Source organism: Haliotis rubra, unplaced genomic scaffold (assembly GCF_003918875.1).
Source record: "Haliotis rubra isolate DU_JTF1 unplaced genomic scaffold, ASM391887v1 Scf255, whole genome shotgun sequence".
In the NCBI taxonomy this organism is placed as follows: domain Eukaryota; kingdom Metazoa; phylum Mollusca; class Gastropoda; order Lepetellida; family Haliotidae; genus Haliotis; species Haliotis rubra.
In genome coordinates, this window is record NW_025766614.1 from 10,188 (window position 1) to 71,135 (window position 60,948).

General features: G+C 39.6%; 3 protein-coding genes and 1 long non-coding RNA gene across 4 annotated transcripts; 2 read left to right on the plus strand and 2 right to left on the minus strand.

The window, feature by feature from the left end:
* Positions 1 to 25,124: 25,124 nt before the first annotated feature.
* On the minus strand, positions 25,125 to 34,680 carry LOC124279686. The gene is made up of 4 exons (XM_046715521.1): positions 34,582 to 34,680; positions 32,046 to 32,235; positions 30,918 to 31,060; positions 25,125 to 25,288 (listed from the first exon to the last, which is right to left on the minus strand). Exons 1-4 carry the CDS (start codon positions 34,637 to 34,639, stop codon positions 25,182 to 25,184), a joined length of 498 nt encoding a protein of 165 aa, XP_046571477.1. The 5' UTR covers positions 34,640 to 34,680; the 3' UTR covers positions 25,125 to 25,181.
* Positions 34,681 to 37,071: 2,391 nt separating this feature from the next.
* Positions 37,072 to 40,631, minus strand: LOC124279687. Its single transcript, XM_046715522.1, is given in 4 exon segments — positions 37,072 to 37,902; positions 37,905 to 39,083; positions 40,147 to 40,247; positions 40,517 to 40,631. Coding segments are annotated over 2 exon segments (1,467 nt in total). The 5' UTR covers positions 39,048 to 39,083; positions 40,147 to 40,247; positions 40,517 to 40,631; the 3' UTR covers positions 37,072 to 37,578.
* A 5-nt stretch (positions 40,632 to 40,636) lies between these two features.
* LOC124279688 lies at positions 40,637 to 41,458 on the plus strand. The gene is made up of 2 exons (XR_006899449.1): positions 40,637 to 40,720; positions 41,287 to 41,458. It is a non-coding gene; the product is annotated as an uncharacterized LOC124279688 (long non-coding RNA).
* A 3,053-nt stretch (positions 41,459 to 44,511) lies between these two features.
* LOC124279690 (mucin-5AC-like) lies at positions 44,512 to 53,266 on the plus strand. The gene is made up of 7 exons (XM_046715523.1): positions 44,512 to 44,650; positions 47,628 to 47,706; positions 48,276 to 48,367; positions 49,180 to 49,363; positions 50,317 to 50,420; positions 50,941 to 51,540; positions 52,501 to 53,266. The coding sequence occupies exons 2-7, from the start codon at positions 47,687 to 47,689 to the stop codon at positions 52,749 to 52,751; spliced, it is 1,251 nt and encodes a 416-aa protein (XP_046571479.1). The 5' UTR covers positions 44,512 to 44,650; positions 47,628 to 47,686; the 3' UTR covers positions 52,752 to 53,266.
* Positions 53,267 to 60,948: the final 7,682 nt, after the last annotated feature.

The following is a 60,948-nucleotide window of genomic DNA, read 5'->3' on the forward strand; positions in this document are numbered from 1 at the left end:
GTGTCTGTGAAGCACGCGTATAATGTGTCTGTGAAAACGCATGTACATTATGTCTGTGGAAAATGTAATTTAGGTCAGTAAAAGTACGTTTACATTATCTCTGCGAAGACCTTGTATATTATGTATGTAAAGCACGTGTGCATTGTGTTTTTGAAAGGACACTTACATTACGCTGGTTGAGCACGTGTAATCATATCTCTGAAGAACGTACATTATATCTGTGAAGAACGTGTTCCATTATATCTGTGAAGAACGTGTACATTATATCTGTGAAGAACGTGTTCATTATATCTGTGAAGAACGTGTTCATTTTATCTGTGAAGAACGTGTTCATTATATCTGTTGAGCACGTGTACATTATGCCTGTAAAGCACGTTCTTAGATGAAACTATTGGTTATCTGTTTTCTGTTTTGGTCTTCTTATGCGCAAAGTGGTCAGTGATAATATGTTCGTGAAAGTTATGTTCTGGTGAACGAAGTACTTTCTACGCACTTAAACACGTTAAAGTGGGGTATAGACAAGCATGTATTCATCAAATATCCATAATTATTCTGAAGAATCCTGCTGCTGATTTAATACTACTTTTCTTAGAACGTAGTCCGTACATTTTTCTTTCTTTTTACTACAAGGCTATGATCTAAAATAATCATTTTAATAAACTTTTAAAACTCACGCTCCATGGCGACTGATATTTCCAATCCTATTTCTAAAACATAATTTCATTCCTGTTTCTAAAACTATGTACTCATAAACTGTATTTGTAATATATCGATGAATAGTTATTATTTAAAAACAGAAAAATTCAAACTCACCTATTCCAACAGAAACCAGAACAAAAAGCGATAATCGCAGCATGTTCTAACACTGTGTCAAGTCCCGGCCGCGAGACGTGCGTGTTTGGGTCAGGCGTGACGAGTTGTGCGCTGATGGCGAGAGACGACGCCTGCTTGCTGTACAGGAACTTGAGTCTTCCTTCCGTCTCCTGCCCACAGTCGTACACACTTTGTGGCTAACTGTACCGAGGCGTACACTGATAATTTGTACATGTCTCCGGATACTACATCAGCAGGCATGGAAGTTTATAGTCTTTATTCATACTTTGCTAATTATTGCTTTTGTGTTTGGAAATGAACCCAATATCAGCTTGATTATGGCCACAGATGGGTCATGCCTCTGAATGGAGGAATACTTAATCTTACGATTGACCCACGCTTGGGATGGGGCAGTGTTCGAAATAGTTTCCAAATGTCCGGTTAGATATGTCTGAAAGTTACTAGCCACACAAAGTAATTCACTAGCCCGAAATTTGAATGTAGACACGGGTTTAAATCATTCAGCTGCTAATATCAGGCCATAATCTTGCATGATTTAAAAGTGTATAAAGATATCTGTAAATAATTGAAGATATCTTTAATAAATTTCTCATATCTAAAATAAAATTACTGACATCTCAAAATCTTATAGAGATGTCAAGAACATATTTCATGATATCTCTAAATGTTTTACGATATCTGTAAAACAATTACGATCATAGTGTATTGTATTTGTATTTGAAATTAATTGAAGACATCTTGAATTCAATTCTAGATTTCCTGAAATAACTGATACATATCCACAAATGTATTACAGATATATTTTCAATTCAATTTGAGATATCTTCAATTCAGTTAGAGATATCTTTACTTAGATTATAGATATATTGAGTTCTTGCTATTACTGATATCTAGATCAAATTAGAGATAACAGTTATCATTTTTAAGATATATTTAAATCAATTATTGATATCTACAATACAAGTAAAAGGAAAGAATGGCAAACGAATTATTTCAGCCTTAAAAGGGTGGGAAACGATTTCAAGATATCTTCCAATACTTCCGGCTACATATCCGTAAAACTTCCTGTTCCAAAATGGCGGGTGACCATGAACGACACGCCAAACAACTCGAGGAGTTGTGGAGACAGAGAACAGTGACAAATTTCAGGATATGTGTGTCTGGTGAGGAGAATTTTTCAAGAATACAAAAACTACTGAGAACATTTTACTTGTACATTTCCTCCTATTGTTGATTTTGGACACTTATATTAAGAAACATTTCCAATCACATGAACGACTGTGTGCCGCCATACCCTTCTTTGTAGCCCTAGTAGTAGCACTCCCGTCCGAAGTCCGAAAACCTATAATTATCCAACAATATACATAAACATATGCCATTGAACCCTGTATGCCACAGTCTTCGCCAATTGTTTCTGTTACGCATACAAAAATAACAATGTTATTTGCAACTGCTGCTGAAAATAATGTGATCACTGCAGAGTAACGGGTTACAAGCACAGAAAGCATATACGTGCTTGGACGTGTACAGATAGTCCAAGTATCGGACGGATACACTTCATGAACGTATGTTTCAATATATTTGGACATTACTATAACCAAGTCAATCTTGAGGACTGTAACAGCTGAATATTAAGATGAAATAAGTAAGAATAAACGCAGGTAGCTTAAAATCACTGGTCCGTGTGTTGTAACTGGACACACCATTCTCATCAGACTTTTTAGTCACTACACAGGCTCCCCGTAGAACAACTTCCTGCAGTCGCTTTTTATTCTGGGTCATAAATGCCTTTTACATTTTCTCCATATTTTTGACATTTTTTTGTTTTCTTTCGCTACAGTTAATTTTCTTTTTTCAGCTCTAAACAGTGTACCGGTCTGTTTTATAATACTTTTAACACGTTCCAATTCTTTCCTATTCCATTTGTTTCCCATTTCTGATTTTCCCGTTCTCTGTATTCTCTTTCTTTCTCTGCTTGAGAATTAGCTATAATATCTGTAATAGATGACCACAATTCAAGCCAATAATGTATAGATTCCATCATTTAACATAATGCCACTTTCCAAACAATCCCAAATAAAGTAATGTAATTTACGTTAACAGTTAATATTAGACTTCATAAATGCTTTATTATGAATCGCATGCAATAACATCACTACTTTGAAGAGTATCCCAATAGCCATTTGTTTAAGGATAAAATATGCATGTTTTTAAGCATTATCATAATTAGTGTGTGCAGTTTCACAAGCATCATATAAAGAACTACATCAATAAATAATCAAACACTGAAATTAGCTCCTGTTTACATCTTTAAATTTAAATCCCACGATCCAATCGAAGTTTTACTGCTTTATCACTCTGATAGGAAACCATATGTTTCAATATTCAGCTTATTTTATACACCTGTGCTTTTATACAGAAAAGATTAATGTAGAGGCAATGAAAAGTAATTTACGTCACACTTCTTGTACTTCTTGCACGTTACAGGGCCATGCATGGAAGGCAAAGAATGGTTTTCATAAATCATGTCTGAATTATGAAAGTATTTAAACTGATTAATCAATATATTATCGTAATGTTGCAAAAATGTAACTCGGAATTATTATGCAGCATGTGTCAAAAACAGTACAGTCATCCTTATCATCGAAAAACAGTTATTCTACTGCAGGATGAAATCAGAACCTCCGGTTCATCAAAGTTCACATCTGAATGACGTGCTGAAATGACCACTACTTCCAACGTGTGATTGCATAGGGTATTTGTGGTGCACTTTTACACTTACTTAAGGGAATTCTGAACATCTACTAAACGTAAATTACAAAACGTAAAATTACATCCTTATATTAAATGTCCAGGATGAGGGCCACATTACTCCGTTTTGGTGATTTAATGTTTGGAAATATACGGTTATGCTATCCATGTAAATGGATTAGGGGCCTGCATCGATTCCTATGAGACTTATTTTACTCTGACCGTCACGTATGATTACATCCTTAAAATCGTTCCAATAACTGAAGATAAAATGGATTAGTTCGTTCTATTAATTTTTACTTGTTGATCAGTTGACATTTGTTTGCAAGCAATATTGTGTTCGGTATAGAATACAAACCATTGTAACTTTGATAAACTTGTTTATATGTAGTAAATGTTATGTACATCAGTTACCATAACGTAAAATTACGTTACTTCTACCGACAAAATTAAAACAAAAAATGGCTTTTTGTTTCTTTCTCAATTCTTGATTTTTATGTTCTTAAATATAAAAGCACACTTTGAAATTTCATTATTCTGGTTTATTACGTTGACTTGTAAGTAATTAGTATTATCTAGAAGAGAATCATTGACGGCAATATGCTTTTGCCGACAGCAAGAAAATCATAACCAACCGTAAAGAAACAGTCAGTTTCAAATATTTTCTCAAATTTCTATTACATCTGACTATTGAATACTGTCGATTTTCATAGGAAAAACGGTTTCACGGTATGGATTGCGGGGCCTGTAACCAGTCCGACAGCATTTGTACAACTTAACTGAGAATGACTGTGTATCGGGCATTGTCATGTTGAAAGTTTAGACCTGACCATGTGCCGCCATGCATGGAATATGTTCCGGTCAAGCACCTGGTTCACGGTATTCGCGGTAACCTGAAGCATTAAGGTTCCCACGGATAACCAGACGTCGTGAGCGAGCAATCCCACAGAAAGTACCCCAAATCTGTCAACTTCCTGTACACTGAGCATAACGTTCACGGCGTCGCCTCCATTAATTTCTTCATCCTACCATCAGCGAATCTGAGGGTAAATCTGATTCATCACTGAAGACAACTCGATTCCAGTCTCCCTGAGTCCATCGGAGGTGTCGCCGGGGCCATAGCAAACGCTGACGTCGATGTAATGGCGTCCAAATGGTTCCGCGACATGGTCGTCGAACTCTGAAGGTTAGTAGATCGCAGCCGGGTTTCGGGTGGTTTGTGTCGGCCATCGACAACTAAACAGCTCATGTTTGGTTGCTGCAGCCGTCATAAAACTGTTACGGAGGTGGCGTAACACAATGTGACAGTCCTTCGCCTGTGACGTCACACGTGGTCGACCCTGGCCAAGGGCGATAAGCAGTGATGCCAGTTTGTTGCAGTCAAGTCTGTAAACCATAACTGACCTTCCTGCTTCCAGCGTTGCAACAGCTCGTTCACGCGGGCATATTGTTAGATCACGTGACCAGTGGCACGTGAAAAAACACGTTTTAGCACTATTGTGGGGTGCACGATGTTTGGATTGACTTCAGTGTGCTGTGCTGAGTTTTTCTTGAGTCGATTCTTTGGGGATTAATATTATGATACCCGAAAAACTGTCTCACTATAACAATTCCTAAGTTTATTTACAAATATGAATTGTGAAGGTTTTTTTTTAATTTGACTCCGTATATGTACATAGTTTTTAATTAGTGTTTATGAAGATTATATTGAGTAGTAAGGTGGATGATATTATTCCCATTTAATTACTTACTTCTTTTACTTACTATATTTAACAGTAAGATCATCTGTAAGAACCTTTAAATATGTTTTATATGGTAGAATGATAGAATTTAGTTATGTTTTATACTTTATTTTAGTCTCATTCCATAGCTCTGCATAGTAAGCCTTGTAACTCTCAGTTTAACCTCCACTATAAAAAAGTTAGGCATGAAATGCATGTGGACCCGGTATTTTGTAAATATCTCTTCATCCAATGACCCAATCGATCTCAAACTGTGCAAGTGGGTGTTTTGTCAGACAACCTAATCACATTGTAAATCACCGATTTTATGCATTTGTATTAAAGAATCTGTCTATGTAACTGTCAACGAAATAAACAACAGCAGAACGCAGACGGTTTGCAGAGGGAGGGAGCCAACGACCTGTAACAGCGGCAGTGGTGGGTCATAAAGGTAAATGCACGTGCAGTTCATGATAGTTACCTGTGCACTGCACAGTGATAGACCGTTTGGATCATTCACATTGACTACTTCTAGCTGTCATCATGAAAGCTTATTCAGATGATGCTAAACGTTTAATTAGAGAAATGTGTTGAATTTTTTTAAAAGAGAGCAAACGTAGCAAACCGATTTATAAGGTGTCGGATTACTTGAAACGTACAACTTTTGCTCTTGGCATGAAAAAAGAACATCGTGCTAAAAATTGTGAAAATAAACCAACAACCAATAAACAAAACCTTGTACAAAAGGTAGGCATCCAAAGTTAGATTCTTTTTTGACATCAGGGTCATCAGAGATGTCATTCGCCGGCTATTTGCTAGAAATGAACACCTGTCCACAAGAAAGTTAAAACACATCCTTGCAGAGGATCACGACATTAATGTTTCTGTGGTTTATGCTAGCAAACTACTGCTCAAATTTGGATACAAGTACAAGAAGGTAGCAAAACCAGAAACTTGTAATGTGTGAGAGATCTGATATTGTGAAAATAAGGTGTAACTATCTGAGAGAAATTAAGCAGGTAAGAGAGGATGGGTTCGAACCCATATATCTGGATGAGACCTATGGTCAATGCAAAACCATATACTGCTGCCAGACAATGGCTACCCACTGATCCAAGCGATGGTAGGAAAATACCAACAGGCAAAGGTGAACGTTTAATCGTTCTTTCATGCTGGTTCCCCACCGTGGATTCCTACCTGGGTGTGATCTGGTATTTCACCGGTCAAAGAGCACAGATGGTAGGGACTATCATACAGAAATGAACTCCAACGGTTTTTCACACAGTATGTTGATGAACAAATGTTGCCAGCTCTGCCTTACAAAAGTCCTGTTGTCATGGACAATGCTCCCCTGTCACAGTGTTCGAGATCCAAACAATAGGTGCCCAACCGCCAACAACACAAGAAGTCAGATATGCAGCAATGGCTAACAAATAACAATATACAATTTTCAATTAAGGCCACTAAACCACAGTTGTACTTCCCTTGATTAAACCTAACAAACCTCCACCCACATATATAACATTGACAACATGCTACGCCAACACGGCCATAAGGTCTTGAGATTACCACCGTACCACTGTGATCTCAACCCTTATCCCTCAACCCCCTCAACTTATCTGGAGGAGACAATGAAAGTACAGTGGCCCGGAAAAATCAATCAGTCAAGTTGAATGATGTCAAGCACATTGTCAACATCTGCACTTATATGATATTGACATTGCACGCTGGCATGCATGTGTTGGAACATGTCAAGAAGGTGGAGAAAGAGTACTGGCTCAAAGATGGCTTGAAGGAGCAAAAGGTTAATCCAGTTTTCATTCGTCTTGGACACTGATGACCCTCTGTAGAAGAATGGAGTGTACTTGATGAAGTTTAATTACCTGTTATTATATTTACAGATAATAATAGTATCCAGCCAGATATGCTCAAAGAAATATAATTTCTTTAATGACAGCACTGACTAATGTTCCAACGACTTATAATGTAACATGAAACACTCATTTCACATAACATTATCATGAAAATATAAATATTAACTATCCATATGCTTAAAGCTATTAGAAATGCATTAAAACATAACACTTTTTGTCTTCATTCCATCTTTCTTCAATGAGTGTGCATGATGTGTGTGCTTTTGTGTCCGAGGGAACGGGCTTCAACAGTTGTTGAGTTCTAACCATAGGTGGTCCGATTAATGATTTAGTGTAAATATACTTTCAGGTTCTTTAAAATGCATTTCCACTTTTGGTACTGCATAAACAAAATATGACATTAACATTACAAATTTAAAAATTTTAACCTACAGAATAATTCTCACTAATGGGTTTTGTGGTTAATTTTGAACAACTCAAATAAGAGAAACAAACTCCGTATGATGGTTAACAGTTGGCACCCACCTTACCCTATTGACGACCCCAGTGACACCTCTTCATACCCGTCACGCATAGCTGACCTACATTGACGAACGTTGACCTTTATGACCCACAACTGCCGCTGTTACAGGTCATTGGCTCCTCTGCAAGCCGTCTTCGTTATGCTGTTTAATTTGTTTACAGTTACATGACAGATTCTTAATCACAAATGCATAAAATCGGTGATTTACAATGTGATAAGGTTATCTGACAAACATCCATTTGCACAGTTTGAGATCGGATTGGGTCATTGGATGAAGAGATATTTACAAAAACCGGGTCCACATGCATTTCTCATGACAAACTATAATTGACACACTGCTTACTCAACACTCTGTCTCCTGCTCCCAGTTCTCTGTCAGTTCTATTGTTTCACTGATTGGCCAAGCTGACCACTCGTCAACTTTCAAGGTAAAGACTTTAAAACTCACATGTTGTCTTGAACTCCGAAGGAAGTATATATTATGGCCATGGACTTTATGATGATTTGGCAGGTAGGTAGATACGTACAGTATGTCTTTTGCTCATTGTATACATTCACCTATTCTCACGAAATGTGAGTGAGTTTAGCTCTTACGCCGCACTCCAGCAATGATCTAGCTATATGGCGGCGGTCTGTAACTAATCGAGTCTCTGGACCAGACAATCAAGTGATCAACCCCACGAAATGTGCACCATTTGTAATTTTACGTGTCTCCGCATATAAAACCCACTTATTGATTAGTTCACCTGTTCATTTTCATGTTTTGTATTAGGCGACAGCTTTTAGGTATCCGATACATAGAAAATATTAATGATCTGTTATTCATGTGTTTGACTAAGAGTAAAAAGTTACTCAAAAATCACGAAAATGCGCATGTCTCCAATGATGGGATAACATTTTGAATGAATATTTCAAAAGCAAATAGGTCATCTAGTGTGAACAAAACAGATGACATGTTCGACATAAGGTTTTGTCCCTTTCGTCCATACCCAGAACATATCTTCTTCATGTGGTTTGTTTTGGTTTTTGAATTTATGTTTATCCAAGAAAGTGTAGTCTACGTTACCCCATGAAAAATGACCATATAATTATTATACAAATTATATGTATTCACTAGATAGTATTCCTTATTTACAGTCTATGTTGGGAAAAATACAATGTCAATCTCATAGCCACTAAATTTCAGCCGATTTTCACCATGATGCTTCACAGGTTTAGCGTTGTAGAGATTTTAATGATGTAATCTACGTGACCACCATAAGATAAAAACTGTACATCCAGTGTCACCAAAGGGTTTTAAAATGAACGGACCTATTCAGTCAGTAGTAATAACTAAGCGAAGGAGATGCTCTTCCTTTACACTGTAAACGTTCGGTGTGTGCTCAAGGATCGCCCGTATAATCTACGTTGGCGTAATCTACGTGACCTCATTTCCGTAAAGGAGCATCATCTTTTTCGCGGATTGCAATTCATAATAGTTAGGTACCTTTGGCACTGACCGTCCACTGGTTCCATAAGTAATATTGGCGCAGTAATATTTTTTTTACCTTAGAGACTTGTGCAAGTCAAGGCATTCGGTAGCTTGGAACTGGAGAAAAACGCCCACCAGACATTTTAATACGTTTACTATCTCCACAGCTTGGTGGTATTATCACACACTGGAATGGAATATTGGATGAGACAAACCGGGCTATTTAGAAACAGTGAATTAACAGCTGTCATTGTCTTTGGCAGTTAAGGTAAGAGACGTCAGTGTCAGCTTCCCGCCATGACCCACGCAGCCACACTCTAATCGGTCTTTGGGGGAATACTGTTTTAATTTAAACTTACGTTTCTGAAGGTTTATGTAGAAAATAATAAGAACCAGTTCTCAGTATAAGAGAACAGTATAGTGGGTCCCTAGAGGTAGCGGGGACGTGGGTAGGGGTGGGTGCACGTTTGCCCGCCATTGTGACATGTTGACTGATTATTAAAGTAAAAAAGTAATGGTTTACATAATGTGTTCTGGATATCTATGATAGGCGATTGGGTGGACTAAATGAAAACAAAATGGTTATCCAAAAAGACATATATAAATAACACAAGTCAGGTACATGCATATTTGTGTAGAGGAAGCCGAAGTAAGGGAAGAAGTATAAATTAGGGTCTATGCTAAGACATACTAATAATCAGTGAATATTACAGTTATTATTGCATGAATTATTTATTTCTTACTAAACAAAGCATTTGATTACATTCAGATACATGGCACTATATTATTATTCATGAACGGGATTTCTATCAGTGATGGCAAACGTAACTGTTGCAATGTCATAATTGTTTGAGGGTTTTTATAAAAAATAGCTTATCTCTACATCCTTGAATTTACAAAACAAAACAAAAATAAATGAAGCATAATATTTTTGCAAGCTGATTATTAGTGAGTTTCACCAGGTCTCTATTGTTTCTAAAATCTTGACTTTGTCAGGTTATGTAACAGCAGTCCATTGGAATGTAACAGATAAGGGGAACACATCACTGATACGATCTGCCCTCAGAAGACTAAATGTCGTCACAAAGCTAAACCAGTGCTTACTGATGATAGCTTCATGTAAACATTTTGACACTCCTCATATGTTTGCTGTTCACAGCTGAAAGTATAATTCCACAGTGTTTGAATTTGTAGACTATGTATTAATAAGTTTTGAAAAACAAACAAGCATAAATAAACATTTGTACGAGTAGCTATAGATATCACCTGACCAATCAGACATTTTAATAGTTGGCACATAGCAGACATTCATTGTATTTGTAAAACCAAGTCAAACATTACCAGCTGATCATGCACTGCACCCGAAAATAAATACATGAATATCATTGACATAATACTTCCTATGCAACTTCAGGCCCTGCCCATCTTTGTTTTCTTATCCATGTCAGACATGCTTCACAGGATAGATGTTGTAAAAACATGAATTGTTATTCAGTGTCCTCAGTGACAAATGAACATTACATTTAATTTCTCTTCGTGAACACGTGTCAGTTGTTCCCATAATTTCATCATGTATTATAATCATCTCAATCCGCCTTGCACGGTGAACACTCAGATAGGAATATGTGTTTTGTGGGTTAGTTGTTTTCTTTTGTTTACTTCTAGGCTTGGTGCAAATTAGTGCTGGTATTGGCATCTACAACCTGCGATACGATACATCACCATACTAAACTTTTAGTCAAAGACGATATATTGCCAAAGTATCGTGCACTGAAGCTGCGATAGGATACGAATCCCGATATATGGGTGGCGATATACGATACGTATCACGATACTAAAATCTTTAATTTTAACACCAACTATAAAACATCTTAAGATCAAAACAAAACCATTTTAAATTATTTCGTCAAATTCCGCCAGCGTTTTTCACCGTTCATTCGGAAACGAGATAATGACGTTTATACACCGATTCCTTTGTCAATGTTAACATGCATGCGTGCGCGCCATGTCTGACACAGCTCTTGACGCAATAATTTCAAATGAAACGTTAACTTATGAAGGGAAAATAAATAAGCATATATTTTAATCAGTAAACAAAAGGAAGACTAGTCTTTTTACTTGACATATATCGCGAGTTGGCAATATTCAAAAGTTAAACATCGATATATCAGTAGCCCCTTTAGCGTATCGTATCGGGATATATACGGCAGTGTAAAGCTTTGTATCGATTCACTGTATCGGCGGTACATGGATCGATGCATCGATGCGTATGGATGAATCGTCACACGACTAGTGTAAATGCGATGATCATATCCTCCTCCGAACCTGTATGTTTTGTATTGAATGGTTGTCCACACCAATAACATTTCCTGAAAAGGCCAGCCCTGAATTGAGGTGAAATGGCCGAGATTGAGTGGAGGTAGATGAAGGGTGTAAGAGAATGCAAGTGACCACTGTATTGAAGTAGCTCAGACAATATGGAGGAAAGGGGAACTGTCACATCAACTATATGTAAGCCAATACAGTTTTTCTACTTTGGTTTTATGTTTTGCATAACAAACAACACAATTACAAACAAACACAAGACTATCTTCTCATTCATGATTGTATACTTGTATTTAGGCATTACCAAAGAGCGTTACATAATTTATTCAATACTATTACATGATATCTTAACTTTCCCTCATAAATATCAAATTTCAGAAATCAAAACATAACTCCCATTTTACATATGCATTTAATATACAATTAAAGATAACAAAAAATGTGCAAATGCAGAAAACATCTTCATGAAATGAAGTAAAACTGAAGAAGTACAGTTTAATCTTAAAACAGGAAATGTTCTTAGCTGTGCAGGTGTTGCATTTCAAATTATTCAAGCAACCCAGTTGTGACATATTTTAACAGACACGCACACGCACACGCACACGCACATATACACAACACATACTATTTTGTTTATGATTATTTTCACAGAAATGTAATGTTTGTGATTTGCATATACTGTTTACAGTATACCGCCCTGTTGCATGGCCATTAACTATGTCTACCGCTAACATTATCCTCTCCAACCTTAGGGTGATGGCTCTAAGGAAATGAGGAAAGCTAAGTGTCAAACTAGCTGTCAACAAACTGTCAATTTACTTTAAGTTTGAAAAGTCGGCACAACACTTGGTCAGTTAGGTTAGTTCTGGTACAGGATGAGTATATTCCAGTTATTCCTCCATCCAAACTCCACTCAAAAATCCATTCCATACTTTTACACTATGCCATTCAGTTCAATAATCGAATCACCATTAGTATCTATATACAACATTAGACACTATTCAGAAACAGTGATAGTAATAAGTAAAACCATGAATGAAACCATATTTCACAAAGTCAAATTTCGTTAGGCCTCAGTATAAATTAAACTCACTCACCTACTCTTCTATCGTGGCGGAATGGAAGGCCTGTTAAATTTGAGACAAGTTCAGGGACAAAACTCTGACCTGATGGGGATCAATTACTGTTTAAGCAAAACACGCTAACTTGCATGATAATGATACTTGTATTGCTATAATACGAGACATAATGTCAGGATTATCCTAACTGTTATATACATTTCTAATCAGTTCACTTTCCATAGAGAAATTCATTGCTCAACCGAAGCTCACATACAGACAGAAATTAGTATGCATTTAAAAGATTTAATGATGATAATACTTTCAATAGACAGCTTAAGAACATCTGAGAATATCTCATGTATCGAATATGTACTTTGAAACGTCATTTCATTAGCATATATATCATTATTTGTGAAACCTCCAGCATCATTTATCTCTTTTCAACAGCTGAAAGTGAAAACGACAGTGCGGGATGTGTTCATCCGAGATGTAAACCGTCATCAAACTGTTATCATTTTGCTTTTTTCTGGTAACGTTCTGTCTTAACGTAGGGGCGAGACACATTCAATAGAACAGCGCGCCAGTTAGCCCCCTGTGCGAGGATTCTTAATTTAGGTCACCGACACCGTCGTTTGTTTTTCTGCCTTAAATTAATCGTAATTATCCTTAGAAAGTATTAAATTTGGAATCTTTGAAAGAAAAACAGTTCGCTCTATCATCGTAATGTATAGTGTAATAAAGCACACTTTCGCCCTGAACTATTATTACGTTATAGCACTCGGACGTCTGCTCATCTTGACCATGGCAAGTAAAGAAACATATCTTCGGGCGCACCCTGTTTCCTCTATCACAAATATATTAATCTTGTGCAAGCTGCTTCCTCGGAGCTATTCTGACTAATGATGCCAGCTGAATTGGAAACGTACTGACATCCTTCCCTCAATCCCTAATCCGACATCGTACTAATTATCAAAGGCGGACCATGCGTCATGACACAATGTCATCCCACTCTGCCATATGTGTATACTCATAGCATTCATTAGAATTATCACTCTGCCATATGTGTGTATACTCATAGCATTCATTAGAATTATCACTCTGCCATATGTGTATACTCACAGCATTCATTAGAATTATCACTCTGCCATATGTGTATACTCATAGCATTCACTAGAATTATCACTCTGCCATATGTGTATACTCACAGCATTCATTAGAATTATCACTCTGCCATATGTGTATACTCATAGCATTCACTAGAATTATCACTCTGCCATATGTGTATACTCATAGCATTCATTAGAATTATCACTCTGCTATATGTGTATACTCACAGCATTCATTAGAATTATCACTCTGCCAAATGTGTATACTCATAGCATTCATTAGAATTATCACTCTGCCATATGTGTATACTCATAGCATTCATTAGAATTATCACTCTGCCATATGTGTATACTCATAGCATTCACTAGAATTATCACTCTGCCATATGTGTATACTCACAGCATTCATTAGAATTATCACTCTGCCAAATGTGTATACTCACAGCATTCATTAGAATTATCACTCTGCCATATGTGTATACTCATAGCATTCATTAGAATTATCACTCTGCCATATGTGTATACTCACAGCATTCATTAGAATTATCACTCTGCCATATGTGTATACTCATAGCATTCATTAGAATTATCACTCTGCCATATGTGTATACTCATAGCATTCATTAGAATTATCACTCTGCCATATGTGTATACTCATGGCATTCATTAGAATTATCACTCTGCCATATGTGTATACTCATAGCATTCATTAGAATTATCACTCTGCCATATGTGTATACTCATAGCATTCATTAGAATTATCACTCTGCCACATGTGTATACTCATAGCATTCACTAGAATTATCACTCTGCCATGTATGTGTATACTCATAGAATTCATGGCACGCTAGAATTATCACTCTGCCATATGTGTATACTCATAGCATTCATTAGAATTATCACTCTGCCATATGTGTATACTCATAGCATTCACTAGAATTATCACTCTGCCATATGTGTATACTCACAGCATTCATTAGAATTATCACTCTGCCATATGTGTATACTCAGCATTCATTAGAATTATCACTCTGCCATATGTGTATACTCATAGCATTCATTAGAATTATCACTCTGCCATATGTGTATACTCACAGCATTCATTAGAATTATCACTCTGCCATGTGTTTACTAATAGCATTTCACTAGAATTATCACTCTGCCATATGTGTATACTCATAGCATTCACTAGAATTATCACTCTGCCATATGTGTATACTCATAGCATTCATTAGAATTATCACTCTGCCATATGTGTATACTCATAGCATTCATTAGAATTATCACTCTGCCATATGTGTATACTCACAGCATTCATTAGAATTATCACTCTGCCATATGTGTATACTCATAGCATTCATTAGAATTATCACTCTGCCATATGTGTATACTCACATCATTCATTAGAATTATCACTCTGCCATATGTGTTTACTCATAGCATTCACTAGAATTATCACTCTGCCATATGTGTATACTCATAGCATTCACTAGAATTATCACTCTGCCATATGTGTATACTCATAGCATTCATTAGAATTATCACTCTACCATATGTGTATACTCATAGCATTCATTAGAATTATCACTCTGCCATATGTGTATACTCATAGCATTCATTAGAATTATCACTCTGCCATATGTGTATACTCACATCATTCATTAGAATTATCACTCTGCCATATGTGTATACTCATAGCATTCACTAGAATTATCACTCTGCCATATGTGTTTACCCATAGCATTCATTAGAATTATCACTCTGCCATATGTGTATACTCACAGGCATTCATTAGAATTATCACTGTGCCATATGTGTATATGTATTTATCATGCCAGTGTAAAAGTTATGACATCTACCAGAGCATCATTCATTAGAATTATCACTCTGCCATATGTGTATACTCATAGCATTCACTAGAATTATCACTCTGCCATATGTGTATACTCATAGCATTCACTAGAATTATCACTCTGCCATATGTGTATACTCTCAGCATTCATTAGAATTATCACTCTGCCATATGTGTATACTCATAGCATTCATTAGAATTATCACTCTGCCATATGTGTATACTCATAGCATTCACTAGAATTATCACTCTGCCATATGTGTATACTCATAGCATTCATTAGAATTATCACTCTGCCATATGTGTATACTCACAGCATTCATTAGAATTATCACTCTGCCATATGTGTATACTCATAGCATTCACTAGAATTATCACTCTGCCATATGTGTATACTCATAGCATTCACTAGAATTATCACTCTGCCATATGTGTATACTCCCATAGCATTCACTAAAATTATCACTCTGCCATATGTGTATATACTCAGCATTCATTAGAATTATCACTCTGCCATATGTGTATATACTCACAGCATTCATTAGAATTATCACTCTGCCGCCATGTGTTATAGTTATCGCATTCACGAGGATTATCACTCTGCCACATATTATAGCTATAGCACTCACTAGAATTGTCACTCTGTCATATATTTATAGTGATAGCATTCACTAGAATTATCACTCTGCCATACAGTCATGATTATAGCATTGACTAGAATTATCATTTTGCCATATGTAAAACTTATGGCATTGACTAGAATTATCAGTCTGCCACATGTAAATGTTATGGCATTCACTAGAATTTTCCCTCTTCCTTATAGTCATAGTTGTAGCATTCACTAGAAATATTCTGCCATAAGTAAAAGGTATGACATTCACTAGAATTATCCCTTTGCCATGTGTGTATAGTTATAGCATTCACTGGAATGATCACTCTGCCATATGTGTATAATTATAGCATTCACTGGAATTGTCACTCTACAAAAGACGCACGATTGAAATGGATTTTTTTTAAAGTAATATTCGTTAATGATGTTTCTTTTGACAACTTATCGCTCTTATCTCTAGCTCGAAGAAAGATGGGTCAAACCTATCTATGCTCTCGTCGTATTAATGAACTTTCCATAAATTTATTTTCAGTATCGTCGACTCTCGACAGCTTACTCGACCTAGAAGGAGAGGGGCAGTTGTCAGTTTCACGTGCCGATGTGGTCGAGCCGATATTGCAGCATTACAAAGACCCCTTCCATTATACAATCACGACTCCATGTTTCTTTGGCTGGAGAATCGGGTGATGATTTTAGAGGGTTGAGCTAAGATATGTTCTCAGCATTTTGGACGGAAGTATTTGAATTATTCTTCATTGGAGGGCAATGTAAGATGCCAAGCCTACCCTTCCACAGAGTTAGGAAGGAGTTGTGGAAGTATGAATCAATCGGTGCCATCATAACTCACTCGGTGGCAATGACAAGTTGTCTGCCATCTATGATCACGAGAACCTCTAACATTGCAATTGTCTTTGCATCCGAGGTGGACAAACAATGCCTTTTAGAAAAAAATACTCTTTTTTGTACCTGAGCAAAGCAACATCTCCTTCAAAAGGAAGTGTCGCTTTTCCAGAGTCTTGATGATAAAGAGATGGAGTCGCTGATCACTTTCTTCAGCATCAGTGGCTACTTGGGAATGCCAAACTGTCGGGAAATCTCGGATCAGGACTTCCATCGTGAAATGACAGTATTTGAGGAACGAGTTGGCTTCCCAATTGTCAATAATGTACGCTGAGCAGAACTTGGATATGATATGTTCAGCTTAGGAAATTAGAATGTTACGCTGAATTAACGTCTGCTGCAAAGCAGATACAGATGGGGAGTTTCGAGTTCACGTTGAAGAAACTGTTATATACTTTAATGTTCACGTTGCATTTTCTGAAATCCATAAATATTTTCAAAATATGTTACAAGTTACAATTGTACCACCAATACCATCTTATAAAGAGTAGTTATGGTAAGTATACTTTCATGCGCAGTAATGTTGTGAACAAAACAATAGTTTGCACCCCTGACACTTGCCAATCACGATCAGAATCGATCGTTAGTTATGCATGGTATAATACGTAGTACAACGTCATTGGGAAGCTACCCTTGGTCGAATCATCAGAAGAATGCATGGTAGAACTCAAGCATGCCGGGCAAACAGGTGGTTTTATTCGGTTTTAGTGACTTTGGCTGATAAATGCAAATTTGGATTTTAACCAACAAACTTTTTAACGACCTAGTGCAGTACAATGTCACCACACCAGCCATAAGAACTCAGTAGGTCTGATCTCCTACTCCCAAACATATATGATATGATAGCATTCGATTTGCCAGTAACAAAGAGATATGTTTGAATGATTCAAACTATCCCTTACTTTTTATGCATAGTATATTCAGTACACTGCGGTTATATAACTAACTAAAATGAAGTCAAACGCAAGTTTGATTAAACTATTACATTAAGTACTCGGACAAGAAAAAAACACAGTTCCTTATTAAGATAATTTACGGTAATTTGTTATCTGTTCTCATTCAGTCCTCTATATAATCAGAAACTTATAATATGAACTCATTTTACGGTTTTTCAATAAACAATGGTGTTTTATTGTCAATGAAAAACTAATATGAATAGCGAAAAATAGACAACAATTAGTCAAAGACAATGATAAAGCATTATGGATATAACATTCGGGGCTCTTAAAGACTAACTAGTCCCATAAACCAGGCAGTTAGTTCACAAGCATCCACGACACTTCTTTGTAACCCCGTAAAGTGTTTTTGAACAGATATCAGATATTTCACAAACATTACTTAGTGTGTACAGCTATAGAAATATTATATAAACCCTCCTGCTAATTATATGACTGTGACGTGTAAATATATCTTACTAAAATGATAAATTATAGTATTCCCAGAAATTATTGAAATATCTAATACATGTATATAAACTATAGACGTTTTACTTAAGTTTACAAATGAATATGTTTAGATTTCGGGCTGTTTTGAGAATCCCCAATTCGAGACAGGATTTATAAATTGAATAAACCGTCAAGTTCTCACATACAAGCAATTATTTTATCTTTGTGTGAAAGTTGTCCAGTTGTAACGTCCCTCAGGTGATGATTTTGTTCATCTGTCCATAGCAGACATGATTGACTAACATGCTCCATGATGGTTCTGTGTGACTCTATATCAGTATCAAGTCCATACGTTGGAACGCCATCGACAGGACACCATCAATCAATATTTGTTCAGGCGAACTGGTTCCTTCTGTTCTCGTTCTGTGACAGTTCCAACCACATCGATGTGACATGGAATCAGCAAATTCCATCGACGTTGTCACGCCGTTTGCAAGTAGAGTCTTCTGACGCAGGATTTCATCATCTGTGGGTCGATACTTCTGTTTGGGGGCCTGCTTAGCACCACGTAGAATCTGACCTATTGTCGTCTTAGTGTGGTTTTTGACTCTTTCCGGATATGATCAATGAATCTATATATACTGGGACACACACACACACACCCGTATGTATATATATATATATATATATATATATATATATTATATTATTCAGCATTATGTATCACATGGATTTGATCAGGTTTATCAGGTTATTTATCATTACATATAAAATATACAATAACACATGCAAATATATACACCATTTAATAGCCATTTGAATAGGAATATGCGTCAAAATACGCATACACATTCGTGTTTCCTGACTGTTCTTTAAGATTACCCAATCTACTATTCAAATAGTTTCGAAAAACTAGATACGGACCACCTCTTCCATTGAGAATGAACTTGACATTCACTTGTTGGTTAGCCATTGTGACTGACTCAATGACCGACCGTACACATCACTATATACTAATGGTAAAAAGTGTACACTAAATTTAAGAAACAACAAATCAATGACCACAATTCATGAACACCGTCAACCTGGGCACCCTTACTGTCACCTACCAGGACCAAATTTCACAGTGAGCAGTATAGACACTTACGCGTGAACACTTATCCTTCCTAATCATTTGTAATGACTCTAGAGTGGTGGGTAACTGAGAATGAACCGCCTGCACAGTGACGATAAACCAAAAGAGGCCAGTCGACAGTCTATTTCCGGAACATAACCCAAGTGCTGGCTGTTTACATCAAGGATATACCGTCATTCTCAAAGGCATCAGGCACCATATAGTCTCTGAAAGCATAAAACTCCTTGTAAAATGTTTCAGTCACCTCTTTGTGAACGTCACGCAGTAGTCGCACTATTCTCTGATTGTGAACCGATCTCCCAGTAATGTGACCAGCTATCTGGTGGCCTCTGATCAAATCCATGGCCTATCCGACTTTGATGTTTTCCATTCCATGATCGCTCCTAACCCTCGATGGAAGACAATACTTATCTGAGGCTTGAACAAATATTCTCAACACATCATCACCCTTAATATTATCAGCGGAATCCAGTGCTGTTATAAACCGGGGAAAACCATCAGTGTATCCATGGGCTTCCAGTGACCATCTGAAATGTGTATCAAAAGATATGTCCATATCATAAGTGTAATGTAATGATTCAAAGATTCCATATTGGTAATAGCAAGTTTCATGTTGTGGAATATAATTAGTGACTTGAAACAGTCTGAAACTAAAATGTTCAATGTTAACGCAAAGACTGGCCCAGCTACAGCCCAGATGTGTGGGGACTAATGAGGGACTCAATAAACCAAAAAGGACTTAGAAATATTGAGGATATGAAGAAAGAAGTGGTCGAATATTGGGATACGCTGTCACACGATTTCCTACAAACTTTGATCGTTGGTGTACCTCGGCGCTTTCAGTCCCGACTGTGCAGGGCAAGGAGGTCTCACTATGTACTGAAAAGACACTTAAGCTTTAGGTGAGGTGAGGTGAAATTGTGTTTTACGTCGTGCTTGAGAATATTTCGCTCATATGACGACGTGCATGCGTGTGTATGTGTATGTGCGGCTTCTTGTACTAGCCCAGACTGAAGCTGGTTTTATAGTGCTAGCCCACTGAGATACCATACCGCAGTGAAGCGTGAATACCCCACTCAGACACATTATACTGAATCCGAGCCGACCAGTCCTTGTTGTACCCACTAATGCCGAGCGCCAGGCAGGTACCAACAAGTACCATATTTTAACGTCTTTTGGTATGACGTGGTCGGGGATCGAACCCGCGACCTTTCGCTATCCAGGCGGACGCTCTAACCACGACACCATAGAGGCGGTCTTAAGCTTTTAGAGAATCACATCTCAACACGTTCATTTTAGAAAAACTTCTATAGTTTATATATACTTTCAGGAAATACTATAGATGATGATTATATGCCTTTAGACAAGTGATTTCCATATATAGATGATATCAGCCTTTAGACAAGTGATTTCCATATATAGATGATATTATCCTTGAGACAAGTGACTTCCATATATAGATGATATTATCCTTGAGACAAGTGACTTCCATATATAGATGATATTATCCTTGAGACAAGTGACTTCCATATATAGATGATATTATCCTTGAAACAAGTGACTTCCATATATAGATGATATTATCCTTGAGACAAGTGACTTCCATATATAAATTATATTATCCTTGAGACAAGTGACTTCCATATATAGATGATATTATCCTTGAGACAAGTGACTTACTTCCATACATAGATGATAATATCCTTGAGACAAGTGACTTCCATAGATAGATGATATTATCCCTGAGACAAGTGACTTCCATATATAGATGATATTATCCTTGAGACAAGTTACCTCCATATATAGATGATATTATCCTTGAGACAAGTGACTTCCATATATATGTGATATTATCCTTGAGACAAGTTACTTCCATATATAGATGATATTATCCCTGAGACAAGTGACTTCCATATATAAATTATATTAGCCTTGAGACAAGTGACTTCCATGTACAGATATTAGTCTCGAGACAAATGACTTCCTTATATAGATGATATTATCCTTGAGACAAGTGACTTCCATATATAGATGATATTATCCTTGAGACAAGTGACTTCCATATATAGATGATATTATCCTTGAGACAAGTGACTTCCATATATAGATGATATTATCCTTGAGACAAGTGACTTCCATATATAAATTATATTATCCTTGAGACAAGTGACTTCCATATATAGATGATATTATCCTTGAGACAAGTGACTTACTTCCATACATAGATGATAATATCCTTGAGACAAGTGACTTCCATAGATAGATGATATTATCCCTGAGACAAGTGACTTCCATATATAGATGATATTATCCTTGAGACAAGTTACCTCCATATATAGATGATATTATCCTTGAGACAAGTGACTTCCATATATATGTGATATTATCCTCGAGACAAGTTACTTCCATATATAGATGATATTATCCCTGAGACAAGTGACTTCCATATATAAATTATATTAGCCTTGAGACAAGTGACTTCCATGTACAGATATTAGTCTCGAGACAAATGACTTCCTTATATAGATGATATTATCCTTGAGACAAGTGACTTCCATATATAGATGATATTATCCTTGAGACAAGTGACTTCCATATATAGATGATATTATCCTTGAGACAAGTGACTTCCATATATAGATGATATTAGCCTTGAGACAAGTGACTTCCATATATAGATGATATTATCCTTGAGACAAGTGACTTCCATATATAGATGATATTAGCCCTGAGACAAGTGACTTCCATTTATAGATGATATTATTCTTGAGACAAGTGACTTCCATTTATAGATGATATTATCCTTGAGACAAGTGACTTCCGTATATAGATGATATTAGCCTTGAGACAAGTGACTTCCATATATAGATGATATTAGCCTTGAGACAAGTGACTTACTTCCATATATAGATGATAATATCCTTGAGACAAGTGACTTCCATAGATAGATGATATTATCCCTGAGACAAGTGACTTCCATATATAGATGATATTAGCCTTGAGACAAGTGACTTCCATATATAGATGATATTAGCCTTGAGACAAGTGACTTCCATGTACAGATATTAGTCTCGAGACAAATGACTTCCTTATATAGATGATATTATCCTTGAGACAAGTGACTTCCATAAAAAGATGATATTATCCTTGAGACAAGTGACTTCCATATATAGATGATACTATCCTTGAGACAAGTGACTTCCATAGATAGATGATATTATCCTTGAGACAAGTGACTTCCATATATAGATGATATTAGCCTTGAGACAAGTGACTTCCATATATAGATGATATTATCCTTGAGACAAGTGACTTCCATATATAGATGACATTATCCTTGAGACAAGTGACTTCCATATATAAATTATATTATCCTTGAGACAAGTGACTTCCATATATAGATGATATTATCCTTGAGACAAGTGACTTCCATACATAGATGATATTATCCTTGAGACAAGTGACTTCCATATATAGATGATATTATCCTTGAGACAAGTGACTTCCATATATAGATGATATTATCCTTGAGACAAGTGACTTCCATATATAGATGATATTATCCTTGAGACAAGTTACTTCCATATATTGATGATATTATCCTTGAGACAAGTTACTTCCATATATAGATGATATTATCCTTGAGACAAGTTACTTCCATATATAAATTATATTATCCTTGAGACAAGTGACTTCCATATATAGATGATATTATCCTTGAGACAAGTGACTTCCATATATAGATGATATTATCCTTGAGACAAGTGACTTCCATATATAGATGATATTATCCTTGAGACAAGTGACTTCCATATATAGATGATATTATCCTTGAGACAAGTTACCTCCATATATAGATGATATTATCCCTGAGACAAGTTACTTCCATATATATGTGATATTATCCTTGAGACAAGTCACTTCCATATATAGATGATATTATCCTTGAGACAAGTGACTTCCATATATAAATTATATTAGCCTTGAGACAAGTGACTTCCATATATAGATGATATTAGCCTTGAGACAAGTGACTTCCATATACAGATATTAGTCTCGAGACAAATGACTTCCTTATATAGATGATATTATCCTTGAGACAAGTGACTTCCATATATAGATGATATTATCCTTGAGACAAGTGACTTCCATATATAGATGATACTAGTACTATCCTTGAGACAAGTGACTTCCATATATAGATGATATTATACTTGAGACAAGTGACTTCCATATATAGATGATATTAGCCTTGAGACAAGTGACTTCCATATATAGATGATATTATTCTTGAGTCAAGTGACTTCCATTTATAGATGATATTATCCTTGAGACAAGTGACTTCCATAAATAGATGATATTAGCCTTGAGACAAGTGACTTCCATATATAGATGATATTAGCCTTGAGACAAGTGACTTCCATATATAGATGATATTATCTTTGAGACAAGTGACTTCCATATATAGATGATATATGCCTTGAGACAAGTGACTTCCATATATAGATGATATTATCCTTGAGACAAGTGACTTCCATATATAGATGATATTATCCTTGAGAAAAGGGACTTCCATATATAGATGATATTATCCTTGAGACAAGTTACTTCCATATATAGATGGTATTATCCTTGAGACAAGTTACTTCAATATATAAATTATATTATCCTTGAGACAAGTGACTTCCATATATAGATGATGTTATCCTTGAGACAAGTGACTTCCATATATAGATGATATTATCCTTGAGACAAGTGACTTCCATATATAGATGATATTAGCCTTGAGACAAGTGACTTCCATATATAGATGATATTAGCCTTGAGACAAGTGACTTCCATATATAAATTATATTATCCTTGAGACAAGTGACTTCCATATATATGTGATATTATCCTTGAGACAAGTTACTTCCATATATTGATGATATTATCCTTGAGACAAGTGACTTCCATATATAGATGATATATGCCTTGAGACAAGTGACAGGGTTGGGTCTTGTGTATGCAAACTGGCGGAACTGGCTCAACTGCCTCACATGCCCACACTGCGAACCGTTGAACTGACTTCAACTACTTTCTGTGTATCCTGTCCCTAAAGATAATACCAATGCACAAAGGCCCTGTGCGACTCTGCAAACGGTTCAAAGTCAAGCCATTGTTATGCGTGTCTTCATAACAATTCTTTCAAATACATGACACATTTTTATGAAGACACTTCTTGTATTCTTTGTGACGACGTTTCATCAGGTAAGTGAAGGGACAAGACGTCGCTCTGAAACGTCGTCACAAAGAATACAAGAAGTGTTTTCATAAAAAATGTGTCATGTATTTGAAAGAATTGTTTGCCGACATGCTCACATTGGTATATTTTACAGACGCATCGCTTCCTCCGTGATTTTTATGCGCGTGCGTGCGTGGCGTGTGTTTCATGGAAGCAAAACCGCTCTTGGTAACGTCAAGCTAAACTGTTACTGAAGCAACAAATGAAATATTGATGGATTCAGAACTTACTTAGTTACAGTCACTGAAAAACCTGGCTTCCTGGGCAGACAAAATGAACGACAAACACTGTGTTCCCAAGATACCTTTATTTGTAGATGATATACAGCTACAAATTGTAACTGCGGTTATCATTGAACAAGCGTATCTGGGAGTAACGGCAGTGCATCCGACTCGTCTGTAGGTGACTCGGTTGTTTCCGTTTCCGGACGTGGGCTCACCGGGCGAATTGAAGTGCCTACAGCAGACAAAGCCATGCATACATTACCCTGAATCCGAACATATATATCATTTTTTGCTTTCATATATTTTTCATTTTAAAAATTCGTATGGAATATCAAGAAAACACTAAACCTGTGCATATGAGTTTCGTATTCAGGGATGTGTAATGTTTCAAATTTTCAAGAGGCTTGTACATTTACACACACAGCTGTGTCTAGAGGCTTGGGAGTCAAAGCTGAGCTGTGTCTGGAGACATAACTGTTACTGCTGAGCTGTGTCTGGAGACATGACTGGAGACCTGACTGTTACAGCTGAGATGTGTCTGGACAAATGACTGTGACAGCTGAGCTGTGTCTGGAGACAAGACAGTACCAGCTGAGCCGTGTCTGGAGACAAGACAGTGACAGCTGAGCTAGGGCTGTCCAAGTCTCATCGGGGAGGGTCTCTGGGGTCAGGGGTGGGGACATTCTGTTCCTCCGTGGAAAGGGGTGGGGTTGTCTGGTTCCTACGCATACCGCCTATACAACAGTGGGCACCACCCATATACTACTTTCCAACCCTCGGTGTCCGGTCTCCGTGACATATAGTATAACCGGAAAGTATTGAGAGTTTTAGGAATATGTTTAATTGGATTTCTAGTATAAACAACCTTGACCAGCTATCAAGTGCTTGGTTTCATTCAAGAGAGACAACTCCGTTAACCCTTTTTCATTAGTTTGTGAAGAGTTATCCCCCTTTGTTTACTTGCTAGCAGACGACATTTTCAGTGATCCTCAGTTTGGATGATTTAGAGAAGAGGAAGTTGATTTTAGAGTATTATAACAAGGACATCAGATCAGCTAAAGTGATTTCAAGTAGAACAGGCATCCCTTTGTCCACTGTTTATCGTGTTTTGAAAAATATTGCAAATGGATATGGCATTGAGCACCGGGGAGGCGCAGGTAGGCCCATTAATTGACTGTCGGTGACAGGAGGCGGCTTGGTATTCTTGGTTCTAAAAACAAACGAAGGAGTTTAGAAAACTTAAGGCTGGATATGATTGATGGAGGAACTGTGGCTGTCTGTAAAGAGACAATTAGAACTGAGCTGTATGCAATGGGTTGGCAGAAAAGTCGAGGAATTCCATCACCGATCATGAAAACTAAACAAAAGGAGCGAAGGTTGAACTGGTGATTTTAACTGGGACAATGTGATTTTCTCAGATGAAAGTTCTGTGTGGCTGTTTCCTAATACACTGAAATTCTGGACCAAACAAACTGAAAAACCTTTGTATCAGCGCCCAAAGTACAGTCCGAAATTTAACGTGTGGGGTGGCATATCTGTGTTAGGGGCAACGCCCCTCTGTGTATTTGAAGGGAATATGAACAGTGAGTGGTACACAGATATTCTCGAGGGACATTTACTTCCATCTGCTCACGTGTTCTATGGACATTTTTGGATTTTCCAGCAGGACAACGACCCAAAACATCGTTCAAAGCATTCACAGGCCTGGTTTCGGACCCAAAATATGACATTATTAGATTGGCCAAGCTATAGCCCTGACCTAAATCCAATAGAAAATGTTTGGGGACTTATGAGGGAAAGTGTCAATAAGAAAAACCTGACAAATATTGCTGAAATGAAAGAAGAGGTGGTCCGATATTGGGACAGCATGGACCATGACTTTCTAACTTCTTTGATGAGTAGTATGCCCCGCCGCATTGAAGCCTGCATTGCTGCCCATGGTGACTTGACAAAATACTAACTGTACACCTGTCTTTCAATCTGGAGTTATGTTCTGCTAATATTCACATTTAATACGTGAGTAATAAGTGAACAAAATATAAAAAATTACAATCTTTAAATTTCTGGTTGTACTGTATAACCGTTCATGTGCGGTCAGAATGTGCAGTCCCATCAAAGTATATTATAGAGTACTATCATACTTTGACATGGACTTACGATGGTCTCAACGCTAAGGTGATCGTGACTATCATACTTTGACATGGACTTACGATGGTCTCAACGCTAAGGTGATCGTAACTCCCGTACTTTGACATGGACTTACGATAGTCTGAGGGATAAGGTGATCGTAACTATCATACTTTGACATGGACTTACGATAGTCTCAGCGCTAAGGTGATCGTAACTCCCATACTTTGACATGGACTTACGATAGTCTCAGGGATAAGGTGATCGTTACTATCATACTTTGACATGGACTTACGATGGTCTCAGCGCTAAGGTGATCGTAACTATCATACTTTGACATGGACTTACGACAGTCTCAGCGCTAAGGTGATCGTAACTATCATACTTTGACATGGACTTACGATAGTCTCAGGGATAAGGTGATCGTTACTATCATACTTTGACATGGACTTACGATAGTCTCAGCGCTAAGGTGATCGTAACTATCATACTTTGACATGGACTTACGATAGTCTCAGGGATAAGGTGATCGTAACTCCCATACTTTGACATAGACTTACGATGGTCTCAACGCTAAGGTGATCGTAACTCCCATACGTTGTCATAGACTTACGATAGTCTCAGCGCTATGGTGATCGTGACTCCCATACGTTGTCATAGACTTACGATAGTCTCAGCACTAAGGTGATCGTAACTATCATACTTTGACATGGACTTACGATAGTCTCAGGGATAAGGTGATCGTAACTATCATACTTTGACATGGACTTACGATAGTCTCAGGGATAAGGTGATCGTAACTCCCATACTTTGACATAGACTTACGATGGTCTCAACGCTAAGGTGATCGTAACTCCCATACGTTGTCATAGACTTACGATAGTCTCAGCGCTATGGTGATCGTGACTCCCATACGTTGTCATAGACTTACGATAGTCTCAGCACTAAGGTGATCGTAACTATCATACTTTGACATGGACTTACGATGGTCTCAACGCTAAGGTGATCGTAACTATCATACTTTGACATGGACTTACGATAGTCTCAACGCTAAGGTGATCGTAACTATCATACTTTGACATGGACTTACGATGGTCTCAACGCTAAGGTGATCGTAACTCCCATACTTTGACATGGACTTACGATAGTCTCAGGGATAAGGTGATCGTTACTATCATACCCAGATACCCTGTCAGTGATTGTATCCATAATTTGAAATTACGTGGTTATCTCAATTTCTTTTTGTCCTGAATCTTAATATAGTTAAACAGTAAATGCCATGCAGCTCTGAATAACCGAGGAAGTCCGAATGTACCGGAAATTAACGATAAATACAATGTCTAATGTATATGAAATTTCATTCGGCTGAACAGGGTGAAATAGAATGAAATTGATTTCTCTTTGCGGTAAAGCCAGATGTAATGGAGGTTAATTTTGGTAGAGGGCGCTACTAGATAGGGGTATATATAAGAGCTTGTTAAGAGGGATTGTTCAGTCTCTCCTGTGGTGTCGCTGGAACAGCTTAGTGTCTTTTATTTTCGTGATTAGGTTTCAGTACGATCATGATCATTTTCCGTTGCCACGTGTGGCAGTCTTGCAGCAAGAATGTTGCCATAGTGACAAGTACGGTTCTGAACCGCCAGCATTAATGGATTAGGGTACATGCGTCTTACAAGATTGTTAGTTTTCCGTTTGTTAAGTGGTTCCGAACCATGAGAGCTGACCTGATCGATATTTAAGTGACGCGATTGAGTATGTTAATATCGGTGAATAAACACCTGGGAGAGAGAGCCACAGGTGAAGCCGTTACGTTAGTCTGTCTCACAGTCCTTGAACCACATTATTTTTCCTAATGCCCAGCCCTCCCCGCAATGCTAAAGCCCTGAATGAAGCAAGTCTAGCTTTCCCCAGGTTCAGGATCTCCCACCTCTTTGTAGCTCCTTTTCAATTTCAATGGGTTTATTTGTTACTATCCAAATTATATGTACACCCATGCATTTATTAAGCACCACCCTATTTTGAAAATAAGATGTGATGCTACAGAAAAGCACCTATAGTTAAATATGCTTTACCTAAGCTTTATCCATTGACAGTTTTACAAATACCATAACCATTTCTATTCTTTATGAAAGAATATGTTGATGAAAATGTGAAGGGACTGAAGTTTTACCCAAAATAACTATTCCTCTCCTGCTCAAACTACACAACTAAATAAAGTTTTGACTAAAAATAACAATTCTGTTATATACCAAGATGACATTTACACATCAAGTAAGCTTTAATTATGCATAATCAGGAAGAACCCGAATGTTAAAGATTCAGACCTTTTTCCAACAATTCAGATTGATAATTGACAGAAAATGAAAAAGGCCACATTAATAAGAATTTGGAATAAATCCTTTATGATTTTGAGTTTATTGTATTGAATTAACACTTCTCCTTGCCGGATACTGATAATTACAGCTAAAATTTGTTTGTTTTGTTTGAAAAGCAAGTTTTACTGCATTTTAAAAATTTAATTTTTTTAGTTTGACTGTAGCTTTTCCTAACTCTTAGTTCTCAAACTTTCATCCATTTACAATAAATAACAAATTTATAGGCCACATAAGAATCAATTATTACTTTCACTTTTCAAAAGAAGGTAACTTGTTTTAGGACAGAAAAACATCTGTTTTAAATATAGGCAATTATCCTAATTAAAGCACCAGGTAATTTTAATAATGTTTTCGTTTTTGAAATGTTAAATGCTTGCTCTATCAAATTATAAAGGTTATTTTTTTTAAAGAGTTTAGAACTTCATTTCAGACAAAATTATTTGGTAAAAATACAGGGTGGTGCTAAGTTTATGCACGGATGTATATATTCAGGGACTAAGCATGTGTGCTTCTACTACATCTGGATTGGCGGGTTTGGAAGAGAATAGAAATGACCGTTCGTCACCACTCGCACCTGTCCATGCACTACCTCCTGTCGCCAAACCACAAAGCGACCGTTACGCAACGGCAGATTAACAGTCGAAGTGAACGTAAGGGAGTTAAGATCAAATTTGATCAACCAGATCGCTGGCATGAGAAGTGAGTGAGTGAGTTTAGTTTTACGCCGTACTCAGCAATACTCCAGCTATATATGGCGGCGGTCCGTAAATAATCGAGTCTGGGCCAGACAATCCAGTGATCAACAGCATGAGCATCGATCTGCGCAATTGGGAACCGATGACATATGCCAACCAAGCCAGCGAGCCTGACCACCCGATCCCGTTAGTCGCCTCTTAAGACAAAGATGGGTTACCATTCTAACCCGGACCTTCGGGTCGGCATGAGAAGTAAAAACATTTTGATGATTTACATCAAATGATAAATGTTTATTCTCAACCCCAAGAGTGAAGACTTCAACTTTTGACAAAAGAACATTCTCCTATACCGCAGTCAGCTGCGTCAAAATGGAACAATCTCCCAGAACATCTCAAATCTGCCTCCAGTCTCTCTGCCTTCAAATCTCTACTAAGACCCACTTGTTCAGACACTACTACCTTTAATTACCATCAGTTTTCTTTCAGCGCAAACAGTACATTTCTGTTGTGAATTTACGCGCTCTATATAAATGAATGAATGTATTGTCATTATTTTGCACCGCTTTTATCATTCACATTTAAATATGGACTTCATATCAACGTGTGACGATCAATGTGTTATTATTGATTGTGGGTACTCGAGGCTCAAGGACGAAGCACTAACCTCTAATGAGGACTTTCACTGACGACTTCCGGAACTCTCCGTGTATTTGGCCCTCGCAGCTGTAAGTGCCCTGGTCGCGCCAACGGAATCGCTGAACATACAACTTCCGGCTTCTTCTGCTTTGTTGATACACTGACATTATCCTTGTATAAAAACATGAATAGGTTAATGCAAGCACTGACTCGACCTTAATAATCAGAATGTGTCCATTTTTATAGCACCAAACTCCACACCAGGTATGCTCATAGCGTTAACAATCAAAGCACAGGACATTATTACCCGGAAAACTCAAGCTGCCTGTAAGGCGCTAGAAGGTTGTGGTCACATGACTTATCCAACCGGGTACCCATTTTCACCTTAGTCTGGACAGCAGTTTCGATAGATCACATGTTGCTTTAATATAATTCATTGATATCAGGCAATCTGTTTAAATTAAGTTTTGTTTTGAAGTCTTTTATCTCCCCTACCTTACTTGTTTCCAAGGCAACAAGTGACACATGTTATATTTAGGATTACACTTTCTCAGTACAGTACAGTAAAGTACATGTTTTACATTGACCACTTTCTAAATGACATTGTGTGTTCAATGCAACCAGTGTTACTTCAGTCATTACTTGCTATCTGTCTTTTGGCTAACATGTTCCCCGTACAACCAGTGTTACCTTTCTTATTTCTTACTTTGAACCCTTACAGGCAAAGATCTGGGTTAGAATTGGTCTTCAGTAACCAGTGCTTGTCGTAAGAGGCGACTAACGGGATCGGGTGGTCAGGCTCGCTGACTTGGTTGACACATGTCATCGGTTCCCAATTGCGCAGATCGATGCTCATGTTGTTGATCACTGGATTGTCGATTTTTTACAGACCGCCGCCATATAGCTGGAATATTGCTGAGTGCGGCGTTAAACAACAAACAAGTACCATCACACCTTACCATACATGTTTCCTGTACAACCAGCTTTACTTTAGTCAGTTCTAACTAGTATATAGTATATACCATGTACTTTATTACAATCAGTGGTGCCTCAGGTATATCCCTAGCACAACACACACACACACACACACACACACACACACACACACACACACACACACACACACACACTTTAATGTCTGTCCTAAAATACCTACCTCCCAGGAAATGTTGAGACTTTCTCTCCAGATGGAGTGTACCATTTTAAATTAGGGGTGAATCCAGCTCCCTGACATGTCCCATCGCACACAAGGATCAAAAGCGCCCCTCTTGTAGTGTAGACTGTTCCATTGACAATTTCCTCATCTTCGTTTTGTAGAAATATGTCCTCACATGCCGATGCACAGCCTGTATAATACGTATATATGCAATACACAGAAACCAATTTTGGGAAAACTCGTGACAAAAGTAATCTAAACACGTCGCATTACAGCCGACAACCATGCATCCAGCAAATTTTGAACCAATCAGAAGCGCTGTGACGCGCGGACCTCAGAGTAGACAATCAATGAGAATGTATGGTAAATATTTTAAAGCATTTTATCAGACTTTGACTTGACTTAATCCTCTTTACTCCTTGAGGAGCATAGGGCCTCAACAGTTGTCCTCCATGCTTGCAGGTCAGTGGCTATGATCGTGGTGGCCTCCCAGGTTAAGCCGGTTTCCCTCAGTTCCTCATCCAGGCTTTGTCTCCAGGTCTGTTTTGGACGTCCTCTTTTCTTCTTGTCTTGTGGGTTCCAGTCAAGCGCTTGTGTGGTGATATTTGTTTTGTTTTTGTTTTGTAAAGGATCATGAAATATAAATGTTAGTACTAAGTATTGTAAAAACGTGCTAACAAAAACTTGCAAGAACGTTGATGTCCGTTAAACCTGACGCCAAAACACACCCTACAGTTTGCACGTGCCTCACTCAGAGGCGTCACACCCGGCATAGGCAGCGTACGGTGTCGTTCCAGATGTTGACGATGTCAAGGAAGGTCGATCAATTTCTGTGGACCATTATACCCGTGATTCATGGCCTCGTTTATCGTTGTGGATTGACTAGATTAGCTGGACGCTCGGGGCGTCTAATTGCCATTCAGGAAACGGCAGACACTAGCAAGCAGTAGTCAATGCCTTCAGTGTTTCGGAGACTGGTCAGCAGACTACGTAACAGGTTCCAGTAAACCTGGTGATTGACCCTAAATAGGACGCGGTCAGTTACAAGGGTACGGGATCTATTGATCCAAAATAAGGCTTTAAAGTAATCGAGCTCAAACGGCGAATTGCTGCAAACAGACTTCAGGCCACAAATGTACGATGGCGTCAACACGCAGCTTATCGCCAAGCTCGAAGACCATGTGCCCTCCCTTACAAATCGTCACACTGCCAACGGACGTCGATGGTATACAGAAGCTAGCATAACCATCGCTGATGGGCTTGGTCATGTCTGGCGTGGTCATGCCAACCTGAGACCTCGTTATAGATTTTAGCGTGTATCGGATTATGGGGTGGGTTGACGTCACTGTGAGTGAGCGGATGCAAATCCATATTGTGGAAGGATGACTGGACAGTGCTATCGGGGCAACATACTGACATCCTTTGTTGCCCCGTTTGCCAGGTGGGAGGGTCGACGTTTGTCTCGACGACATCGCCAAGAATCACCGTGCACGAACTGTAGCTTAATGGTTAAAGCGTTCGCTCGTCACGCCGAAGACCCGGGTTCGATCCCTCACATGGGTACAACGTGTGAAGCCCATTTCTGGTGTACCCCGCCGTGATATTGCTGGAATATTGCTAAAAGCGGCGTAAAACTAAACTCACTCACTCACCCTACCCCAGCAGCAGCAATCTGGACGCGACCACGAAACGTTTGCGTCAACGTCAAAGGCTGCTGACCAAAGTTTGGCTGAACTTGGCTAGTCGCTGCAAGAGGAGCAGGGTAACCCCTATTGGGAGACTCATACACACTATATTCGTCTATTGAATGAACGGTTAACAAATCGTGGCGGTATTACGAAATACTGATTCGAAAACGACAACTTTGAAACTTCCCATCTTACCCCTGACGTGCTCAAAGATCGATGGCGGGGATAACATATGGTGTCATAATTCCCTACGGATTGTATTGCATCCATCAATTAAAATACAACTGTTGCGAGATACTAACATTTATTACGGTTTAAAGAAAACCTTTAAGTTAGTTCCCCAGCACCCCCGTTTTGAAGAGTATATACGCAGTTTATGTACTGCAATATGTTTCAGTTGGGTAGTGAGGTAGCCTAGCAGTTAAATGCGTTCGTTCGTCACGAGGATCTGGGTTCGAATCTCCAAACAGGTAAATGTGTGGAGTCCCACTTCATATGTCCCAGGTATTGCTGGAACGTGCTCACAGAGGCTTTAATCAATATTCACGGGTTAATGTTCCCCGCAATATTGAATCAAGTCCCATAAGCAAATGTCAGGGGTTCTGTATACAACATGGGTAATCGGCCAATGATATATATCGAGTCTAAATCTGGAAACTGAAATAGAAAATATAGAAACGATGCGAATATGCATCTTCCCTTATATTGTAAGTCAAGTTCCAAGGGACAAAAAATCATAATATTCGTAAAAGTATTTATCATTTTGCGGGATTAACACAACTATTTGCAGTAAGGGAAATAAAAGTTTCCTTCGCGCTGAGACATGAGAAAGAGGGAATATCACATACCTATTACAAGAAATATAGACAATCCCAATCCAAGGGAAAGGTTCACCATGTTCTTCATTCTGCAATCGGCACCACACTGAGCAGTAGTTGACTTCACAGACTCGATTAGTTTAAGTAGACCAACTCTCGGTTTACTAATTAACTTAGTTTCCTTAATTATCCGCACTTCCTGCCCACCGCTAGTAGTCCGATGGTAGCCCCACAGCAGACAGCCGTAACCCCCTCCTGCGGTCTATACTAGTTCTCAGCTCTCACTCAATGACGTGGTCAAGAGGGTGGTATGGTAGCCTTGTTAAAGCGTTCTCTCATCACGCCGAAGGCCCAGGCTCGATTCCCCACATATATACAATGTATGAACCCATTCGTGGTGTGCCCTGTCGTGATATATCGGGAATATTTCTACAAGTGGTGTAAACCCCAACTCACTCACTTACTCTCACTAAAAAGAACAAGCATGTGAAGTCTTATCTTCATTGTCCACGTGGTATTCATGATATGGGCCGAACGACCAAGGAAACCTCAATAGAGTCAAAATCTGATATATACAGTTTTCCCAGAAATTATTGAGAAAATCTTTGTTTCCAAAAACTGATAATAGAATTTTAAAATAGTGTTACATTAGGCAGTAAGGTACTCAAAATGGGATGCAACTCTTGTAGGCTTAAGAATGAACCTTAGTACATCAAGAATTATCTCCCCTGGGGTAGCAGACGGATTCCTTTGTTGACATGCCAGATTTCACAGCAGAAGAGAAAAGATAGCTGGTTCTAGGTGATTTCGAAAGGGATGTGAGTTAGCTGGTTACAGAACTTTATTCAGAAGAATGTTCAGTCATAAGTTGGGATTGAGCACAAGACAGGGGCAGGGAGGCCAAGGAAGTTCAGTACTACGGATCGCCGGCGACATGGTCAGATTGTGAGTAGGGGAAAATTGAAAAGCGTTCAGAATATCAGAAATGAGATGATTAATAGAGGATGTCCACAGGTATGTAATGAAATCCTTAGACAACAATTACAAAGACTTAACTGGGTGAAAAAGCGCTCAATTCCCTCACCATTGATGAACGTTGCACAAAAAGAAAGACGCTTAAGCTGGTGAAGGGCTCACGAAAATCAAGATTGGAATAATGTTTTCTTTTCTGGTGAAAGTTCTGTCTGGCTTTTTCCGACCTGTGTGAAAATTTGGGCAAAAAATACCGTGAAAGCTGTCTACCGACGCCCAAAACATTGCCCGAAATTTCACAAGTAGGGTGGAATATCATCACGCGGAGTGACATTTTCACTGGAAACTTGACGAAGGAACGATATGTTGACATCTTAAATGGTGATCTTAAGTCCAGCATCGTATGATACCAGGGACGGTGAGGTAGCCTAGTGGTTACAGCGTTCGCTCGTCACGCCGAAGGCCAGGTTCGATTCCCCATCTGAGTACAATGTGTGAAGCCCATTTCTGGTGTCCCGCGCCATGATGTTGGTGGAATATTGCTAAAAGCGGAATAAAACTATATTCACTCACTCATTATATGCTTCCATGGCTAAATTGTCTTAGTGCAGCATTGTACAATGACATGGTGTGGTTGTCGTAGTGTAGCATTGTACAATACCATGGTGTGGTTGCCGTAGTGTAGCATTGTACAATACCATGGCGTGGTTGTCTTAGTGTAGCATTGTACAATACTATGGTGTGGTTGTCTTAGTGTAACATTGTACAATACCATGGTGTGGTTGTCGTAGTGTAGCATTGTACAATACCATGTTGGGCTTGTCTTAGTGTAGCATTGTACAATACCATGGTGTGGTTGTCTTAGTGTAGCATTGTACAATACCATGTTGGGGTGGTCGTAGTGTAGCATTGTACAGTACCATGTTGTGGTTGTCTTAGTGTAGCATTGTACAATACCATGTTGGGGTGGTCGTAGTGTAGCATTGTACAGTACCATGTTGGGCTTGTCTTAGTGTAGCATTGTACAATACCATGGTGTGGTTGTCTTAGTGAAGCATTGTACAATACCATGTTGGGCTTGTCGTAGTGTAGCATTGTACAATACCATGTTGGGCTTGTCGTAGTGTAGCATTGTACAATACCATGTTGGGCTTGTCGTAGTGTAGCATTGTACAATACCATGGTGTGGTTGTCTTAGTGTAGCATTGTACAATACCATGGTGTGGTTGGCTTAGTGTAGCACTGTACAGTACCATGTTGGGCTTGTCGGAGTGTAGCATTGTACAATACCATGGTGTGGCATTATCTCCATAGAAATTAATCTTCATATCCAAAAATTCATCTGATACAATGTAAGAATACATCTGAAGTTTAGTTTTGCTTTCTAAAACTCATAAACCCATAGTGTCTATTATAGAGAGTCTGGGAAAAAATGTCCTGAAACCTTACCAACTCTGATTTGAGATGCTGATAAGCTCAAAATATCAATTTGCTGCACACTTGTTATAATGTTGACATTTTTTATAAAGAGTCATTATCAAACTCAACTTTGAGGAAACATTTTATTCAGGGTATAAACATTTTCAAAACAGGTGAAAGCAGTGATTTTTCTGTACTTGTATAAATAGTTTATCCACACACACACTCACTCACTCAAACAGATTTTTTCATGACAGAGCAAGTCTTTCTGCTGCTTTTTCAAACAGTCTATGAGTGAGGACCTAGGAGTAGGAACAGGTATTTCACATTTCACACTTGCACTAATGCAAAACCTGGAGAATGCATGTGACACTTGAACCAGGTGTGAAGAAATAACAGTTGGTTAGTTAAACATCTTGTAGTTGAAAAATTTTCTGTTACAAAAGTCCCAGTTATTTTCTTTTTCTGAAACAAACTCTAACCTCGCAGCTACGACTACATTCTAGACCTAAGTCATAAGAACCACCAATATTTTAATAAATAGAGAAAGACACACATTGAGGTAGATGGATAATACTTCTATACAGAGGGCTGCCTTTGAGTCACCCTCTGGATCGGGCTCACCATATTGGGCACTTAAGAAATCACTCTGAGAATCACCTTCAACAAAAGAGCAAAGCAGGCAAACAGAAACATCAGTGGAGCAAGAAGATATGACTTCACTGTGTCCTTGTTAGGACCAACAGATCGTGGCTGACCATGGATTACCATCATGTAGTGGTCAAACTGTTTTGCTGCCAGGCGGTCTTCAGTGAACGGGTAAGGAGCCCCGAGTCGGTGTGCAGCTGCCAGACCAGAAATGATGGCAATTTCGTGGGTGTTGATGAGAGTGTAGGACCCACAGTACCAAGTGTGCTTCTTTCCTTGGAGGTAGCGCATGAAAGGAACAGTAAACGCAAAAAGTGACTCCAGGTGTGAGAAAACTGCCTCCACCAACGTTTCAAGAGGATCTTGTCTTCCTTGATTTCATCCTTGGTCCATGTCTTCTGTATTTGGTCGTCCAGAAAGATGGTTTGAAAGATGTTCTGTCCTGAAGCCTTGAGCTGGGGCTGATAGTTGGCCAGGTTGAAAGACATCTCAAGTTTGGAACTGTCTTTGTTATCCGTTCGGACAAAATACTGATCAGTGTCTATGTGCAGCTCATAGAGCTTGTCCATGTACTGTCGGTCTTCGTGAGTGATTATCAGGTCATTGTAATACTGGACATTCCCCAAGGCTCTAGTTTCAAGGAAAGTTGGTTCATCAAGAATCTTCAAGACACTTTCTGCATCACAGGCAAAGATTATTTCATCAAAGACTTGTTCATGGTTATTGGCATCTGTAACATAGACATGCTTCCTGGTACGACGGACAGACGTCACTGGACGGTTACCATGGTAAATGATTCCTGATTTTTTCATTATTGTTTTATACATCAACTCGAGATTAGGGAATGCAAACATTTCTGGTGTTTGACTTAAAAGCTGCTCTGAGTCATAGTCAAACAATCTTAGATCATCATCCAGGAACACACGAGCCATGATGGCCGCCGACACATTTGGTGTCTGGTTGCCCGTTCCGAAGAATAAGGCTGTGAGGGGATATACCATCTCGTTACAAAAGTCATCAGAGAACCCATACCACTTCAAAACCCTGCAAATTGGGATAAATATGAAGAAGGCCTCAAATCTGTTGACAGTTTTCAAAACCGACCCAAATTTCTTAATATCATCTTTAAGATATTCTGTCAGTTGAGTCTTCGTGTAGTTGGTCCAGGCTGTTTGTCCTTTGCCAAAGGAAATCTTCATGTTGACAGGGGTGGTTTGAAAACCAAATGTGTCCATTAATTTGAGGGTGTTTCGGTAGGTGGGGGTCCCCCCCTGAACCCCATCGTTAACAAAGACATTGCCTTTTACAATGTTGGTAGTGGCAACGCCCCCAGGAATCTTGCACTTTTCCCAAACCTCCACATCAAACCTGTCTGGAAATCTGCCAAGACTGTATGCAGCGGCAGTCCCTGCAGCTCCCGCACCAACAATCAACACACGCTTCTTCACCTCTGACATGCCGCAAACCTCCTCGTGGGCTCTCCAAACTGGAAACTGAAACATAGACCCACACTCATGAGTGGATTACAACAAGCAACACATTAGGACTATATAATTAGTTCGTTTTCAGATATGTTTCTTGCAAAATTTGGAGGTGGAAAAGAAAGCACTTTTGATTTTGTTTTGTCTTTTGTGTAGACAAGGTCAGTAGGTATTAAGGGTAGCAAGCCTTAAAGGGAGACAACTCCCCAACTCTCAGTGGTCTCATCAGAGCCATTATAATTATCCTGCATAATCACCAGACAATTAGCATCAGTGACCCAACAGACAGGTCTCTGGACCAACAGGTTCAAAGAGCATGTGTAACAGTGTTCAAGCACTTTTAAAAAGTGTGCCCATGGCCCACCAGCCCTCAGTTATGTGGGTCATTTAGAAAATATTGTGTGTCATGTCAAATTTCAGACTTTTTAGCCATACACTACTAGTTACTAGCATGTTTTCACTTCCTTTTTTTAAACTTTCAATCCAGGTGAGGTCAACAAGAGAAACCAAAGACGTACTTGAGTTTTGCTTGAGTTGCCAAGCGAAAACAAACTCGTGATGTGTTTCAGATTTACATTTATGGATGCACCAACATGACCCGCCCATATCTGTACAGTGAGCCATGTTAAATATTAGTGAGCCAATGGTGCAGGGGTGTTGCCTGGAATGAACACTGGTGTAACCACAATCCACAGAATTGCAGGCACATCACGGCCATGACAGCTGTCCGAAAATATTCACGTCTGTCACAGTGATTGAAAATATGAGCAACAAGACTTACAAGTCAGCACAATAAAAAAATTATGGGCAGTCATGGAGCCTGACATTTTGATAAGTTTTTAACGACATCTGAAGAATGAACTGCGTGCTAAAACAGCACTGGAGTAGGGCTAGATCTACACTTACGTCAGCCATGTTCCTTCAATGTCAACTCATTGTTATACACAATGAATACACGATGGACAAGAATCCACGCATTTTCTGCATTCAGTCTCTCATAAACCTACGATACACTGACTAAATTGTGAATTGGTCATAAAACACAAACAAACGTAAAAATATAATGGGTCCTTACTGACAGTTCGTCTTGTCACCTTGGCTTGTTTGGACCGAATGTCAGCGGGCAGGGTGTCGAAGCCCAGGTTACTAAATCCCGTGGAAGCCAGATTATTTGCTCTGCAGATAAATGACAACAAGCAGAATTAGGATTTCTCAAAGCCTCGCTGACTTTTTTATCATATGTCTAAACACTACGTACTCTTTATGATGTAATAATACTGACTTTATTGAACCATTGACGGTGATAAAACATGAACCGATAAATGCAAGTCAACGATTTTGAGAGTCAAGATTTCGAATTCGTTCAAAGAAAGAATGAGACGCCCCCTTTGCGTATTACTGGAGCGAACAGTGACCAGCAACGACCATTGGTCGCTGAACCCTACCATTCCTTGCGGTTGTTGGACGGTATTCGGGTTTGTTACACAACCGGAATTGATTTCATAATCTCCGCTCTGCTCTTGACTTGTTCAAGGGGGATAACTCGAACAAGTAACCCCACGGGCATACGGAAGTCTTCATTTTCTGACGCGAAATCAAACAGCTTACCGAGAGCAAAGTATAATCGTGGTCATTTACGAACAAAACAGGTTGGTATTTGATGACAGTCTATCTTTTAAGTGTCATCATTGCAATAACCAGCCCCTGCGACGACGACAAGTCGTTATTTTAGCCATTTGGTGCTGAAGCTGTGACATATGATGTCTCGGTTAAAGAGAAAACAGAATTATCTAAACACAATTTTTCTCAAACAGATGTGATGATGCCCATTTTGTTAAATTTTTACATTCTCGTTAATTAATAGTCATTTTGTGAATTTTTTACACTCTCGTTAATTAATGGTCGGGTATGATTTGTTTATCCATGCCCTCAATAACATGATTTGGTGGGTGATTCTACGTTTGACCCAATGGCTTAATGTGTATAACATTGTAATTGTAACATTGTGAAATCCCACATGTGATAAAACCTATAACACGCCAGCATGACCTGAAATAGAAACAAGAACATGCAAATTAAAGATTTGTGAACATTTCAAAGGGGGTTGAAAATTTGCACAATGTTTGTACTTGTTACATTCTATTTTGCCACTTGTAGATTGAATGTTGGGTGATTACAAACAACATTAATAAAGTTGTATTATTATTTTTTACAGTTGGAAGTGATAGCATCACAAAGGGAACTTCCTTGGACATGTTGGATACAAGAACTTTGTCTGAGAATAAAGGAGCTCTGAGTTTTTCAACTTCATGAAAAACACGATATTATATCTCTTCACATTTAACTGTCTTAGGTATCTGTTTCTGTACAGTCACACACGAAGAAAAGAGAAACATTTTAATCTGAGTCAGTATGGTTCAGGACATTATGACATTGAAAGTTTTCTTATATGAACTGAAAGTCAGATAATTTTCAAAATGAAAGGTTAACATGAACACTTGGAACTGAATCATGTGTCAGTTTGGACCGAAGATAATGTCACCACAACAACGATACTGAAAATATGATAAAGCTCTACTGTTCTGTGAACATCGTCATTTACATCATCACAGCCTCTCAGGTAAGCCATCTTTGTTTATCTGTGTATACTAATTACCACCTGTGAGGATACAAGTTAGAATTGGTCTTCAGTGGGTCAGGCTGACCGACTCAGTTTAGCTTGTCATTTCCCGATTGTGTAGATTGATGCTCATGATGTTGGTCACTGGATTGTCTGGACCAGACTTGATTTTTGACATTGGTGTATATAGTTCTGGATGTCGGTATATAGTCCATAGTGTTGTTGTATTTAGTCCTGGGTGTTGGCGTATAGTCAAGGTTATGCAATACATCTGTGACCTGCTCTCCACACCTGTGAATTGCCCACTACATCTGTGACCTGTCCTCCACACCTGTGAACTGTGCAATACACCTGTGAATTACCCAATATACCTGTGACCTGCCCTCCACACCTGTGAATTGCCCACTACATCTGTGACCTGTCCTCCACACCTGTGAACTGTGCAATACACCTGTGAATTACCCAATATACCTGTGAACTGCCCAATACACCTGTGAATTACCCAATATACCTGTGAACTGCCCTCCACACCTGTGACCTCCTCAATACACCTGTGAATTACCCACTACATCTGTAACCTGCCCTCCACACCTGTGAACTGTGCAATACACCTGTGAATTACCCAATATACCTGTGAACTGCCCAATACACCTGTGAATTACCCAATATACCTGTGAACTGCCCAATACACCTGTGAATTACCCAATATACCTGTGAACTGCCCAATACATCTGTGAACTGCCCAATATACCTGTGAACTGCCCAATACATCTGTGACCTGCTCTCCACACCTGTGAATTGCCCACTACATCTGTGACCTGCTCTCCACACCTGTGAACTGTGCAATACACCTGTGAATTACCCAATATACCTGTGAACTGCCCAATACATCTGTGACCTGTCCTCCACACCTGTGAATTACCCAATATACCTGTGAACTGCCCTCACACCTGTGAACTGCCCAATATACCTGTGAACTGCCCAATACATCTGTGAACTGCCCAATATACCTGTGAACTGCCCAATATACCTGTGACCTGCCCTCCACACCTGTGAACTGTGCAATACACCTGTGAACTGCCCAATACATCTGTGACCTGCTCTCCACACCTGTGAACTGTGCAATACACCTGTGAACTGCCCTCCACACCTGTGAATTGCCCACTACACCTGTGAACTGCCCAATACATCTGTGAACTGCCCAATACATCTGTGAACTGCCCAATACATCTGTGAACTGCCCAATACATCTGTGACCTGTCCATGACCTCCCCACTACACCTGTGACCTACCCTCCACACCACATGACCTCCCCACTACACCTGTGACCTGCCCTCCACACCACATGACCTCCCCACTACACCTGTGAACTGCTCTCAACACCCTTGACCCAGCCTCCACTCCCATGAACTACCCAATACATCTGTGACCTGTCCTCCACACCTGTGACCTCCCCACCACACCTGTGAATTACCCAATATACCTGTGACCTGCCCTTTACACCCGTGAACTACTTACTACACCTGTGACCTGCCCTCCACACCTGTGACCTCCTCAATACACCTGTGAATTACCCACTACATCTGTAACCTGCCCTCCACACCTGTGAACTGTGCAATACACCTGTGAACTGCCCACTACATCTGTGACCTGCTCTCCACACCTGTGAATTGCCCACTACATCTGTGACCTGCCCTCCACACCTGTGAACTGCCCACTACATCTGTGACCTGCCCTCCACACCTGTGAACTGTGCAATACATCTGTGAACTACCCAATATACCTGTGAACTGCCCAATATACCTGTGAACTGCCCAATACATCTGTGAACTGACCAATACATCTGTGACCTGCCCTCCACTCCTGTGAACTGCCCAATACACCTGTGACCTACCCTCGACTCCTGTGAACTGCCCTCCACACCTGTGAACTGCCCACTACACCTGTGACCTGCCCTCCACTCCTGTGACCTGCTCTCCACACCTGTGAACTGCCCACTACACCTGTGACCTGCCCTCCACTCCTGTGACCTGCCCTCCACACCTGTGACCTACCCTCGACTCCTGTGAACTGCCCTCCACACCTGTGAACTGCCCACTACACCTGTGACCTTCCCTCCACTCCTGTGACCTGCCCTCCACACCTGTGAACTGCCCACTACACCTGTGACCTGCCCTCCACTCCTGTGAACTGCCCTCCACACCTGTGAACTGCCCACTACACCTGTGACCTGCCCTCCACTCCTGTGAACTGCCCAATACACCTGTGACCTACCCTCTACTCCTGTGAACTGCCCTCCACACCTGTGAACTGCCCACTACACCTGTGACCTGCCCTCCACTCCTGTGACCTGCCCTCCACACCTGTGAACTGCCCACTACACCTGTGACCTACCCTCCACTCCTGTGAACTGCCCAATACACCTGTGACCTACCCTCGACTCCTGTGAACTGCCCTCCACACCTGTGAATTGCCCACTACACCTGTGACCTGCCCTCCACTCCTGTGACCTGCCCACTACACCTGTGACCTGTCCAGCACATCTGTGCATGTAGGCTTCATTCCTGTGTTTCCCATCAACATTGACTTGACTTGATATACACATACCTGTGTAAAGAGGAACTGAGTCACTTTCTGCCTCACCTTTCTGATTTTGTGGAAGTCATGTCGTAAATGTGCTGTTTGGGTTTTCTTCTGTCTTCACCAAACAGGACATGGAAGTTCCTATTTCTAGGTTCAAAGTGATATGTCCTGTCAGACAGAGCCTCCACCAGAGGCAGACTGGGGAACAGTACAGCTTGTTTTACTCTTGCAGAAGTGGTGGCAGTCAATGCAACAACGTTTGAGTGTAATCGCACGGTTGGATTCATTCTGCAGCCGAGTGAGTCCAGGATTCAGCTGAGGCTTAATTGTCAAGAAAGAAATACTAAATGTGGCCAAGGGAAGGAGCCATTAGCTGGTAAGGCCACCACAACCTGTGTACAGATGTAAACTTATAACAAACACCAAAACTTGTGTGAAAAAGTCACATCTTAAATACCATGTTTCAACCACAATGGTTACATCATTGCCCTTAGAATTGTGAATATACGCTGAAGACCCAGGTTCGATTCCCCATATAGGTGCAATGTGTGAAGCCCATTTCTGGTGTCCCCGCCATGATTATTGCTGTAATATAGCTAAAAGCAGCTTTAAACTAAACTCACACATTCTAACAATGCCTATTTATTCTGTGATCAGTGTTTGGACCAGGCACAATGATTCCCTATAGCTGCTATTGCATGATCATGAGAGGCCCTGTAAGGTGCAGCAATGACTGAAGAAGAAGTCCCCTTGGGGTACATATTAGCTTAAAATGTCCATTTTAAAGCAGCTTTAAACTAAACTCACACATTCTAACAATGGATTGGGTTGATGTCTATTTATTCTGTGATCAGACTAAACTACTAAATTTAAGCATTTGGACCAGGCACAATGATTCCCTATAGCTGCTATTGCTCGATAGGGGTCATGAGAGGCCCTGTTGTGTAAGGTGCAGCAATTGACTGTGCACATTCTTTTTCAGAAGAAGTCCCCCTTGGGGTACATATTAGCATTAAAATGTCCATTTTAAATCCTACGACAGTTGTAACTACAGTGCACTCTGTCAAACTCGGACTCTGTCTTTCTAAACGGCGACAATACTCCGAGATCCAGTCTCTGCTGGGCTAGGCAACCAGTGTGGTGGTTTCCAATGGTCAGGAAAATGTGGGGTTTGACTCCATTTATTTCATCGTTGCCATTACGAACGGAATGTTCAGACCCATTCTCATCTGAGAGCTGAACACGTTAATAGAGGTACTGTCCTTCAACATACGATTGCTCACCAGTGACTGTCACGAACGAACGAACAAAAGGGATCCGTACGGGTACCCATGTGTTCTGTTTGGTGGCGGGAAGACTGGGGAGTCTGCTAGCAAGCGCACTTTATCTCGTTGGCTTGTTTCTGTAATTGTTCGGTTACAATGATAAGGTTTACCTCCCCCCGAGGGGTTGAAGGCAGACTGGGTAGGGCACATGCCGCTTTGTTGGCAATACACAGCGGCACTGCTCAATGAAGAGATCGGTTCTGTCGCTCTTTGGAGCCGGCAGAACACCTTCATTCGCCATTACCAACTTGACCGCGCATTCTAAGGATGGTTACTTTCGGTTCGGTCTTTTCGGTTCTCTCCAGTGGAGAGTGACCTGCCACCCGACCAAGTTAGTAACTGGTCACTGGTATCGGTTCTGTGTTCTGTGTTCATTATCACTACGGTTCCATTCATATATTTCATATCACTACATCATTATTAGCCTTACCATCCTTTCGGGTTGGGTCGGGTTTGGGTGTACATACATCCCTTATGTCCTCTTCAAGAGGGCGGGGTCCGTTTTGAGCAGCTTTAACCAGTCATATGCTATTAACCCGTCTTGCGGCGGAATTGGGTCTGAACCCCCACGGGGCACTGTTTGGTATGCCTCTCTTGAGCCGCATGTCACGTGACCAGGTTAGTGTAATGGTGAGCCAACACATGTTCGGCTCGCTTTTAAGCTATTCAGGGGGGATTTTGTATGCGGCTTACAGATTTTCCCTCTTCCCGAGCCTTGGTATTTGGGAGTCTGTGTTAATCAGCTTTGTAGGATGGTGGCCTACACTTACCCTCCTCACGCCGAGAGTGTTTGGTGGGGAGTTTTCACTTTCATTACAATGCATGGCGTTTGTACTCGTTCGATTTCCTCAGAAGTTTTTAGCGAGGCTAATAATTTCTCTGGGTTTTATCGAGGTCCCCACAAGCCCTCTTCCAAACAGGAGGGGTGCATTCGAGCATTAGTTTGCAGTACTTATTAGCTCGACTCCTGGGTTATTGGCTTTGTAGCGTTTAAATTTTTAACGCTTTCCCTACCCTTATACCTCTCGCCACGCTTGTCTGGCTGGGGCTATATTAGGGTAGGGAGTTGTTCGGCATGTCCCCATACATTCCTTCCATTGTAATGGTTGGGGGCGGGGTTTTATGTCATAATTGATTTGAACCAATTGACATATAAGCTTGGGCTCTCTAGTTCACGCCCCCGTCTGATTGACATCAGCGGTCAGGTGGCTCGGTGTTTTCTGTTTCCGTATCGGTTGTAGATTTCACTCCACCACGGGTTTAGTTGTTGCCAGACAGAATGCCACTCCCATCTCAAATATCTTTGGGAGTCTGTCATATGCTTATTTGTACCCCAAGGAGGACTTCTTCTGAAAAAGAATTATACAAACCTGTAGAGGTTATGAATTCTTTGAAGAAAGTCCTCCTTGGGTCTGACTACACCCGCCTCCCCTCATTCTGTCTGACACGTTCAGCATGAAAAGTGAGGTACGAAGTAGACGGCGAGAGTTACCTGTTCTTGGCTGTGTTGGTCCGGTGGGGCCCTGTAGGGGTGGTCTCACAAGACAAAACGAGTTTTTTGTTTTGTAAATATTTTATTAAAAATATAGTTACAACTGTCGTAGGATTTAAAATGGACATTTTAATGCTTATATGTACCCCAAGGAGGACTTTCTTCAAAGAATTCATAACCTCTACAGGTTTGTATAAGTTTCCTCCCTTGGGTACTCTGGAAACCTTTGATTGTGGATCCAAATCCACATCACCTGAATCAAATTTATAGGTTTGTCTGTACCATATGTGCTTGTGTGTTTCACCAAGCTCGGCAGCTGAGACCAGCATCAACTTGGGCTTTCTTCCCACAAAGAGTTGAAACACCATGATATTACTGGAATACTGTTAAAAGTGTGTATCCTACTCACTCACAATGGCTCATTAGGTATGACCTGTTTATATCCTGTATCTCATTTGTTTTGACTCTTGTATGTATTTTTAAAGAAAATTGATATAATGTGTGTATAAATATATTTTTTTAATTGTTTTTGGTAGGTGATGATTGTCGACAGTGTCCATTCGGCTTTTTTAAGAGTGACAACTCGGACTATGGCATGTGTAGAGCATGGAGAAAGTAGGTCTACTATAAATCATTGTAATTTGTCATGTTTAAAGGAGACATCTAACTTTGTTAAATTGTGTCTCATTTATTGTCGACTATCATCTACCATCACACTACATGTATTTCAACATCTTTTCATAATCATTCGGCTAGAAAGGTCACATGGAGCTGTGGTGTAGCCTAGTAGTTAAAGCGTTTGCTCATCACACCAAAGACCCAAGTTTGATTCCACATATGGGTACAATGTGTGAAGCCCATTTCTTGTGTACCCGCCATGATATTGCTGGAATGTTGCTAAAAGCGGCGTAAAACTAAGCTCACAAGAAAGGTCATGAACCTGGCCATGAAATCATGCTGCACAGTGTCTACATTGCTATGCTATCAAACAGTAGTGAATAATGGTTAATTCTCTCAGAAAGGCTCAATGTTATCCTAGGTTTGTTAAATGTAAACATACACAGCAAATTATGCAACACTATCTTTAGAAACTTTTGTTTTTGAAATGCGAGTACTTCTGTCTGGTAAACATGTGCAGGTTTATGTTTTTAAGTGTTTTCAATGAATGATGTACACGTTTGCAGCTGCTCTCTGCTGGGTCTGGTGGAGGGCAGGGCAGGCAGCCACATCAGGGATGTCACCTGCACAGAAGTGGCCGAGGCTTCAACAACTGTAGGTTAGTGTTGAAGTGTTTTTGAGGTTGAGTTCCATCTGGAATTCTCAGAGCACACATTCTAATCGCCAGCACACAATGTCAGCGCTCTGACCCACTCAGCCACCTCTGCTTCCACAAAAATGGAAACACTTTGTGTACCACTCTGACAAGTATAGATTGTCATGGCTCTCACAATACAATTCTAATACAACATGTGTCAGTGAGTTGCTCATCACGCCAAAGACCCAAGTTCGATTCCCCACATGGGAACAATGTGTGAAGCTCATTTCTGGTGTCCCCCACCGTGATATTGCTGGAATATTACTAAAAGTGAAGTGAAACCAAACTCATTCACTCACTGGTTATTGCTAAGTTAAGTTTTTAAATATCATTTTAATGTAGACCTATTCTTGAAAGGGTATTTGCCTACACTTCCTCACAACTAACTGGGTGATACCCCACAATGTAGACTTGTGCCTGCATGTCTACTCTTTGAAAAGTAAAATATGAAGAGTAATGATTTCTCCATGTTATATAACGACAGTTAATAGCAGACCAAGTGAGAAGCCATGTCATGAAGACTTCATGTGCATATATATGTAGACAGATAATCAATGTTATTTTATCTCAATATATCAGAAACATATCTCAATCCTACAATATATATCAACATTTAGTTGGATGTGCAGGATCTGGAAAATGTTCTAAGGAAACCTTGAGAGTTTGACCTAGTTTCTAGCTGGAATGTGAAGTCATTGAGTAAAGTGAGCTTCAGTATCTGTGTTTGTAGACGTGACAACCCTGCCATTACTGTCAAACTTTCTATGATCTAGCTCCACCCCTACCTACCAGACCATCTACGAGGCCATCTACAAGACCATCTACCAGACCATCGACAGGACAATCAACAAGAACCCCCACAAGTAATCCTACTGTACCCCCTTCCATACAGTCAAATGGCACCACTACTGAACCCCCTACTGCTGAACCCCCTACTACTGGTGAAGTTCCGCCCTGGTAAGGCAACCATTTTAAAGTCCCTCCATCATGGTACCTATAATCGCCACTTGTCTTGCTGTTGTCAGGGTCAGTGGGGTAGCCTAGTAGTTAAACAGTTTGCTTGTCATGCCGGAGACCTGAGTTCAATTCCCGCATGGGTACAATGTGTGAAGCCCATTTTTGGTGTCCCCGCTGTGATATCGCCTGAATATTGATAAAAGCAGCATAAAACTAAACTCACTCACTCACTCAATTGCTGTTGTCATATCCTGAAACTGCTATGACTACCAAAGGAGTTTTCGATTTGTTGGACCATACACTCTGTAAAGAGCTCACGGAACTGAGAGCATTTCCTAACATAACTGCAGGGGTGGAAATAACTTTAAAACTATTAGTGTACTCCGGTACAGTGGCACATGTAAAATTACTTGCCCTAAATTTTTCCACTTTACCGGCCGATTTTCTTGTTCATTTTTTATATAAACAACATAATTTACATTTGAAAGTCAACTGGACACCGGTACAGCGTGATATACAAATTTGCATGCCTGACAGAAAAAAACACTGGACTGGGACGTCGGGCGTTGGTTATTCCACCCCTGAACTGCCACAGCAGCCCTTGTTACACTTAAGGGTTAGCCAAGACACAAAGCGACGTGAACTATTTTTATGTGCACTTAAGGCATATGGAGGTTGTTACATAGATTTATAAGATTGTATTCTTAGAAGTATTTGGCAATTATGCATGTAATGTATCAAGCCCTGAAACACTGTAGCAAACACTGTAAACATACTGATTGACTCGGCAAGAACACAAATACTGTATCTTGTCTTCAGGATAAATCTTAGTCCATGATGAAAACAAAACCAGAACACCCATTAATTCAGTACCATAAGGAAAGAATCTGATGACAAGATACAGTATATGATGGTGAATATAACATATCAGTGAATCATCTCCTTTGTTTCAGGGTTGTACCTACAGTTTCTCTTGCTGTATCGCTCCCCTTGATCGGACTCATTATTTGTTTTCTGTGGAAAAGGTGTCAGCCTCTGAGAAACTGTTTACGTAAAGGTATGTACTGCAAACACCCTTGGAGTGAGTCTCATGGCTTGATGTAAAGTAACTGTCGTTCCTTCATCTGCAGCTGTTCAGTAGAATCAACTCTCCATTCATCCATCTCTTCTCAGGGTGTGATTTCATTATTTACAACCTGCACCGGTACATGTTCAAAATGGCTGGTACAGGTTGCCTGTAGTAACAGGTTGCACCTGATGCAGGTAACAATAAATCAACCAACATCTTAAAGCTGTCATTGTATCTTTTAATTGGGAAGTAAGTGGCCGGAAGGAACAAGACTTGAGATTTATGAATAATTCAGGAGTTCAGTATTCATCCCTTCCTTGTAAACAGACCGTCTTCATTTCAGTAGCTATCCCTTCCTTGAGACAGACAATGATTACCAACGTTCAGAGTAACCTGGTTTAGTGATACTACAATTCCAATATCCAGAGTGATCTAGTTTAGTAATACAATAATATATTTATAGCCTGAAAATACTTATACTATTGCTTTCACTTTGATTGTTTCACAGGAAATGAAATGGATGTACCTCTACAAATGGAAATGGAACCTTTAACACCAGGCAGCCCAAACACCCCAAATGGGAGTCAATCTGGTCATCAATCCAACATTACAGAGTGTACTTATGTAACACCCAGTCAGCTTGAGTCTAGCTCATCCGCCCCAGATCAACCTCCGCTTACCGACTCATCATCTCGGACACCATATACTAATGGGTCAGTGTCGTCAGTGCCCTACAACCAGGTTGAACATTCGAGTGCAGGGCCTCATGATGCTGGGCTTGGGTCTGACTCAGATATGTCCAGTTATCCAAGTGGGCAGTCATCCTTGACTGGTCTGAAGCAGGTTATGGTCCCTACAGAGCATGCGACAAACAGAAAGCAGGTGGCACCAGTGGTGGAGGAGACTAGCTGTAAACAAGCAGGTGCTGAGGGTGTTGACACCAGGGCTGATGCTAACAAGCAGACGGTGCCGAAGGTGGCATTCACTGATGCAGGTTCACCAGGTAGGGGGCAGGGTGTTCCTGCCCATCCAAGACATGATCTGAAACTGATCTTACCCCGCCCCACTGACAGCACTGAGAAGAAGAGGCCCGTGGGTAGGGTGACACGTGAGTATGCACCAGCTCTAACAACTTAGAATGTTCCTGGATGCCGTTGTACGTTCTTAGCCCTAAGGTGACCGTAGCTCCCATACATTAACATAGACTCACGATTGTCTTAGCGCAACCTAAGGTGACAGTAGCTCCCATACATTAACATAGACTTACGATAGTCTTAACGCTAATGTGACTGTAGCTCCCATACAGTAACATAGACTTACGATTGTCTTAGCGCTAAGGTGACTGTAGCTCCTATACATTAACATAGACTTACGATTGTCTTAGCGCTAATGTGACTGTAGCTCCCATACATTAACATAGACTTACGATTGTCTTAGCGCTAATGTGACTGTAGCTCCCATACATTAACATAGACTTACGATTGTCTTAGCGCTAATGTGACTGTAGCTCCCATACATTAACATAGACTTACGATTGTCTTAGCGCTAAGGTGACTGTAGCTCCTATACATTAACATAGACTTACGATTGTCTTAGTGCTAAGGTGACTGTAGCTCCTATACATTAACATAGACTTACGATTGTCTTAGCGCTAAGGTGACTGTAGCTCCCATACATTAACATAGACTTACGATTGTCTTAGCACTAAGGTTGTTTTGTACAATGGCACCCTGGTGAACACAAGAGCTTCGGGAAATAGTTGGACTATAAAACCATGACAACCCAGTGTCAGCTGCTGTCACTGGTGTGTTTCACCAGCCTCTGTTTCTGCAATGCATGTTAGAGGTACTCTTGTACTCTGTTTCTGCAATGCATGTTAGAGGTACTCTTGTAAATGTGAGTGAGTTAGGTTTTGTGTCGCTTTTATCAATATTACAGCAATATCACACGAGGTGTACCAGAAATGGGCTTCAGACAATGTTCCCATTGTAGGGAATCAAACCCCTGGCTTTAAAAACAACTAAACATTTGTTTGTAGTTTAAGGAATATTTGAAAATTCTTTTTCAGCCATGGTGACACCAGGTCCAGATCGACCATTTCATTTTCCACGGACACCTGATGAAAACAGTGACAATAGCAGCTCCAATGTCAGTCACTTTCCTAGCCCCACCAGGAACATTCAGCCTCCATTACAGCGTGGAAACAGTTCAGGGGGGACAACCCAACAAGCAGTGGTGCCTCCGCTTGTTAATGTGCAGCCCGATAGGGCGATGGATCCTGCAGATGAGCAGCTCCGAGAAGCAACTCAGAGAAGATAACCGATGTACAGGGAAGAGCCGACCACTAACCAACACTCTGTTCTGGAGACTGACCACAGTGGAGGTTAGGCCATTTTATCAGACAGCATTACAAATCCTGTGGAAAGAGGAACTTGTACCGTCTATGAAGCTGTGCTTAGACATGGACGTTAAACTAATTGACTGACTATGGCTTTTTGTGAACTCTGTGATCTTCATCTTAAAATGGATTTTTTGTCTTTGGGAATATTTGATATTTTCCAGGCAATAAGATAAACAGTGGTTATGAATTTGGACCATCTGAATAATGTTGGATACATGGCCAAAGCAAAGAAGACTATTTCGGTTATTTTGTTGAACTTGGCAACAACAAGGCAATATTCAACATGTCCATTGAATCACAAGGACTTAAATGGCCATTTAATTCAAGGAATAGCTTCCAACATCGTCACTGTTATTCAAAGTGGATTTCAAGAGTCTGGATATGAGATTTGTGAATTCCGATCTGTCATCATTGTGATGACATTTATTGTTGTTTCAAGTCGTTAGTGTTGCCCTATAATCACTTTCATCATCTCTTTCAAGATACAATCTTGTGTATAGTGACTGAGTGAATATAATTTAGCAAAGTTCAGCAATATCATCGCAGTTGACACCACAATTGGGATTCAAATATTTTACCCATTTAGGAAATTGAACCCAGCTCTTTGTTGTGATGGGTGAATGCTTTAACCACTATTCCACATATTACATATTACATAGGATTTGTATCTGTTTCATACCCGATGTGTTCACTGATCAGTAAGTGAACTGAATATGTTTCATTGCCAGTTTGTTTGTGAAGGATGACAACCGACTCCAAGGTTTTGATCCAATTTATGAACCGACTGAAGATATACTTTAGACATAATTTAATGTTGGCAGCTGATACCTTGCCTTGCATGCGCAATGCACATGTTCTGCACGCGCTACCCGTGTCCTGCACGTGCGCTGCCTGCACTACCCGTCTTGTGAGGAACACATGGTTCATACTGACAAAAAATCTCTTTCTTCACATCGATCCTTCGTAGCCTAGTGGATAAAACCGCCAAGCTAGTAAGCGAAGGGTTGCAGGTTCGAAACCAGGAATGGGCACAATGTATTGGATGTTTTCTATATTGTGATATTTTACGGTCGTATTCAGTAATAGCAAGACAAAGTTATATCAATCTTCTAAACAACTAAAATAGTTCAAGTCAAGGGCTGTTCCTCAGAAAATTCCCGGGCAGCGGGCAATTCTGTAGAAAATCCCTGGATTTCTTGGTGAATGCCCGCAAAACTAGAGGTTTACTCGGTAGAAGGAGAACCTGGCGAGACAATAGAGTGACGTCACTGGAGCTTAGGGTGTTGTTTCCTGAACTTCTGTGTTCAGGTAACAACTTTGTTTAAAGTGACCATTGTGTTTCTGAGTGAGGCCACACAGGCAGGTCAGCAGAACTAAATTGTGAAATAGACTCAGCAATTATGGAGCACACAATTAACATGCTAATAATTAGTTGATGCAAAAATTGTTCAAGGCTATATTGTTATCAGCCAGTTATGGAACTGTTACTTCCATGTATACCTCCACCTATTTGCAAGAGAGGTGTTCAGAATATCTCTGTCCTGTCATAAAGATTGAGATATTATCACTCCATCCAGAAAGGCTAAGTGTATACCATAATCAACGTTATTAACAGAAAGGCAGAAGTTTACCAAGAGTCTGGAGGGGCACCTGCTTGGATACTGCATAGGACATTAGGATGTCATTGTAGTACTTCTAAAGAGTAAGCCTGGCCACTGATTATGATGAATGTTCTCTCTTCCTTATCCACTCTTCCACATAGTGTATACTGCACATCTTGTGGAAGGAAGGAAGTTGAGATTAATGTCCTTCTGGAGGAGACTGGATATTTACTACAGTGTGTGTGTGGGGGGGATGTGTTCAGGGGGTTCTTCAACCATATATGATTCAGAGTATGTGTGCTCATCATACACATTGTGTATCTCATAGGTCCTTGTGGAAGGAAAGAAGTTGAGATAATTCTCCTTTGGAGGAGACTGGTTATTTGTAACATCGGAAGGGGGGTGTTTTGATTCTTTGAAGATTAAGTGTATATGTACTGGCAAACAAGGATAAGTTCAGCACAGACCTGACAATTGACCTGTATTAGCATATATGAGTGCCCCCCACTAGTGCTTGCCATTGTTAGCGAGGGGCCCCTGGTTGTCTGCGATCAAGTGTAATGCGATTGGTGAAGCGCATGGCCTGTCTCAGCAAACACCAAGTTTGACAGTGGCAGCTACGTGCGGAATCAATTTCATCGTCATGCAATGCACGTGCACTAGCCAACATCTGCTCTACCTTTCACAAACCAAATGGGTTTGCTCATTGCCATGCACCATCTACTTCTCGTAAACACGTCCACCTTATCCTTCTTTGCCAGTATCTGTGCATATTTGCATGCATGTATTTGTTAAACACAACAGTCAGATATATCAATTTTGGGACTTGCCATTTATGAATGAGGCAGTAGGTGGGAAGTGGTGAAACAAGCTGACTTTTTGGAAGGGGTTGTAAAACATATTTACAGAAAATGAGGAGAGAGGTGATGTGGACAGGAATCAAAATGTGGAGCTTTATGTACAGTCTTAATGTTACTAGGAAGGGGCATTAGTTATGATGATTATGATACTACTGTATTCATTAAACACTAATCATAGCCTTTTGTATTGAGGGCATTATTGATTGTACAGTTTTAGTATTTTTACCCTAATTTTTCAGATGACAAAAGGATATTGCTAGGGTTATGTATGGGTATGTTCGCATGAGGAAGTTCCATATTTTCAACGTGAGCCTGGTCATTTCCCAAAAAAGTTTAACTTAGTATTTCATCTTTACTGCTTGCACAGTGTGGTGTGAATGCCGTTTGAACATTAATTATGGGCACTTCTTTAGCTTTCTAAGCTGTTGCCAAATACAATGTATGCCTTAATTTATTATAGTATGGATAGTAACTGTTGTATACTGCACTCACTCACTCTGTATGGAGAATTGCATGCTGGGATGTATCCATGGTCATAGAAACAGGGTCAGCTTGCTGCCGCCTCTCTTGTCGCCATGATGTACAGGGCACCAATAACCTAGTTAGGTCTCCACAGTCGGACAACTCTGTCATTTATGCCTAGGTAAGGGGTAAAGATGATTTTAACGGGGGGTGACCAATTTTGTACATGAGAATATTTAAAAATTATGCTTAAAAATAATGGGAAGGGGAGGGGGTCATTGATTTTGTACATGATATACAAGGGGGAGCAGTTACTTAGTACATAAATTTGGGGTGTGGGGGTGGTGGTCATTTACATTGTACATGCTTCCGGATTAGCATTAATCCGGATTAGCAGACCTTGTCTTGTGTCAAGACATGTGGGACACTCACGCTTCACTTCACATGGTCAGCGGAAGATCAAACCTCTGTGCGGATAAGTGAGTCAATTTTGTGTTGGTTTGTAAAAGTACAAGTGGTGTACTTGAACGGAAACCATATATCTGTTACAGACAGTTACTTTTATGACTTAGGAGATTTTTTTTTTTAATGAAAATTGACCGGAAGGCAAAGTTTCCGGATATTTGGAGTCCAGGTATCCGGGGTCTCACTGTACACCACTTTTAGTTTTATCCTATATCAAGCTCCCACTCCATATGCTGATATACAGGGCAGCAGACATCAGCCATGAAGTTCCTCATGGCAACTGACTGCTAGACATTGAAAGTGGATGTAGAAATACTTATAAGTAGAATTTATGCCTCAGGACGATGATCACTTAACACTTATGGAAAGACTTTGATTTGGGTTCCATTTGATTGGATTTTGTCTGTTTTCTGTCTGAGGCCAAGGTCACCATAAGTCACATGCATGGTGAACAGCTACCGAATACATGTACCGGTAGTCATTTTCATTCATAGATTTAAAGCAATTAGTGATATTAAATACCTTTATTTGGTAGCTTTCATACTCTACTCTTGTATCAAATGCCATTGATACCTTCAAGCTCATTTAATTAAGTGTTAATAAGTGTGTTAGAATGTGGAGAAGGTTTTTTCTCTGACATTTTTAACTGGACTCACAATTCACTCATTCATATGGAAGATATTTACATGATGCAAATATGCACAATGTCCTTCCAACGGATTTCCAAATTCATATTCTGTGCATCCCCCATTTCCACAGCTGTGTTCTAGTTAAAACAAGTGTGCACTATATTCAAGAAAATATAGTAATGTTGCTAAATGTCAAGGTCACATATGGTCATAAATGTAAGGCCCACATTCTTTCCAGTTCATATGATAACAGAGTTAGTTTAGTTATATAACTTCATTATTTGATATGTTGCTTTTAGATCAATGCCATATTTGGAGTTTCAAGCACAGTAGTGTTAGTGTATCATAATGTCCTACATGAAGACTTTAAACTGACATTTCTGAGACAGGCTGTGGGTACCATGTGATGGTCACAGTCAATATTTGATGTTGAAATATGAGTTTTTCAAATGAGATGTTGGGGTGTTGGAGCTTCTTCTGGTTCTACCACAGCTGTGTTCATAGGGATTGCTGTTGCTCAGAGTTTGGATTCTGTAAAGTAACTAATATGCATCTCTGTTTTGAGAGACATCTTTTGTGATACACTGTCACATAAGAGGCGACTAACAGGATCGGGTTGTCAGGCTCGCTGACTTGGTTGACACGTCATGCTGTTGATCACTGGATTGTCTGGTCCAGACTTTAATTTTTACGGACTGCTGCCTAATAGCTGGAATATTGCTGAGAATGGTGTTTATCAACAAACAAACATGCTGTCACAATAAAGATACATATCATAAAACCACCGTGTGTGACTTTCAGTGATAAAGTGAAGTATCTTTTTCATCCTCAAGTTTCATTAGCTCATGTTTGTCAGTTTGGCTTCTAAAGCTAAAATGTGATGATAGGTCTGTGAATCTCCTTCATCCCCATGGTGCTCAAAGCTGTCACGATGGCTGTTTTCTGGCCAGTAGGTCTTCATTTCAATTCCTAATTTCTGTATATATCATTCACAGGATTGTTGTTTGCTATGATGGTGTCTGTTATCTACCCTTTTCAAATGTGACAGATCAAAATTGATGTCATAGTTCTTTCCCTTAGTTGTTCTAGGATCTGTGGATCAAGGATGTACGTTGATCCTTCTATAAATTCAGAATTGTGTCTTGCATTACCATCTTAAGCCCTGACAACCACCCTCACTGTCAACATTTGAACTGATGTGTGAACTACTAGACTTGGAGCTGTATTTCAAGAAGCTGTCTGTGCCTTTTTTGGTCAATACTGCACATGTTAGCTGCTGGTTCACCAATTGGTGATTAATTCTGGATGTTACCATAGTTTAGTGGGTCCTGAGGGAGGTCACTTAAGACAAGAATCAGTCTGTGAGGGAGATAGTATTGGACAATTTATCAGTTCTACCTGCTTTTAGAATACATAAAATGCTTTTTAGGATTCTTTTTCAGTTTTAGATGTTTAAGCTGTTATTTAGATTGATGTACTTCAGATGCATGTGTTTTGTTTAAATTGTATGTATATATATGAACATGTACGAAAATAACCCACTGGTATTGGAAACTCTGAGCTAGATAATGGTTACACTTTTTGTGAAGTTTCATGACTTTGTATGGCTGAATTGTCTCCAACATCCCCATTTTTAAAATATTTTCTTATGGAAACAGGTTGTTGAATTTGGAATAGCAGATTATATGCCCCTTGTATGTGAGTGATAGATGTAATACACCAAGCATCAAGAAAAAAATATATATTATTATTATTATTTATTATAGGATATTTATATAGCGCACATATCCAGGCAACTAGTGCTTGCTCAAGGCGCTGGTATTTTTTCCCCTCGATCATTGGATGTCCATCTCAACGGCACATCGTGTTGTCAATCTCAACTCCCTGGGGAGTATGCAACTCTTGCAGCCACTAGGTGCACCGAGTTATTGCGGCTTTCTCATCCTAACGAGGTACCCATTAACAGCTGGGTGGACTGGGACATATAGTCACAGTACTTTGTCCCAGTTCACTGCACGTTGCTGTACCTGCAACTGGGTGTTTGCACGTATTCATGTTTCCACCATCTGGTCATATACCAACAGATTCGTGGATTCTTTTAAGTGCACAGGGTTGTGTACTGTACACTAGGGGTTGTGACAACACTGAAAGAGTCTGCACACAAAGTTGACTCCAAAATTTTACAGCCGGTCACAGGTGGGCTCGATCCCGACACCTCAGCCTCGCTGGATCACTAGCCTGGCACCTTAGCCAGCTCGCCCACCGCGCCGTCCGGTAATTCCTCACACCTAAGGACATCGATTGCAACACGGCAACTAATGTCTCTAATTTTTTGTGGTTTACGTGACTAAACATGCTGGTAAGCATCATATTTACCTAGAAATATAAGTTTTATTGACGACTATAAGATTCTAACGTTGCATTATGCCATATGGTTGACCTTACCGGCGTTCTGACGACATCGCTTGCTGTCCGGTAATTCTGCACAGCAACTGATGCGCATAACATCCAGCTGGAGATCCGAAGTATGGGAGCGTATTAGGGCCAGATTATTTTCAAAAATCACTTCATCAATGTAAGGAAGAGTGTTTCATATTAAATCCAATTATAAATAATGAATAAAAAAGTATAAAAGTCTGAAGAAAACAAATTTTCATAAAACTGTCAATTTATCTGTAAATTACTGTTATTTACTTACCTTTAGTGATTAAAAGCCAGGCCCTTGTAGAAATGTCCCAATTTCAAGCATAAATGTGGTAGCAGACGATGTTTACCTTCCATACGGAAGTATGCTATTGCAGCTGCGCAGAATTACCAGACGCTCGGAATTACCGGACTCGCTTGTATATAAAAATAATTCCATCTGATCAGATAATGAGTATTTCCACATAACAGGGGTCCAGATAATTGTTCAACATCAGTTGTACATACTCTTTACTTTTTCAATACAGCAGTACTGGAAAACCTGAAGAGTACATTTAGAGTACAGAATGGAATTTAATGGTGTACCAGTAATCTTGTGTTCCATTTCATATATACACCACAGCATTGCTGCTCTTGTGTAAACAGGTCAATAAACAATAAAACAATACTTTTTCAGATAATACGTCTGAAAATGATTCAAAGACCATACACCATTGTTGTGGCGCGTTTCTGCTACGTTTTCTAAATTTTGACATAGCATTTGAGTTATGCCTTAATGTAGACAGGAACAAAATATCAAACAGTTCCTTTGTGATCGCATATGTTTTTTAATGGCTTCCATTTTTTATGCTGTTTTGGTTTTAGACATTTTAACTACACATTTCCTCTTACAGCAGCATGTGCCATTTAATGTTTTTGTTCTACACACAATAACACAACTAGCTAAGCCCGATGGGATGCTGTGTAAGGGGCCTTTGATGTTTGGTGATATGACTGGTGTTACTAGCTCAGCCTTTGATGTTTGGTGATATGACTGGTGTTACTAGCTCAGCCTTTGATGTTTGGTGATATGACTGGTGTTACTGGCTCAGCCTTTGATGTTTGGTGATATGACTGGTGTTACTAGCTCAGCCTTTGATGTTTGGTGATATGACTGGTGTTACTAGCTCAGCCTTTGTCTTTGTTCAATCCAGATCAGTTTTCATGACACTAGTCCACATACTTTACTCTAATACTACCAGTGTGAGAAATAGCCACTGGCCAGTGGGCCAGTAAAAATCCAGCCGGGCCATTAAATCTCCACAGTCACTGGTCCGACTGGCTAGTGAATTTGCATGGGGTCATTTTGTAAATATATCACTCTCCGACTTAAGTTATAATACACTTCAAAATAATGCGAGATAATGGCCTGATAACAATGTTCATCATAGTAGCAGCTTAACAATGAAACCCGTGTCATGCCGACAATATCCTATTCGCATCTATGTTTGTAATCTTTTGCTTAGTTTCTACATTCACATTTCGGGCTAGTGAATTACTTAGTGGGTTACTAACTTTCAGGCTTAGCTAGCCAGACTGGCTAGCAAAATCTGGAAACTATTTCACACACTGAATACTGCTATCATCAAAACTTACCAAGTCAAGTACTAATGTTTTGTACACTGAAAAATTATT

Excerpts from the sequence above, each read along its gene's own strand:
- LOC124279686 (XM_046715521.1), bottom strand. The coding sequence starts at position 34,639 with ATGAAGAACATGGTGAACCTTTCCCTTGGATTGGGATTGTCTATATTT. Across the intron at positions 31,061-32,045 it reads GTCTCAACATTTCCTGGGAG|GATAATGTCAGTGTATCAAC; the intron begins GTAGGTATTTTA and ends TTTTTATACAAG. Across the intron at positions 25,289-30,917 it reads AGTGAAAGTCCTCATTAGAG|GCACTTCAATTCGCCCGGTG; the intron begins GTTAGTGCTTCG and ends TGTCTGCTGTAG.
- LOC124279690 (XM_046715523.1), top strand. The coding sequence starts at position 47,687 with ATGTGTAGAGCATGGAGAAA. Across the intron at positions 48,368-49,179 it reads CGAGGCTTCAACAACTGTAG|CTCCACCCCTACCTACCAGA; the intron begins GTTAGTGTTGAA and ends TCTATGATCTAG. Across the intron at positions 51,541-52,500 it reads GCCCGTGGGTAGGGTGACAC|CCATGGTGACACCAGGTCCA; the intron begins GTGAGTATGCAC and ends ATTCTTTTTCAG.